The 72,089-nt window shown below is 39.8% G+C and overlaps 1 protein-coding gene across 1 annotated transcript; it reads left to right on the top strand.

The window, feature by feature from the left end:
• Positions 1–32,278: 32,278 nt before the first annotated feature.
• LOC149297924 (endoplasmic reticulum-Golgi intermediate compartment protein 1-like) lies at positions 32,279–69,489 on the top strand. Its single transcript, XM_089488087.1, has 13 exons — positions 32,279–32,351; positions 33,133–33,317; positions 34,488–34,612; positions 38,592–38,726; positions 40,987–41,048; positions 43,769–43,841; positions 54,079–54,173; positions 54,624–54,748; positions 56,643–56,747; positions 58,570–58,630; positions 59,251–59,351; positions 59,767–59,889; positions 69,382–69,489. Exons 1-13 carry the CDS (start codon positions 32,279–32,281, stop codon positions 69,487–69,489), a joined length of 1,371 nt encoding a protein of 456 aa, XP_089344213.1.
• The last annotated feature ends 2,600 nt before the right edge of the window (positions 69,490–72,089 follow it).

The following is a 72,089-nucleotide window of genomic DNA, read 5'->3' as shown; positions in this document are numbered from 1 at the left end:
CTTCTAAAATTAGCAAAGTCAAAAACCTATAAACCTATGTAAATTAGGTAGAGCAAAACCTATGAAATTGGGGAGAAAAAACATATCCTACCCCATTAGGGCCATTTAAGGTTATTGGGGAACCTCAACAGTTAACTGTCATCTTTCTGCTGGCAGAAGATATTACTATGATTAATTAATTAAGCAGGTCTCCCAAGTGTCTTGCTTTGCTGGGACAGTCCAAATTTTACCACTCTATCTTGCTGTCCTGCTGAGCGCTAGCTCTGTTTCGCTTTTTGGCGTTGCCTATACGTGCCAATGGCAGTGCCAGCAGCCAACCCCTTTGTGCTGCCTTCATATGTAGTCATATCTCGGCACTCTGCCTTTTAGGAACTTGTGGTGTGGAGTAAAACAAAACTATAGAGAACTGAGCTGGCTCAGCACTGGGCTGTTGAGCAGTGGTGCTACAGTGAGTCTCTGTCATGCAGCAGAAGGCTGCAGCCACCATAGACTTGCTGTCCTATGGCTAGTTGATTAGGACAGAAAAGCTTTTGGGGTTAGCATGGACTTAAATCATGTTCTTGGATTAAAACATATGCAGACAACGTTTCTATGGATAAAGAAGCTCCTGGTGGCAGATGTAAGCTTCCAGGCCTATTGATTATTAATGATAAGTGTGCTGGGTGCAACTGCTTTACATTTTTCACAGATGATTTCAACATTATAGAACACGCCAGGTGCACGTCGAAACAACACACAGCCACATTTTTATGCCCCAGATTTTCTTATCGGAGCTTGGTCATCTGTTGAGTTCTTCGCACATTGATAAGAGAGTGTGGAGTAAAGGACTTAACTCCAGTTATCTGCCAGGTTTCTTTCCACTAAAACACTTTTCTCAAATAATTAGCTCATGTTTTTGTGGGTTTCTTCAACTTAATTATTCCATGTAGCACTAGGTCAATAAACAATAATATTGCTGTTTGTATGTGACATGCGGTGGTGCATTCTCACCTAGTCCTAGGGTGGCCTGGCGCGCAACTTATCCTTTGGCCAGTTGGGGAGATCTTTGTTGTAACCAGAACAAAAACACCATGGAGTACTATGCCTAATTGGCACAGCCTCCATTTCTTTATTAAAAACCATGTGGATAAGTACAAACACAAGAAACCATCATGGTTAACACATCACCATAACATCAAACAAGTCTAACCTAGCAGTTTTAGGGTCCCTAGCCTACACCATACTCAAGTCGTAAACTGGGGAAGTGGTAAGTTGTCCCCATCACATCCCACCGGTCATTCATCCTTAACACAGTATGCCGGGTTAACTGTGTCGCTTATTACCGAGTTCACTTTCCTCTCATGTTTCACTCTAACATCTATCATCACTCAACATAAGCTCGCCCTTTTACCTATCAGGCTTGCACTCTTCATTCAAACAAGGACCCTTCTGCCAACTTCCTTTTGGGGTATATCAACCTGTACCACAATCACTTATGGCAGTAGACATGTGGGCAGGAATTTTCTCCAGTAAGTAAATGAAGAGATGTTCTTGGCATCTTTACATTCTTGCCTGTTTGGCAAGAAGCCGTGGCCTGATTCCCAAGAGGTCCAACCAGGGAGTTCCAGCAGACAAACCTTTCTAACATGACTTGTAAAGCACAGAGGGCACTTCCTCTAGGGCTGGCAGGGTCATGTAAACCCTTCTGCATAGGGACTCCAGAGGTCTCCATCAGATATTGAAGTATTTCTTAAATAAACATGTAACTAGTTTTTTGTGTGTAAATAAGTGCAAGTATTGCATTCATTTTATGTATTCCTAACAAAGCTTTGTGATGACCCTTGAGGCAGTGATTCTTGACATTTTTTAGCATTTTTACCAGCAAAAAATGGAATATATATTTATCAAAAGTGTAATTATCTATCCTCAGAAAGGATGTAATACTCTGTAAACCTTCAGGGTATATGTGCACTTCTATTACCTTCAATCCGCTTTCAACGTGTTTTTTTGAAAACATTCAGCATGGGATCAGTCAATTCGGCCTGAGGGCAGGTAACTAGGTAACTGGGCTATAGTTTGGAATGGTGAACTATATGTTAGATGAGAACTAGAGAGAACACTTGAAATTCAGCATTTCCGACAGCACATCTCTTCTTTTTTAATTCTGTTATTATGAATAGCATTCATCACTCTGTATAACCAAGTACAGATTTTTAAGTTTGCAAGGAAGAAATGTACTATTAATGTCCATTTGTGATTTTAGTGAACTGCAATTTGTAAGGTAAACACTGATGCCATTCATAAGGTTATATCTGATGTAATCTGAGGTAACCCGCATTTCATATGTGATGTCATTGGTGTGTAATAAATTAACTAATGTGAGGTCATCACCATAGATGACATAATGTAATCTCATAAATGATGTAACATGATGTCAACAGTATGTCACTGGTGATGTATGTCGCCCTTACAAAGCCATGGATGATGTAATAATGTCAAGGGATTGAGCGCACTCTGCATGCTAAGCATGGGGAGATCCAGGCAGGGAGTGAGCAGTGGACAGAGTGAGCATACAGCCCTTTTCTCACAGGACATCAAAGCCTTGTCAGTATGATATGATTATTAACTATGATACCATTGCTATGGTGGCCAAATTTGACGTTTAACCCCCAATGTCAGGATTCCACCCTGCTAGCCCGGACCATGCATGATGATTTTTGCGTTCTGTCCGGCTGTTACCACTAGTGGCCACCCTCTCCCTCTCTCTGCAGCGCTCAGGATCAGATTACCAGGTCAGCTGGGTCTGATCACCTGGGTGGTACCTTCCTTTATTAACCTGCCCTGCCCTGTAGTCAGGGCCTTTGCATTGAAGTGCATGGACCGCTCTGCTTTGGCCTTGTACCTAAACCCGTGTCCTGTACCTGAGCTACCTGCCTATATCGTGACACACCTGAGAACGAGAACACCATGGCTGTTGGTGCGGTTGGGACCACCACTCCCATCACTCACAGGAGTAAGAACGGGAGACTCCAAACCGCAAGACACCGCAATGTCCTAGCAACCAATGGGACAATCGTGCACAGAAAGGAGCTGAAATATTATGAGCAACATCTGCGTGATCAAACGGCTGGTAGGCGTTCCTCCATTCCTGCCTCCACCCAGTCCAGTCCCGGTATTAGTCAACACCACTCAGAGGGATACAGTGTACAGGGGGTATTCCGATCCCCTGGCGAATGCTTGCCTTGTCCGATTTCTGTACTTACCGGGACGTTCGCATCTGTGCCACCAGTGGCTAAGGTCCGGAACACCCAGGCCAACACACCTGAGGCGCTGCCACCAGGCTGTGTAATGGCTTCCAACGGAACCATAATATGCCGTGGAGATCAGTATGTGTTTGAGGAAGCGCTACGTGCCAGAACTAGGTTGTCCCGCCGCAGACGGTGACACTACTGCCATATGCAGTCCTACGAGCACCCAGAGGTTGCTCCTAGCGGAGGGGGTATGTCAGGATTCCACCCTGCTAGCCCGGACCATGCATGATGATTTTTGCGTTCTGTCCGGCTGTTACCACTAGTGGCCACCCTCTCCCTCTCTCTGCAGCGCTCAGGATCAGATTACCAGGTCAGCTGGGTCTGATCACCTGGGTGGTAACTTCCTTTATTAACCTGCCCTGCCCTGTAGTCAGGGCCTTTGCATTGAAGTGCATGGACCGCTCTGCTTTGGCCTTGTACCTAAACCCGTGTCCTGTACCTGAGCTACCTGCCTATATCGTGAGCTACCTGCCTGTACCTGAGCTACCTGCCTATATCGTGAGTTACCTGCCTGAACCGTCAGCCCACCCAGTGGGCCTCCGTACCAGTCAGCCCTGCCAGTGGGCTCCCTACCGTCAGCCCTGCCAGTGGGCCTCCGTACCAGTCAGCCCTGCCAGTGGGCTTCCTGCCGTCAGCCCACCCAGTGGGCCTCCGTACCAGTCAGCCCTGCCAGTGGGCTTCCTGCCGTCAGCCCACCCAGTGGGCCTCCGTACCCATCAGCCCTGCCAGTGGGCATCCTGCCTAGGGACTACTGCCTTTACTTGCTGGTGATATCCTATATCAATACAGTACCTTTCCTCGTATTTTGTTGTGCTGTGTGTTATTTCGCCTGTCCGTACCACATCACTTACCGTCATGCATCGTGGGGTACAAACAGAACCCCTTGTATCCCCTGCTACTGGGCTCCTAACCGACCTGCTTACCAGGGTCGTGACACCCAACCTAAATTATATATTTTTTCATATTATTATGTTATGCCTCCCTGGGGTGGAACATCTAAAGAGCAAGGTGGGTTGGTGCTCCAATAGTCTTAAAAGTCCAGGCCATGATTTACAAACAAGCGAGGCTAGTTATAGGTGGCCCAATCTAGTCCCTCCCTTATGTTAGCCAAGAGAGATGGGGCCTACAAACTGCTGAATTATTTTTCTATTGGACTACAACATTTGTGTTAAGGAGAAGCCATCCCAACCTTAAAAAGCAAAGCTGATGTTTATTGACTGCTCTGAAGAGTAATGATTTATTTAGTTTTTTGTTTATTTCATTTCACTTGCTGGCGCTTAATGTCTTGAGGGAAATAAAAACACTTAAACTTAGAATACAGTGGTCCTTGAGGATCCCCAGTCAAAACACCTTGTACTCTAAAGGGCATTTTCAGCGCTACATGCGATAAACACACACACATCCAGTATATATATATATATATATATATATATATATATATATATATATATATATTATGTGTGGGTATACTAACACTCTGGTTCAATCTTGTTTATCATGTTACATTTCCCAGAGAACACTATGCATTGCTCTAGAGCTGGGATTTTCCCCCTTTGAACTTTGTGTCTTCAACGTAATATGGGTTGGGCTGTAACAAAGCTACTGATAACAAGTCGAGAACAAGAACAAACGCGGATTGCGGCGTTATTGCTGGAAGGAATGACAGACAATTAGCTGACCTCTGATGTATATAGCTAAATATTAGGGCCAGTAACAAAAGATTTACAGGTGCTAAAGTTATACGCACATCCTAACAACAGGTGTTGTTTTAGCTGTAGTTCAGAGACAAATCGTCTTGGCTTCTCGGCTTTCAGTCCGTAAAATATACACATTTGTTTTGTAACATTACACTAGTCTGGGGAAAAAGAAGAGCTCTGGAATTTCCTGTTATTCTGTCAACAATCCCATTTCAACTCTTAAATTGTTAATGAATGTAAACATCTTGTTAAAGCAATACAGATAACGTTTCCAGGATATGTATGACTTTCACATATTGCCTACTTGCACTAGGTGGGATGTCCACGCTTACACAAGAAAACTCTTTTCAGGCCTATCAATGAACTGGTTAAGCCCCCTCCCCATCTACCCTTGTATGTTCTTTTCCAGTCTCACTTCTGCTGTCGGGTGTCTATTACGATACCTTCTTCCTCTTCAGTCAGTCTGTACATACTGTGTGTCTATTAGGCGTCTTTAAACAATGTTTACACTGGAATACAGTTGGGTGGCTGGTCTACCATGTTGCCTCTTGTGTAACCTCCTTCTAGATTGAAAGCTTGATTGAGCAGAACCCTCCACTTATTTTGTTACTGTAAGTCCAGATTGTTATGCGATGCGCTACTTGTTACACCCGGTTTCCATAATGTACAATGCTGTGGAATATGATGGTCAAATATAAATAAATGAATAACAACGTCAGGGCAGATCTCAGCACTAACAATAAGATCTCCTCTCACTCCCGTCATGCTCAAAAATGGGGGGAAATTTGGCAGCATCTTTAATCCCTTGGCCAGAGTTGCCATTGAATCTAGAACTGACCCAATTATTATTGGAAATGGTGGCTCAACCATATTACCTGCCAAAGGCAAATAAGAAATGTCCTTAACCTAAGAAAAAATGCATATACACAAATTTGTGGTACACTTGTAAATACTGTACATTTAAAGTGACACTACAACCATTATATGCACTTTAAGGTATATGATAGCTCGGTGTCCTCTTTTCATCAGAATCTGCCTTCAACTGCAAATCCCCCTGTGCCTTTTGCTTGGCGGAGATGCATTTGGCTGAAAACATTTCCTGCTTGCCAGTGAGCACACGTGCTATACTTACAAGCAGTGGTGTGAAGACACCTTTGCATGCATGTGCTATAACCGTTCACATTAATTTAATTGGGAGTGCTTTCTTACTACTGCTTGGCGCGAAACTTAGATAACAGAGGAGGTGGCAAGTTGCAACTCTGGTTGTCGTAGCTTCCATTATAGATTGTAAGCTTGCGAGCAGGGCTCTCTCCACCTAATGTATCGGTTTGTCTTCGTCTTTCAAAGCTAGTCTTGTCATACCCCTTGAATATATGTATTGTAAGAAGCGCTGTGCAAATTGTTGGCGCTATATAAATAAAAGATAATAATAATTATAATAATAATAATAACTATTCTGCCCATCTAGTCTGCCCATTTTTCCTGAAGTAAAGACCTTAGAATAAGGATATCTTTATGCCTATCCCATTTATGTGTGAATGCCCTCAATGTATGAGCTTCTACCTACACCCTCCAAACACTCAGTAAAGTAAAATGGTAAAGTGATTTTTTTATGTTTTTTTTTACATTCTTTGTTAGTGAGTCTGTATGGGGATCTAGAGTGTATCCTTTAGGATTATAATGAATATTAAAAATAACCAATAAATCATACATACAATGGTTGATTATATTAAATGATGCTATTTGGTTGCACACTCAACCCCTTACTAACCTTTTAAGAACCAGGCCTGTTGATGAGCCATCTATTATGTTAACCGGGTATCCCTACCTTTTGGGCTTTGGGATGTTTAACTACCTTATACTTTCAAGTATTGAGTTGAGAGTGTCACCTCGAGGTGTGTGGTGATGCTTAAATACCTTGTGGTACATAGTATAAAACAAAATAGGATACTGAAATTTTGCATTTTGGTAAATCTTACTTCTTGATTACTGGACATAAAGTATGTATGTATGTATGTATAAATTAAGGCACTCAGTTAAGTGCATGAATTCAGAGGTAGGCATTGTTTTCATATGTCTGTCTGTGGTTACTTTCAAATGTTAATCATTACAGACATCATGAATCAGCAATGCTCCTGGTTTCTTATTTTAGGTGTCATTTCCCAAAAATGCATGAAGCACCCTCCTTCCTACCCTGTGTCAAAAGAGAGCTTATGTAGGTTGCAGCAAATCACAGGTTGTCTCATATTCAAAAGATCCCCGATAAGAACTAAATTAATCTAGCCTGAAACATCACAAAATTTTTTTTCAATAGATTCTTTTGTTAATCAACTTTGGAGATTATTATTCAATGTGAGTAACATTTACAGTATCTTTAATTATTTACCCGGATGGAGACCCAGAAATCACTTGTGTGGCTCTGACCACCTTCTATGATTAACGATGAGTTGCAGTCTACCTTGCCGGTACATTGAACAGTATAACTAAGAAACTAGGTTTCTGCCATAGAACTCATACTAGGTTGGGTTCCAATAAAAAGCATTTGGAGCTAAAGCACGTACTTTATATACACACAAAAAAATATAGAATATATTTGGTTCTGAATAGAGGTCTAAAACCCAATGTAAATTGAGGATCTTATACATAGATTATGATGTTACTGGGTGTCTGGGATAGATGATATTACACACTAGACTCCAAATTAGAACCCACTTATTGGGCTCTAGTCTTGTCAAAAATCCATCTGTTGCATGCACTGCCAATATACTTTGAGCAGAGCCGGCCTTAAGTGTTCTGGCGCTCTGTGCAGATTACTCTTCTGGCGCCCCCCCCGCCCCTTCTCACTGCCCCCCCCCTCTGCCCCTTCTCCCTATCCTTACTTACCTCGTTGCCGGAGTCCTGCGGTGGGAGCGGGAGGCGTCCGTCTTCCCGATCCGCCGCGGTGCGGGCTTCACAGCTGAACGTCGGAATAATTCCGACGTTCAGCATGAAACGCCGGCACCGCGACGGAGTCACGGAGAGTGAGGGGCACCGATCGGTTGCTGAAAACTTCACAAGCGACCACTCGGCGCCCCTGCCCGGGACTTAAATTGAAACATCGTTTTTTTTGGTTTGTTTTAACTTTATTTAGCATCCTCCATGACATGTCTTCCTAATCAAAAAGACTTTGTTTTTTTGTTTGTTGCTTGTTTTATTTTCCCAACTAACAGGTTTAGGAATAATTAATGTAGGCGATCACACTCCTTGACTCTATTTCAGAGGCTCATGAAGATTAACAAGGAGGAAAGGGATCCATCAGTATTTATCTGTCTCAGATAAATGATCAGCTTTTCAAGTAAAAGAATATAACCAACAGACAGAAACATGTTGCCCTAGTTGCCATGTTTAAAATCACAGCCAAGAGATTTAATGTTATTTTAAATAGAAATTGCAGAGTGCTTTAATTTCAAACATGTTGCATGACTGTTATGTCATCACATTGCTCATACTGTCATCTCAACTTTCCAAGGTGTCCACGCCAATGACAAGGACAGAGGTACCAGGGCTCATTGCTGAACCCAGCTCCAGGGATGAAACAGGAACATGAACAGAAGTACTTGAATAAGTTTCATTGTGCTCATCTATGCCTGAAGTGCTGTTTGCTATCAAGACAAGCTCAAGGCCAATGCTTTGAGCCAGCTAAAAATGGCTCATCCCCTTTCATTATGGGCTCATTGTGTTTATCTAGTATGATGAGCTCGCAAACTCTAGTATCTAAGGGGTGAATTCAGCTCTGCCCATACATTGGGCTCACTGACCCGGGCTGTTATCTTCCCTATTTCAGGCCCTGGCAAGGCAGAGTTATACACCTCCAGCTGAATTGGCCTTCTAAACACCTTAGCCAATGTTAAAAACTATAAATAATTGACTTGGTAATCTTCTTTGGGCAATGAATGAACAGCTCCCAATGTTTACCAGCAGGCTTTGACATATCATTACTGTCTGTACACTTATTTATGTCTTTGTATTTAGTTCTATATCTCATTATGTCAATGCAAAAAAATTAGAAAGTGGTGGTTTAGCTTTATGCCAAACACCTCAGCAGCATTAAAAGATATGACGCAGGTAGGTTCAAATGTTGCAAAAATAAAATATCTTCCGGTCCATTTTAGAATAAGTTGCCACAGTCTATAGACCGTTTACATGTCTCGATCATTTACAAATCCAAAATAATTAATAAACTATTGAAATCATTAGTTAGTTACACATATAATGGCACCAAAAAGTGGTTCACCTTCCAAATTACTCCTAAGAAAAGAGTTCTATATTTGACTCTTTCCAGAATCATATCTATATCTATAACTTGTTGATTGTAGGCAACAATATGATGTGTTATGATGTGATCTCCCAGAAGAGGACTTAATGATCCAAAAACAGAAAACATTACCAACCCTGCTTATGCTACATAGCAAAAGCCTCATCACCTTTAGTTCTCACGCAGATTAATGAACAGGGGAGGGAGACAGGAATTGCATGATATTTCCTATTGCGTACGAAAAAAAGCACATTAAGTTCCGAATGCTGAACATAAAGGAAATGTGATCCGCAATGTTGAACCTTTTGCTTGAATGTTATGCTTTCTGTATTTATGCTGTTGTATATACAGACTAGATTGTTAGACAAGCAGATGTTAACATTTTAAAACAGCGTAGCCAAATGTAATACGTTTTACAGTATTTCACAAACATCCAATAAATATATATGGTAGCTCAGACTTTGGTACGTATAAAATTTAGTTTCTTATGCTTTAAACACCACGCACTGTTTATTAGTTCCTTCACAGCATTTAATTATTGTAATCAATAATCCAACCATAGACAAAATTGCTAATCACTTTTTTGGCATAAGCAAGTTTTTGATTTATAGATTTGTTGTCAATATAAAAAAAATGAGAAATCTGAACAAGTTAAATATAAGGATGTTTTACTTAACTAAGATGTGGAACAGAAGAAGTGGACAATGGACGAAGTATGGGCTGATGGTTTTCCAGCAGGAAAATTGGCAGACCAAATGGGCTAAGTGGTTCTTACCTGCCGCCAAATTCTCTGTTACGTTTAAAACTGACAATAATCATGAAAATTAATAATTTAATATTGTCTACAGTACAACTCAGAGACTTTACAAACATTAGACTCAGTTTCCAAATACTTTAAAGTAATGTGGGTTTCAGCGTATCCTGCGCTTTGCAGCCCTATCTTTAAATATAGTCCTTGGCCCTATGTGTCTGCATAAGCCATTTGAAAAATATTTCAGTTTTTCCCTACTATAATCCTTCATTATAGAACCATGTATATTTCTTTGTCATGTAATGCCTAATCCCTTATTTTTCTACCTCCTACTGCCAGGATTACATGGATTTAATTTATTTTAGGAAAAAGCCAGGACTAAATATTAGTACAGTAGATTTCCACTGTCACACAAAATATACTGCGATTGAGCTTGCCAGTGCCACAAGTATTCCAACCTGGTGGAGGTGTGAATGGCCCTAAAGCATGCGTTCTTCAAAGCTGAAATAGTTCAAGAACTATTATTATTACAGCGATCTCATTGCTGGACTAAAGTGTTCAGCTGATATTTTCATAAACAGTCCATTCTCCCCAGCCTAGGCATCTAAATCCATGGCGCATCCATTAGCTCTCTGCACATAAGGCACTGTTATTTTTAGTGGCTTAGATCAGCTGCTCCTGTATTATTCAGTCAGGCCAGCTTGCAACTGGACCATTTGTTCAAACCGGATACATTGAGATCCATTGCAGTACAAGAACACACAAGACTCAAAGCACCAGTGTCTGACCTCATGCTGCTGTTCCAATCATTTTAGTAGCATTCATTGTTCTCTATAAATACAGAATGAACAGTGTAATTGTACACGTCATGTTCTACTGGGTTTTATAGTTGTTGTCTTGTTGTTTCTGACCCACTGATTGTGACCCGTACAACAGATGTGTGTTCTTTAACATGCTGGACATTCATGCAAAGCACCTACTGAACGTAACCATGCTCAAGAGAATCAACAGTGTGCACACTTGGAGAACAAATCATCAAGTATATTACACTCTCAGTGTGACGGCAATTCACTGATATCTGTAGCATTGGGGAGAAATCCCCTATAAAATCACCAACTCAATAGTTAGCTTTAGCACACAATAAAAAAAAAACAGACAGGAGAATGTGAGCAAGCATGACAAAGACATTCATACACATGTACAATCATGTATCAAATACCAAGAGCAACATTTCTTAATCATCTCGGTTATCCCCTCACGGTAAGATGTTTCTAAACTGTCGGGGAAAGCTTGGTTTATTTGGGGAATATTGTGTACATACAGAATGCCATCATATTTCTAATCAATATAAAATATTTTGGGAGATTGTGCACTGGTTAGGCATAGTTTGACGCAGTTTAAGCACAGTAACACAGGGCTCTGTATTGGTATTTGGGTGACTCTGTATATCGTATAATATAGTTCTGTGTTCCTCTCACTTTTGAGAACAGGGTTGCCCATTGGGTAACTGCTTAATCAGTATTTGTGTTCCTGCCCCCCAAAAAACCCCTCTGGAATCCCAAGTCTTTATACAGGGTCCGCGAATAATCGATCACCAGTCTTCTTCACACAGTCCTACTATTGTATAACAAGGGATTTTCTGACTTCGTAGCCTGAGACATTACTAGAGCATGTGGTTAAGTATATAGAACCTTCAGTGTATATAACTTCTGCTTTTCTGGCTGCCCGATGTAAAACGTCTATACGGTAAAATATTACGCTATGATTTCACCATATTTCACAACTGAGGCTTTTGGGAAAGTAACGTTATAATCACACGGTCACGATTCCCATCTGATCTGACTTTTTGAGCACTTTTAGGTAAAGTTCCTGGCAAAGAAATGTCACAGTGGCATTTGTGTCAATTGGTTTATTAACCATGATAATGTTGATATTTAAAGGGAAAGTGCCAATAACATATATAAGACGCAGAACAACGCACTATACTGATACAGTTATTATTATTATTCTGTATTTATTCAACTGCAACATACTCTTTAGTACTGTGCAATTTAAATATGAGATGACTAACATATACATAACAAAGATACACTTACACATACAGAAACAACAACATCAACCTCCAATCTAACCTTATGGAGCTCTTATACAAAGTTTGTGACAAAAATGATGGGTTATGAGATCCCCACTCGTGAGCATACATTCTAAAATATGAAACATTTATTTTAATGAAGATGTTCATTTAAACCTTTACCCCATTTGCCTCTTTTCTTTTAAACCTGTAATACCACAAAAAATGTTGGTATTGTATAACATATTAACAATAATGATGTCCCTTATGGGACATTTTTCCCAGAAGCCAAAAACATATAGCACAAAAATGCTGATCCGTATTACAGCATTAGCAAAACAGATCAAGATATTGTCACACCACAGTAGCTACACCGTGGGAAATGTATGGAAACCCAAGAATCGTTTCCCCTCTTTTGCCCGTAATGTATTCGATGAGTACAGTCATAGTCATACATAAGACATGTAAACCCCGGTTCTCAGCCGGTTAACTGGAAGTAACGCGAGGAAGTGACCTCAGCAAGCCACAAATTTGCATCACACATGAATGCGATGAGTCCATGGAGATCTGTAACGACTCTTGAGACAGAGAGGAAGCACAATCACAATAGGCCAGACATGGTATTCAACTTACGGTTTAACCTATTACTAATAACAACTCAAGCATTTCAAGCGTGTTAGCATGTGAACATGAGAGGTTCACGTGTGTTTCATTAACTCACATTGACATATCTGTCGCTTGTAGACGGGCATAGACCTAGAACGACAGGCCTAGGAGGGCCTACAGCCATCGCCCTGTGGGCTGGTTACAATTATAAATAAATTAGATACTTTATCATTTGTCTTAATTCGGTCCTTTCTGTGAGTTTATTATGGACTTTCAATACTTTTTGTGGGAGATGCCACCTGCTGAACCTGTCCTGCCAGCCTTCCCCCACTACATAGTAAATTGCCACCCGGAGGTTAATATTTCCCACCACCATATCCTTTGTATCACAGAGGTCCCTAAGATGCGTTTGGCCTTTTAAAAGTACCAGTGCTTTATTATATCCACTCAGCACTTAAACCCGCACCTCCCTATTGCAGAACGTCACTGGAAATGTGCTAACATCAGCCTGTAACTTCCTCTCCCATTGTACTTTCTCATAGATACATGCTAGCAACAAAGCAAGCACATGTCCTGTCACTTCGGCGTTGCTAAATAGCCTGAATGGAAAGATCTTTAAATACTGGCAACAGTGTGCAACATTTCCATTTGCTGTCCCCGATTGAGCTAGGAAATGGTGCTTTTTGTTGGATCCTGTGTAAACGTTTATCCTTTTTTTGTTTTTTTTTGTTTCAATGACTTGTGATGTTTCGGTGCATACAAAAGGATGTTTACAAACAAAAAGGAACTCGGCTTTAGATAGGCTCTCAATGCGAATCCCACCATATGGTGGGAATCAAGAGTTAGCGTGTTTGTAATCTGCGATGGCGGTTCCGAATGCGTTGTGTACCCTGCAAATACCATGCAACATAATTGCAATGATAAATGGCTATGACCTCCTGCATGGTTGTGTTATTATTAGGTAATGCTTTCTTTTCTATTGTTTCCAAGTTAAAAAAGAACATTTCCTTCGGCCGGTTTCTATGTGTCAATCAGGTCAACACATCCTGAATGTGTGGGAACCTTTAACGCTTTGAATGCCTGAGTAGTGCACTGTCCAATAGTTTATCATGACTCTTGGACATAAGAGGCTGAGATAGTTGTAGAGTGAAATCATATCTCTGGGGTTATAAATATCTTGGACCAATGTGTTACAAAAATAACATTAGATCGTATATCATAGTCATTTATAAAGCGCTAGTGCTGTATAAACCTCTTAGCGAAGGTATGTGCCAAATATTATGGCAGAGGATATTTTGAGCGCTCACTCGGTGCTCATAAGGAAAATGGTAAAATGATCCCTACAGCTGGGAAGCAGTACCTCTAAGCTTAAATCTCTAGGAGGACAGTCCTTCTTTGGAACCTCTTTTCTCACCCGATGTCCCTCTTTTCAAGGAGCTCAGAATGTTTGGTAGGTCTACTATAGTGTTCTACATCCTTAATAGTCACAGTAATGTGGGATCAATCAATTATTTAGTAGCACTAAAATGATACACTTTTTATTATCATTGCATTCAAGGAGAATTGAGATTTTTTGTCATGAGGTTGACCCTTGAGACAATGCAAACATACTTTGCTTACAAATAGTTTGAAGTATTAAAAGTTAAAACGTTTTTGTTTTACTTTTTCGAGCATTTTCTACCTTGGGAATATTGAAGTTCATAAAAAAAAAATAGCACATTCAGATATAGGTCAATAGAGTACTAAATTAGAAGGCATATTTTATTTCTGTTGTGTCATCATATTATACAAATGCTAATGGTCCTGTCTGGCAGTCATCTATAATATGAATTGATATGTCTAATGTTGAATTCCAAACATAACAAGTTGTAAGGTAAACCTAGTGTTTACAGATAATTGAAAACATTTGAAGGCTCTGGCGGGATTGTGGTCTTGGGAAATGAGTTGTAGATCTCTAGTATATATTTCAGTCATTTGAAGGCTCTGGCAGGACTGTGGTCTTGGGAAATGAGTTGTAGATCTCTAGTATATATTTCAATCCAACCAAAGGCTTCCTGCTTTTATGAAAATAAAGTCACCATTCACAGCTATTCTGGTTTTCCACCACTTCCAGATGTATGCACACGCAAGGATGATATGAATGGGCCTCTTGTTATCTAGAATCATGATGTAAGCAATACCATTCTAAGGTGCCAGGCACCATGATGAGATGGACAGCAAATATACGCACTGGATAAATACTAGGCTTCAATAAATCATCAACGACCACCATTTTCTCCAAAGTATCCCATTCACGGGTTTAGCTTTAAAAATCTTGTAAAGGAATGCAGCAGAAATGAGAGCTTGCTGCATGTTAATAGTCATGTCAAAATATTTCATTGATACCATGGAAAACATTAAGATGTAAAGCTAAAACTAGAGACACTTAATGCCTGCGCTTAATTGGAACTTACTAAACAGAACAACTGACATGGGCCGTAGCCATATTTAGCATATATATATATTTAACGTTTGCTATAAGCAGTTTTTTTTTCTCAGTACCCATGACGTGCCTTGGTTTGACCAAAATACTAAAGCATTAGTACTATAGTACTAAAGCATCATGTTTGTATATTGTATACAGTTTAGGATTCGGCCGCCGGATATTTGTTAGCCCTGTATTAGACACAATGTTATACAAGGAATCAAATACGTTTCTGTTTCAGTCCAAATGAGCCTGAAAATGGTACATGAAAGGCTTAAAAATGTCCCCTGTAGAACATCCACACTAAGTAGTGTCGATAACATTTTTATATTGGATTGTGTATAGGGACAGCCTGGCTAGTGGGGCAGGGGGCTTCTTGGTCGGTTCAAGAGTTGATGCGACTTGGACTAGCCCACTTGTGGAGGCAGGAATGTGGTGCGGTCACATAAAAGTGTGAGGCTGTGAACGAATGAGAAAGAGGGAGAGAGAGAAAGAATGTATGTTAGAGTGAAAGTGTATGTGTGTACATAATCTGGATAATATGGATGTGTATGTCTGTATGTTAGCATGAGTCTATATGTTTGTGTTAGTGTGTCACTGTGAGAGTATTTATTAAAATGATTGTGCCAGTGTATTTGTTACTGGAGGGGTTGAGGCAAAGGGCCGATGATGGGTCCACTCGGCTTTACCTAACCCCAGGGCCAGAAAGTGCCGGCCCTTCCCTATGACATTAAAAATAACTTTCGGTGGGACTTCAGATTGAGCCTGCTCACGGATGATTTGAAATGGGAGAGAAAATGTATTATGTAGAAGAGAAACAAGCACAGATACACAACACACCCTCTTGGGCCCATTTGCTGAAGTGCAAGTGGTATTATTGTAGGTATATTGAGCAAAGAGCGCTTATCTGGTCAATCATTTCCCTCTAGTTAAACAGCATGTAAGCATTCTATTCTTTGCTCAGATAGTCTCATCATTTTGTGTATGCAACATAATGTATATTCCTATATATGTTACCAAAAAAACAAATGAAAAGAGTGGGCAGGAACGGGGGAAAAAGTGCAAATGAATAGAGGGGATTCTAATGAGTGCCTATATGGATTTGCATGCAAAAACAAACAAAAAGAATGTTAATTTAAAGATTACATTCCGCCATCATATGCATTAGAGTGCATGATAGGAGTGTTCCTTTAAATGCATTTGCATTTCATGTGTGTTGAATGCATTCAAAGTAGATAGCTGAGGGGTTGTGCCAGCTTATAGGGACCATGTACACTGTAATGCATTTGATTGCCACATTGTCCCAAACAGCGGATCAGTGGCAAGAGAAATTGGACCATTGTGGAGGAGGGCAAGTGCAGCTTCTGTGCCAGGAATGCTCTTTATTTTTCCCCCATTTGGGAAGAATGCATATTAAAGCGGCCACAAAGTACTTTTCCTATTAGTATTTCTATTAGTGACGTTTGGTCATAAGCATTTTAGCATGTGTATACCCATATACACCCTGTACTAATGTAATTTCTATCTCTCACTGTCTGGAGATGAATTCCTGTCTGTTTTCCACACCCTGTAATAATTTCCTCCATCAATTGGTCAATAGTAATGAATTGATGCCTTAGATCAAGCAGCGTGGTCGTGAAGAATGCTATTTCTACTTTTCTTTAGGGCGATTAAAAGGTTCAATACTGGTGAAAATGTCTGTTCTCTCTCATCAGAAGACAAGATCTAAAGTAGCACTGCGTGAAAATAGATGACTGTGACTCTCTACTTGTGCTTGGATAGGGGTATTCAGGAATCCTGGTCGTCTGCCCCAACAAGATACGAGGTATGGCTGGCATGTGCTTGGTTCCATTGTCCTGTGTAATATGAACACCAGTTACTAGTTTACTAGTGCCGGGTCACAACATGGTCAAACTCAGCATCTTCAGTATCTCCCTGGTCTCATCTGAAGAGGAGACCTTTTATGTTGGCCCAGTAAAAAGTTATTACTTTTAAATACTCCTGCCTTCACTTGGACCAATATAGTTATATTTATTTTACCAAAGTTTCAGAAATATTTGCATTGAATATTTATAGTAACGCTTTGAAGCCTTTAGAGTCTTGAAAGCTTATATGGCTTTTAACGTTTGACAGATTTGATTAGTGTCATTCACCGGCCATTCACCGGCAGTCTGCAGCTATTCTACAATGCTCTTCAGAAACAGGAGATGTGAAAAATGAATGGAGAGCATGAATTAACCCCCTCACGTCCGGTGGCATACCAGGTACGTCATGCCCAAGTGGGCTCATTGGCTCTGTGACGTACCTGGTACGTTGTGCCAAAAAATGTCTTTGCCTGCCGATTTTGTACTTTTGCCTGATCTCTTCCTGTACCAGTTTGGCTTGTCTCACTACCTGACTTGTGTTAAGACCCCTGGCTTGTATGACTGCCCGCTATGTGTACAGACCCGGTTATCCTGACTATTCTGTTCGTGTTAACCCCTGCTTTGCTGAGTTTCCTGTTGTGTATTCTATCCTGAGCTGGCACCTGAACCTTGCTATATATACTCAATACTGAAACTTACCTGCTTGCACTAAGGCCTCCTTGCTTTTGGGATCCCCTATGTCCTGGTTTTTAGTTCTAGTTTTGAAAATATGTAGTTAAATTAAAACATGGGACCTCTACTGTGTCTTAAATGAGATGTGGACCTTGCAAACTGATCTGTCAAAATTCCATGTTTGAAAACTGAAATGTTCCGATTTTGGACCCACAGTGCCAAAATACATGCCCTACCCAAGCATATGGGGTATTCCTGTACTCAGGGGGGTGTTTCTGAACACAAATCACAAGTTGTTTTACTGATTTCACGTACCCAGGGAAAAAAATGTGCTGAAACACCGTGTTTGAATACAATGGGTTTCTTTAGGACAGATTGGTTAAATAAAATGTGTTAAAACACCCCCAGTAAAATACTTTGGGATGTCAACTTTTCAATACTTTTGTTTAGCAGTTTTTCTTTTGCTGGACGCTATTGGGGCAAAACTCCCAACATAACACATTTAAAAAAACTCGTTTAGAAACAGTGATGTGCGTCATTCATATTTAATCCTGTAAGTGCCAAAATAAATGAAAATACCAGGCATATGAGGTGTATCCAAAAACAGGACAAAGACCTAAATATTTTTTTTTCCATTTGCACTGGTTATATATAGTTTTTACAGGTGAAACTGCCAGGCATGTAAGAGTCTGAAGCAGGGGGAGGGGGGCAAGTCTGGGGATGCATTGGTAATTCAGCGGGGGCATATATGGGGTATAAGGCATATCAGGGGGCAGATTGACAAATAGGAGGGAATAAGGAATATCAGGGGGACAGAGTGGCATATCAGGGAGGCAGAGTGGTATTTAGGGGGGTATAAGACATATCTGGGCATATCCGTGAGCAGATGTGCATAACTGGGAGGCAGCTATAAGGTAATCTTATATTCATGCTTTTTCTTTTTTTCTAAATTAATATTCAAATGTTGGGGGTCATCTTATAATCAGGGTCATCTTCTAATTGGCAAATACAGTGAAACTGTAAAGATTTTGCCTTTTTTTCCTAAATGATGGCATATATATATATATAAAATTATTACTTCAATATATATATTGTGGGGGTGCACTAAATGGGTTCGTGGGTAGTCACAGTTGAATAACGACAAAAAAAAACAAACTGCTCTGGCATTTCCTGCAAACATGGTTAAACTAAATAAATAAATCAATCGCCCTAAAAGGGGTTAATGTCTTTTTTTGAATAAATATAGCTAAAGTGGTGACATTTAATTCATCCGGTAGTTCCTAAATATGTACAGTGGATTAATACAGCACAGCATACACTTACAGATGCTGAATGATGCTTAATAAGCCTTTAAGGAGCGAGAGGTTGCTTTATCTGAGACTCCTGGCAAACATATTACCGATATACTCATGCCAACACCCAGATCCTGTCGAATGAGCACATCCGTGTTTACCTCTCAAATAAAGGAGTGGATATGAGGAAAAGGCAAGATCAAATTAAGTATGTATATACATACAGTCGTGTGGAAAATAAAGTATACCCTCTTTGAATTCTATGGTTTTACATCAGCATATAACAATCATCTGTTCTTTAGCAGGTCTAAAAATGAGGTAAATACACCCTCAGATGAGCAACAACACATGACATTTTACACTGTGTTATGATTTATTCAACAAAAATAAAGCCAAAATTGAGAAGCCATGCTTGAAAAACTATGTACACTTTATGATTCAATAGCTTGTAGAACCATCTTGGAAGTATTAGCTTGGAAGTAATTATTTTCCGTATGGCTTTATCAGTCTCTCACATTGTTGTGGAGGATTCTTTTGGCCCACTCTTCTTTACAACATTGCTTCAGTTCATGGAGGTTTGGGGGCATTTGTTTATGCACAGCTCCCTTAAGGTCCTGCCACAGTATTTCAATTGGGTTTTCAATTGACTCTATAATACTTTGGTGTACAGAGGAGTGCATGGTCGACTCAATGACCGCAAGGTTCCCAGGTCCTGTGGCTACAAAACAAGCGCAAATCACCCCTCCACCAGCATGCTTGACAGCTGGTGTAAGGTGTGTATATGCAGACCTGGTTCTATGTATACTCCCTGCAGCATTTGCCGAGCCAGCTATTAAGCAGACTAACTGGTAAGTTTATCAGTAGAATGCATCTCCTGCACGGCAAATAGCTGGAGGTGTAGAGAGGACCAAATACACACGGGGGATTCTACAGATCGCACTCGCAAAAGGGGCACAAGTTTAACTAAATATCTGCTCTTAGCATCTTAGGCATGCAAAATTTGTCCTGTATTATGTGAAAAGCACTTAATACTGGTGTGTATCAGTACCAAACATTCTAAAGTATAATGCAACGGGAAATCCTCCTGCTCCAAGCATGAATACATACAGCAGCAGATTCTGTATGCTTATCATCATTTTGGCATGCAAGGGGTTAACCCCAACACGAAATATTCACGATGAAAACGGTTTTTTAAATTATTTCTACTAAAAGCATTAAGTTTAGTTCTCTATATAAAGTGCTGCGCATCCCCTTTCCAGTTTGTCGCGCACACACACACCTATACAAACAGTAGAACAAACATCCCTTGCAGTGAAAAGGCAATTAACCCATTAATGCGGATCACGCTCCCCCGGTTGTTTGGCTTTAGGCTTGTAAGATCAACCCACGTGGCTCTGGCAGAGTCCCTTTAACCCGCTCCCGGATGTGCTCTCTCCTCCTGAGCCGGCAGCCAATCAGAGGCTGCAAAGCGTCCTCCGCTGACGCCAGTTCCTCTGTGTGTAGCCGGCAGGCTTGAAGAGAGATTCTGAGGCAAGCTTTATTCATCTCAGGCAGCGCTGCGCCTTTAAATCAGGACCCAGGACTCGGGCCCCTTTAAATCAGCAGCAAAAGCCCGGTGGACGGAGGCCCGTTGGTGCTGCACGATGCCCTTTGACTTCAGGAGGTGAGTCGTTGTGGGTAGCTGAGGGGTGCACCGGGCGCTAACAGTGTGCAGCAAGGATGCTCCGTGCAGTGTGATGGGAGCATCCTGTAGTGATGGCTGAGGTGGATACCTGGGAATGGCGGGGTTCCGGGATCTCGAAACACTTTTTTTGTTGTGACAGTGTATTTTTCCTAGAATGATCTTGCAGAATGCAGAAGATCCGGTTTAAATAGGACCTATTGCAATTATGTATGTATGTATGTATGTATGTGTGTGTGTGTGTATATATATATATATATATATATATATATATATATATATATATATATATATATATATATATATATATATATATATATTCCAGTAAATATTGTTCTTGTGGCAAATACCTGATCCTTGCAGAATTAGTTTAGAAATCCTGCATGTGTCCTACAGTAAATATATACAATTTGTATATACTACTGCCCTTCCATTAGCGGCGTCCTCACTTTTTGCACGTAAGGCGCCCTTACACCGGCTAAGTGATGTCACACGCTTGTGATTTGTGAGTAGGGGGGCAACTACATGTCTGTAAAAAGAAACGGAGGGGGGACATCGGCTTTTACAAGCCGATGTTAAAAGTTATAAAGCGAGCCATGATGTCATAAATGAAGACTCTTCCATCAGGGTGGAGAAGTGGTAGACATCCTATCAAAGCTTTTAGAACAGTTAGAGTCTTTAACGTTACAATTAGTGGAACCATATGCAAACTGAACATGTAATTAGTGGACCCATGGGACAACAGGGTACCTGCTAACACTTTTAACTACTTTTTTTAATATGTTCATTGGTAAAATATTACTATTGTTTTATATAGTGCCATCATATTCCGTAGCGTTGTACAATGGGTAAACCGGACATAACAAGTAGTATATAACATAACAGTTTGACTTCCAGAAACAAGAGGTAAGGAGGCCCCTCCCCAATCTGGAATCCAGTATATGTGTGTATATATATATATATATATATATATATATATATATATATATATATATATATATATATATATATATATATATATGAGTAAATATAAATGTTTAGGCATCGCTAAGAGAGTAGGTCGCCATGTTTTAAGTAGCAGCCAGTTTATATTGTCTATGGGATTATAATTAATCCTAAAGTAAATTCTAACATAGGCGCAACACTGAACACTGCGAGAACCACGTGTCCAGTGCGGCCACAAACAAATATTAAAGCGCATATTCGATATTTCTTACTTAATCATCTTAATGCAATCCTGCAGTACTGATTCATTCTCCGGTGAGAAGTGTGCACAGTAGCACTGCCAGGTTAAGCGACTGCTCTACTTCCCAACCTCTGTGCTCCGGCATCCCGATTCACGGGGGTTGGGGGGAGAAGTTGGGAGATATGCAATAAAAAGAACATGAAGGGTCTGCAAGACAATGAAGAACATTTGTGGTGTTGCACATGCTATGGTAGAACACACCACTACTGAACTCCTAATGGCTGGGGTGGGTTGGTGACCTTCTGCAACTTCATAGAGCAAATGGTTGCACATGCCTCCTTCCATGTCTATGATCTTTAAAAAGCTCTGATTATCTATCATCAAGGATCATTCCTGAAAATCACAATGTTGCCTGAGACGTACGTACAGACTTCTACATCTCCCGCATGCCAAGGTATCCCCTACCATTGTGTTTATTATATGACGAATATCACAAATGGACATCTGGGATTCTACCTTTTTAATGTGTAAATAAAACTGATCTGGTCTAAATATTACATGTGAGTCGGTACGCAACCCGTGTTCTGGAAATGCAGAAGTGCTGGTCAACCTTTGGAAATTAAGACATTGTGATCCCAATTGTAACACCTGTTATGCCATGTGAAAGAGGGCAATACAATAAATCTACCACGCCTCTGGCACTCGAAAATCCATTCTTTTATGTAATAATTGCCCTTTGATGTCTAAGAGGGTTTTCTCATATTTAATGTTCTGTGACAGTTCTAGTTCTCTCCAGTGTAAATGCTTTGTGCAGATTTTTTCTGCAAGAATGATTTTCACTTATTTGCTACAAGGGGAAAAAAAATTGTCATACATGTGTATAGTTGCCACCTTTTTAAGACTACCTGCCAGGATCATGGTACATGTTCTCACTGTCTTTTATGTGAAAACTAAAAATAGGAAGTTTGTATGCTGCCAGAATAGGTGATGGTGGGGCCAAATTAATTTATCCAAAACACACACTATACGCAGTATCTAACAAAAGTGAGTACGTCCCTCACATTTTTGTAAATATTTTATTATATTCATGCGACAACTCTGATGAAATGACACTCTGCTACAATGTAAAGTAGCAGCCTGTATAACAGTGTAAATTTGCTGTCCCCTCAAAATAACTCAACACACAGCCATTAATGTTTAAACCTTAGTACACCCCTAAGTGGAAATATCCAAATTGGGCCCCAAAGTGCCAATATTTTGTGTGGCCACCATTATCTTCCAGCACTGCCTGAACCCTCTTGGGCATAGAGTTCACCAGAGCTTCACAGTTTGCACTGGAGTCCTCTTCCACTCCTCCATGATGAAATCACGATGCTGGCGGGTGTTAGAGACTTTGTGCTCCCCCACGTTCCATTTGAGGATGCCCCACAGATGCTCAATAGGGTTTAGGTCTGGAGACATGCTTGGCCAGTCCATCACCTTTACACTCGGCTTCTTTAGCAAGGCAGTGGTTGTCTTGGAAGTGTGTTTGGGGTCGTTATCATGTTTAAGTAGTGCCCTGCGCCCAGTCTCCGAAGGGAGGGGATCATGCTCTGCTTCAGTACATGTTGGCATTCATGGTTCCCTCGATGAACTGTAGCTCCCCCAGTGCCTGCAGCACTCGTATATATTGTATAAATGTCACTGCTTGGGAACTGTCAGTGTCTGACCCTGAGTCTCATGGGTTTTGCTCCTATTTCAGGATGAAGGGGCAAAATCTCAGTGTCACACTCTGGAATAACTCGTGTTGTACATTGATCTGATGATATGTAAGGCTATTAATTGGTGTTTTTGCTTCCAGGATACCATGGTTGATATCCCTGTTTGAACGCAGGTGACTCAATTAAATGTGTCTTTAAATAATGACAAATCAAAGTTTCCATGAGGACAGGTATTAGTCATTTAGCTAACACATTTGATAAGTTGCTAGATGAATTCTGGATGATGAGCCATTACTTGATTAATATCTAAAGAGTCTTAGGGTCGACTCCATTTAGAAAGTTCCCAAGCAGGTACATAAGATAAAATCTTGATACCTGCCATAGTTTAAGGGTTTGATAGAAGATTAAAGCATTTGCTGACCTATACCTAGACTTGTGTATATGTCTCCACAGATATTAGAAGCAGAGTGTAATGTTGTTGTCTGTGGTGTTGGAGCCAACCTATGCATGTATTTTTTCCAGTGGAGTTGCTCTGTATGCTAGGTTGTACTTGGCAAATGTATAAACCATGCTGGTAGAACAGGTATAGATGGCCCTGCACACATTCAGTCTATTAACACAATTAAGTGAACACACAATGCTCTTACTATAGCCTGCTGTTTGCCAAGTGTTGGTTGTACATCCTGGATCAACTACCTTTTCAAGCTCTTTCACCGATAAGTTGGTCAAACAACTTATATCCTTGTGTGAGCATTGCTGCTTTGTGGGAGACGTTGATAACGCTGCCGTGTTAACCTATGGGCTGTCAGAGGGATCATGGTGCACTCTGTTGCCCAACCATTGTTTTCTTATCATATTTTTCTCTTTCCAGCGACCGTCCATATAGTTTTGCCTATTCTTCCTGTGTGCATTTGAACTCTGACGTTTTACCATTGGCCTATATCTGGTTTTTACTCTGTACAACCCATTTAACCACGTTTATCAAGTCGGTGGTCATGGAACTATGGAGAAGGTCTCTGACAAAGGGCTATACTTAGAAACAATCAACACATTGTTCTGTAGTGGTTGCAGAATATTTTACAGTACAATTTATCCTGCTTAGCCCTAATGCATATAGCGCTGTATGCCTTGCTAAATCTAACACAATGTATTACAAGTAAAGACGGCTTGCTCAAATTAAGGGGTTTGACTCATTTTCTGATTGGACTGTTGCGTTGTGGCCTAAAAGTGACTTGAATTGTCCTATGTCGCCATTTATAAACTAGCAGGGTTTAGAAGTTATGTTTTGGCGTTTATGAGCCAATAATCAGTTGCACATTATCTATCTGACTTGCATTCAGGGGCGGACAGAGACCATCCAGGGCCCCGGGCAACAAACAAGGCATGGTCCTGCTGTGGTGATGCACCACCCTTAGCCACACCTTATAATGACCATGCCTCTTATTGGTTAAGTTCCTCCCTTGTACCCCTATGTAAATATTTCAGTATTTGTAGTAATTAAAAAAAAAAAAAAAAAAAAAAAAAAACAACAACTTTTAAACGGTGTAAACAAACATTAATTTGGTTTTTACACATCACATAAATACATATTAAATAATATCGTCAGCAATTGAAAAATACAAGTAATTCAAATCATAAATTAATCCAGAAGATCAGTCTGAAAAATATAAAAGTAAACAAATTTACTATGATATAACTCCTATCACTGTATATGAAGTCAGGCATTGACAGTGGTACCACATAACTGCCATCACTAGATATTGGGCCAGACATTGACAGTGGTACAGCGTAATTGCCATCACTTTATGCTGGGCCAGACACTGACGATGGTACAGCATAACTGCCATCACGTTACGCTGGGCAGGACACTGACGGTGGTACAGCATAACTGCCATCACTTTACGCTGGGTCACTGTACACCTTAACGCCCATCGCTTTATGCTAAGCCAGGCACTGATGGTGGTATACAATAACTCCATCAGTGATGGGAGTTATTGTGGGCCATCACACACATGCTTCATGCTTTCTAACACTCTCAAAACGTTTCCTTGCCTTTCACCAAAACGAAAATTCTGGACTGAAACCGAAAATTTAGGATTCACTTGGCCGAAACCGAAAATGACTCCCCACCTTTAAAAAACAAAAACAAAAAAAACCCCACACTTTTATTAAAAGTAAGTAACGCACCAAAATTGGACAAAAAATGTAATAACATTAATATTAAGATATATATATATAATTAACAGCAATCACACTCCTATCATGCCCAGGTTCTCGCATGTACTGGTTGCCTGGGCATGCTAGGTGTAATTTGGTGTGTTACTTTACTTTTAATAGGCGTGGTTAACACACCAATATTGGACCGAAAAGAACAACAACAACATTTGCTAACAGTAATCACACTCCACCCAGGCAGCCAGTACATGCTAGAACCTGGGCATGAAAGGAGTGTGATTACAGGCTCCCTATGCCACGCTATCCCCCCAACACTTACACATCCATGCTATCACACACACTCATTCAAACATTCATTCACTCATTCATATACTCATTCATTCCCTTAATCACACATACATGCACATTAATGCTCACATGTATTCAAACATACATGCCAAACTGATACTTTTAATTGCCAGAAAATAAACTACTCCTTTGATATGTATGTTTGGATAATCTTTGGTTAGCTATAGCATATGTACTTAGCACTTTTTACAGTTAAAAGTGACACACTGTATTGACAGCCTCTAACCACATATTGTCCATGCATGTGGCACAAGTTAAATCTTCTCATGAAAAACCTCTTAAACTTCAATCTTCCACCAAAACATAAAACAGGTTAATGATGTAAACAATAGGCATTGCCTGCTTTCATGTGTTAACCCCTACAAAGTACATTTTTATAAACTTATAACACATCAATAGGTCCCTGTAGGCATCATGTTAAAGTGGTGGCGTATGGGAATTCCATAATTGGTGCAGCTGCTAGATGTCATTACGATTAACGCATTTTGTGGCCTTCCTATGGGTTCAATAAAGTGGTGAGGAATGTCCATTACCCTGTGCTGTATGAGGAAATCCATATTATCTCTATACAGATCAGCATACTCCTCAAATCTGGGACAATTGCGATCACAATAGGATTTTGTTAGGAGGAAGTTAAGAATAGGGACTATCCCCGAAAATCTGGGACAGTCAGCATGACGTGAGATGATGTATCAGTGACAAAACTTTTGGAATCTCCAGTGTGTTGGAGATATTCCATTTAATGCTAAGTAATTGTGAGATACATACATGAAGGTGACGTTTGTGTTTTTGTAGACTGTTCTTAGTTAATTGTTTTTTTTCATTTGTATGTGTGAAAAATATGCTTAACCCCCTTCAGGACCGGGATTTTGATACTAACGTGTCGCTAAAGGACCAGAGCCGTTTTTGTGTTTTTGCCATGTCTTTCTTCAACTGTAATTTCTCTCATCAATTGGTGCACCCACACAAATCATATATTGTTTTTTTCAGCACAAGTAGGGCTTTCATTTGACACCATATTAAGCTGGGTAGTACATTGTTTTGTTTGAAAAAAAACTGGAAAAAGTGGGGAAAAAATGAAAAAAAATGAATTTTTTTACAGTTTTGTATACATACAAATTGTACACACATTAAACCAATGGAAAAAAATTATCCCAAATATATTCATTAACTTGTCCTGATTTGGAAACCACCCAACAGGGCCAGGATTTTTATCTATTTTGACCAGTATAGGGCAAATATTGCAAGGCATGCATCACGTTTTTGAAATGTAATTTTTTTCAAATTTGGCATGGTAGTCTAATAACTGCAATAGTTGTCACAGATACTGATTACCCCCCAAAAATTATATGTTTATGAGCAATAGATAAGTCAAGGTGTACAACTAGGGTCATTTTGACACTTTTCAAACAGGGATTTTATCGCCAATTGCTGCCAAATTTTGAGGTATTTTTATATTTTTGGGGTTTTTTTTGCATATGTTGCAATGTTGCTTTAGATTTTATATTATATTTTGTATAGAATATGTGCAACTGCAGAACAAAACACCAAATTGTGTTCACCAACATCCCCCGGTTCCAACAAGGCCTCACATGCATGGTTCATGCATTTTTTGAGGAAGCTATGAGGGCAAAACTGGAACATGCGCATTTTCGTTTTCACATTTGGAATTTTCAGAAATTGGTTTCCTGGGCCCATATCCCATTTGGGACATTTTGGAAGCCCCCTGCTGTAAATTACCCCATAAAAGTATATATTTATGAACAGTAGACGAGTCAAGGTGTTCAACTAGGGTAGTTTTGACAGTTTTCAGCCAGCCATTTCTTCACTGATGTCTGCCAAACTTCACAGGGAAATTATTTTATTGCGTTTTTAACGCATACATTTCAATGTTGCAATTTATTTCTTGCACAGCATATGTGTAACACTGGGAAAAAAAACACCACATTTTGTTCACCAACACCCCCTGGTTCCAACAAGGCCTCACATGCATGGTTCATGTATTTTTTGAGGAAGCTATGAGGGCAAAACTGGAACATGTGCATTTACATTTTTTTAAATATTTTTTTTCATCAGATTACTTGTAAGTGACAGGTTTAGGCCGCTGGCATCAATCAGGGAGACCGATCAATAATCAGCGACTTAAAATGTCACCGACAAGTGATCAGGTAATAATTATGATTTTTTCATTTATTAATAATTTGTGTTTTTTCATAATTACCCTAGATGACCCCTCTCTCTTTGTAGAGCAGGGTCATCCGTGGGCTGCCATAATGATCCGATCACTCCTATTGGCCAGGAGCGATCTGATCAGCCCAGCATTTGACCTGGAAGCACCCTGGACTTTCAGGTCAGTGCTGTTATTTTTTTTTAATTATTATTATTATTATTTTATAAAAAAAAAAAATATTTTATTTTTTTTTTTTTGTTATTATTTTTTACAGGACTGATCAGAGGACTTATGGGGGCTCGTTTTTGCTGTTGCTGGTCTGCCTGGGCTTCCAGGCAGACCACCAGCAGCAGAACCCCTAAAAAACGGGAATTAACCCCTTCAATGCCGCAATCGCGGCATTGAATGCCGCGATTGCGGCATTGAAGGGGTTAACGCTGCACTGACGCTCTCATGGAGCGATCAGGCAGCAGGGGGGTGTTGGATCAGGCCCCCACACTTGTGGCAGCTGAAACCGCGATTGCAGATTTTTCTGCAATCGCTGTTTCTGCCTACAAAATCACTCCGTGGGAGTGATCGTGGGCTTGGGGGCGGGCTTAGACAGGCTGTGCTGTCTGCCCAGGAGTCCTGGGCAGACAGCAGCAGCAGCGCCCCCCACGATCACCGCGATTGTGGTGATGTGGAGGCGTTTTTTGGAGGAGACGTACCTGGTACGTCCCGGTCTACCGGTGACTGTTAACCAGGAAGTACCAGGTACGTCCCGGTACTGAAGGGGTTAATGCACACATCTTTGTTTGCAAATTATATTAAATATTAAAATTAAATATTTTGTTGGCTACTTTGCAGTCTAGTCACCTTTCCATGCCATCTAATACACATTTGTATAAATGTACCACAACCTTTTAGATAGAAGCAGCATCTTTTAGATGCTATGTTCATGTATAGCGGTCGAATTGCACTGAAGGCATGACTTGAGAAAGCTAAACCCATGCTTGACTAAACAGAGCTTAGTGCTCAGTCGTTCAATGTGTTCTCATTGCATCTTCACATGAAACCACAAGTGACGTTCTCGAGGGAGCTCAAGAAATCAGACGTTTTGGAATATCTAGAATTCTCGACAATAGTTCTGTATTCACGCAAGCGGCTGGAATAACCAGTTTGCGATGGGAGGATCGCAAGATTACATAAGAACAGTTTGATCATATATATTAAAAATGGGCTTCTGTGTAGAATGCAGCAGAATGTCGTAATAGTTTTATTATCAGTACAAGGTGCAGCGCTGCAGGGGGATCTGGATCTTAGTGTTATTATCCGACCTCTATTTGAGGTCGGATTATAAAACGAGGAGTATTTTTCAGTGCATTTGCTCTGAAAAAACTCTATTCGATAAAATCGATTCAACAAATCAATAATGAAATTCATTGCCAACGATTTTCTTTATTGAATATTAGCGATTTTTATCGATTGTCTGTTGCAGCCCTATTCTCAATGAACATTTTTCTATAGAGATACCAAAAGTTTTTAGGCTACTTGCGTTTTGTCTTCTTCTCTAATCCTTTGGTCTTGTTCCGATTTGCTTCCATATTTTAACACTTCCTTAACAATTTGTTTTCTAGAATCCAATTTGTTGTTTTTGCCACTATAGTCATGTAATGTCTTTCTCTGGTTACTCTCTCGCCCCTGGTCTGGTACCCATAAATATACACCGGTCATATATTTAGGTAGGCTGTCTTGTTTGCCTAGCTCAAGTTTTGCTTATTTATGACACATGTAAATAACCTTTCGGAAATTACTTGACACCTCAAATGATGCATCTGCGGCATATTATGTTCAAGCAGTACTAGTGACACAGGTAAAGCAGGTGTCTCTTGCATGTATGAAGCCCGTAAAGTACTGTATATGTTGCTTTTAACAAGCCCGTTAGGTCACCTTTAGATGGTAGTTTTATTTACAAAAGTGAATTTACGCTGTAGAATTATTAGAATATTGTGGCTCCCTTACCTTCCCGGAGGCTTCTTTCTCATGTGTGAGCAGTCGCGCTTTCAATGCAGGATCACTTCCAAATAAAATTCCCGTACTTTCTGTCAATTTACGGTCTTGTTACTTGATAAAACACATTTACAGCTGCTGACTTATTATTTTATTACAAATACTTACAAAGTATTTTAATATAAATTCTTTATTACTGGGGCCGCATGGCACACTAGACTGTCCTTTTTAACAAATACTAACCAAATAGGTTCCGTTTGATCATGTTATTAACATCGGTGAATGACAATTCTTGTGTATATCCGTTCCTCAGCCCACTGTAACCAGATAACTTGGTAGGAAATGGTTATTAGAAGGGTTACCTCCTTCTAAAAAATCTGGTAATAGCGCAGGGGGAAAGTCTACTAGCTTTTCTCAGCCTTTCTCCAGCTTTGTGATATGACTTAACAGATTGCATGTTCGCTTTCTCCAGGAAAGTATGTGTTATAAGAGTTTACCCAATGGTTACTTTGCATGACTATGTTTATAAGCTTCATTTACCAACACTTCGGTCTTTGATCTCCACAAAGGTGTCGTTGATTGCTCTATTGCCTTATAATATCACTGGTGACGTTTCACAAACGGGAAGGCAACAGACGTAACAAGCAACTCTTTTATTCTCTACGCTTATGGTCTTGTGATACCAGCTTATGAGATTCACTGTGTTCTGATTTCCTTGTAATTAATTTAATTACATTTTCTAATTCCAACTTCAAGAGATGGAAGGGGAAGAAGAAAAAAAAAGGTTTTGTTGCTTCAGTATGCCTTGTTCTTCTATTCCTTTGCATGTGCTAATAATGTTATCAAGAGTCACAAGACATCCTCCTGCTCAGTGCTTTGCGTCATCAATGGGAGCTTGTGCAGAATACCAAGCTGCTTACTGAACAAGTTGGAGGCACCCTCCGTAATAAACGTGTTCCTGTATTAATGGGTACAGACCCGTGGGAGCCTACGCGCTCTTGTGTTTACTCTATGCTGCCGTCATAAGACTTAAATATTTTGATAAAATGGTCTGTTTTATTACGTGCCCAGCTTTGTACCAGGCTAAAACAGCCAGCTTGGGTATTATGAGTGATGCAAAGTTAAACAGTGCACCGAGAGGTACAAATATTTAACACACCGGCACTGCTCCTTTAAATAGCTCCTACAAATGTAAAGCGGCCTGTTCTCCAAAGGGAAAGCACAGTTAGCTGCCACGATAATTGTGTTTACAGCTCTGCCACCAAAGATCTTCTTACTTCGTTGACCTGCATACATTTACTATTGAACATAGTGAGCACTTTCACAGCTCACTATAAAAAGTGTTTTGGTGAATGATCCATTATCTATGTATGCAGTGCTCTTTTGAGCATGGCTCTTGTATCTATTCCACAGTTGGGTGTGGAATTCTACTTTTTCAGTAGAAATGACAGCTTGAAAAGAGTTGGAGAAATTGTCCCTCAACATGAATCTTAGTCTGAGATTTTTGGATTTAGCATCGGGAAATTAAAATCTCACGTCCAGTTTGACTTTTTCCATTCAGATTTACAATGAACATTTATTTTCTAAATGGTTTTGCCATAGTGCATGTTTTTTCTGCAGTGGGCCACTTCATCAGAATTGTATACGTGTGAGGGCCGCACTCATTATTCACTGTGAGAACATATGGCCTTTAATAAAATATGCAGATTAAAATAAAGTAAATGACACAAAACCTTTACTTTTCCTCTCACTAATTTCTGGGCCTAGAAAGTTTTCTGACTACAAATTCAGGATAATTAAAAATGAAATAGTTCTATTTATTCTAGGGATGCACCAAAACGAAACTTCTGGACCAAAACATTCACTTAGCACAAACCGAAAATGACCCCCCACCTTTAAAAATAATAATAAAAACTCAAATTTTTAATAAAAGTAGGTAACACAACACAATTAGCAAATGACTTGGCATGATAGGAGTGTGATTGTTAACAGCAATCACACTGCTATCATACACAGGCAACGAGTAAATGCTGGTACCTAGGCATGATGGGACTGTGCTTGCTGTCATTGCTGTTCGCAATCACACGCCTATGATGCCAAGTCAGCCAGTACAGGGTGGCTGTAAGTGATGTGCAGACCCCATATTGCTGGCAGCATCAATACACAAGGGGGGCAGCTAGCTAGGTTTCAGCATGTACTGGCTGACTTGGCATGATAGGAGTGTGATTGCTAACAGCAAGGTTCACGCACTTACACATCCATGCTATCACACACACATTCATTCATATACTCATTCATTAATTCCCTCAATCACGCATACTCATTCAAACACCCTCCCCACCCCCTTACCTGCACTGCAGCTCCTCGATGCCGCTCACAGACTTCAGCAGGGGGGGCGGCCTCCCTCTGCGTTCTCTGGTACTGCACAGAGGAAGCAGGACTGGAGCAAAGTCATGTGATGTCGATGTTCCGCTTCCTCTTTGCAGTACAAAAGACCCTCCCACTGGTAAGTAGCAGGGCTCTTGTTGTAACAGGGGTCGAGGTACGGCCCGCGTAAGATTGGTTGCCCTGGCTGCCGATCTTACGCGGGCCGCACCTCAAGGTCTCGTGGGCCGCATTTGGCCCGCAGGCCGCATGTTGGACGCCCCTGCCATAGTGTATTAGATTTTACCTGCTGGGAGAAACTATTTTGTGTGGCATGCTTACGCAGCTTAACAGAAATAAAGTATCAAATTAATTTAGTCCGAAACAGGGAATTTCAATTAGACTTGTGCATTTGGATTTGTGCGATTTTCAATCTCCAAAATATAGAAAACCCAGGCCCAGGCAGAGTTATGGTTATGTATAAACATTCTGGCAATTCTGTGCACTTCTATAAAAGGGCGGAGCCACAGGAACAGTCTCTCCCCTGTTACACCAATCGGGGGAGACAGTGTGCCGGAGACTCCACCCACATATAGAAGTTCACCGGGAGGTCGTGTCCACAGAGAAGAAAGAAGAGACGAGGAGCAGCGGACAGAACAACATGAAGGTGCAAGAGACAGGGACACAGAAGTGGTTCGCAAAGTAGGTAGGGAGATATTTAGATAGCGTGAGACTTAAAACAAATTATTTCCGAATGTAAAAAGCACTCCGATTTTTGCCTAACCAGGCAGGAAAATGAATTCATTGCCCATAAATGAATGGTCCAAAAAAAAACAAAAAATGTGTCTGAATCCTTTTTGGTCATGTTGCACAAGTCTAATTTCAATAATAATGAATACTGCAAACTCAATGTCTCTGTGCAGATAGACAAGTTGTGTATCTAGACCACTTGTCATATTTACTATTGGTATTATTATTTGTCTGTTTTATATAGCACTGTCATATGACGCAGAGCTGTACAATGGCCAACTAAAAATTAGTAACAGTAACAAGGGCTTCTAATTTCAGCTCCTCAAAAGTCCTGTTTGTGGTATAGACCTTTGAGTGCCAGAATAAATTCATTCCAGATCAGACGTTCTGCATTGCTTAGCCCCTGGAGCTGAAAATATTAGCAGCAACTAATAAGCTTTACTAATTGATAGAGCCATTGTCCAACCTACCTACGCAATATGGACAAAGGTATTGGGACGCACCTCCTTAACTATAGAATTCAGGTGTTTCAATCAAGTGTATAAAATCCAGCACCTAGCCATGCAGTCTGCGTTTACAAACATTTGGGAAGAAATGGGTCGTTCTGAAAAGCTCAGTGAATTCAAGCTTGGTACCATGATACCACGGTATACCAGGATACCACCTTTGCAAAGAGTGTGTAGGTTGCCCATTGTCATCCACAACTGCCAATGTAACTCTAGTTCCCTGAAGGCCATGGTTTGTTCTGGCTTTCTCCTGAGTATGTTGCTATAAAATTAATACATGTCAGTAGATGCACATACTGAAAATGTTCAGTTGTTTTCACCAGAACTGTAACAACGGTGGCAAGTAGAATATAGTTTATTTTTTACCTCGATATAGGAAAAATGCTACGATGACTTGGTTGATTCAGGACATGAGCTTTACCCATACAAGTTTTAGTAGTTGTGGAATGTGTCAGTTCACACAAGTTCTGCAGTATTGTCCATGCATGACATTTGGTATGTTTGATCATAACATACGTGACCTCTGTTGCCTGGTGAAGCATACCTGGCAAACTGGTCCATCTAGTCCATTTTTGTTTGTTCTGCTGTTTTTATTTTATATGTTATCTTTTCAAAGAATGAGGAAGAACTTAAAACAATGCAAGAGGTGGCAAAAATATTCAGATTTAGAAAGCAATTCTGTTTATGTAGCGCTGCTATAATGCCTGACCAGGATAGTGCCTACCAGGACCTGACAAACTGGTACTAAGTAATGTGACATTACGCCTTATACTGGCTCTGAAGGTCCCAGGCTGAGAAGGAAGAGGCACTGCTGAGGTCTCCATGTGCTAATCATAGCATTTTTTAAAATAAATGGACTGGTTACAAGTGAGATCTCTAATCTCCCCAACTGGCCCGTTGAGCTACAGTCCACCAAGGAACTTGATCATGCAATAGGAAAATCTGCTCCTGGTAATGCACCTCCCAGGCTTAATCGGCTTTGGCCAGAATACGCCAATTCTCAGACAAATTAATACACAGAACAGTAGTCCTGACTATGTGTATTTCCCTTTGTCTTGATTAAGGGGTCACATTTGACTTCATGCCAAGTTGTATAATCTACCTAGCAGTTAAATGTCGGCCTATGTAGTTGACACTGGATGAATACTGATGTAGGGACTGCCCTTGTTCCAGAGCCGGAGGAATGCTTTAAGCTTGCTGGTTCTCCTTGTGAACGTGTATGTTGAATAAATTAGTCAGTACTAAGAAGTTTTGTGTATTATTCATTTAATAATAATGTATAAGAATTAGACACAGCCCCATTATAAGCTATATATGTGTGTGTGTGTGTGTGTGTGTATATAGTATATAATATATATATATATCTATCTTATACTCATACTCAAGTGTTAGTTTTTACTTAAATAAATAACCAATCTTTGTTGGACTATGCATACATGGCCATTCAGTCAGGTGTAGTTTGTGCATACTGTAGCATTTTCATACTGGTTGCACCACTGAAACCTTCCATTCCCACGCTCTTTAAGCCTTTTTTTTTTTTTTTTTTTTTTTTTTAACTAAGTAGAAAAAGAGCACTAACTAAAATATTTAACCCGGCATAACTATTTTAATTGAAAAGTACCATCACATTGGGTACATCTTTGACCAAGCCTCAGTCCAGCTATAAGGTGGTAGTTTCTGGTAACCATAGACAGACAGAAGATATATTAAGAGTTGATTCCAGATCTGTAGTTAATTCCACTTCATGGTACCACTATGGAACTGTGGCAGATCATAGCGTGGTTTCCCAGGTAGAGGAAGGGGAGGCTGTAATGGGATTGACTGACACCCGTGGCATAAGCGAATCTGGGCTAAAGGCCACAGAACCACTTGGAAGGTGGCTGCAGATGTAATATAGCTTCTAAGAGTACAGATACAGTGCTTAATTGGTTTTGGAAGCACTATTTATTTCAACACATTTCATAAGGGGAAAGGAAAAACTAACAGTAGCCTGAAATAGGCAACCAGTTACGCTCATTTATAGCTCGTTTGTATATGCTTAGTATGCAGCAGGTACCTACTGTCATTTTTAAAGCATTTCCTAGTGATAGCATCTCTTCTTCCTCGCAGACGTGACTCGGGAAGCGGGCAGAGGAATGCATTTCTTCAACCCATCCTGTTTCGCACCTTCTGTTCTGCGCACATTGTTTGTTTGGGGGGAATGGCTAGGAGCCACTGTTGGGCGGCAGGAGGAAGGAGCTTTTTTTCCTTTTGAGTTGAGCCATGATGTCATGGCTTGGAAGTAAAGTAAACAGTATTTGATTGAGTCCAGGAAGCTGCCAAATGATGTGACATTTAGATACATGAAGCATTTTCAAGTCAATAGGCTGTGTGTCCGAGGAAACTCATGTGATCCGAGTACTTAATCAGCTGCGTCTACATGTTAAGTAAGGTTTCAGTTGTTAGGTAGGCATCCTTGTTGGTCTTCCTTTGCACTAGGCATTATAGAAAAGTGAATACCCTTGCATTCTATCAAATCATAGCTGAGTAATTTTACCTGCTATTTTTAATAAAAACTGTAATCATTTCACTTTTATGAGGTCCACATAGGTACCAATGACTTTCATAGGCCATGCCATGTATATGTATGGCAAATTTGCCTAGGAATTCCATGGATATAATGAAATGAAATAATAATGCAGTGAATTTGTTTGTCTTAATGAAAATATTATAAAAAATGTTAAGAAAAAAACAGTGTTGCTAATGAGCATTTCTGATTAGTGCTGTTGACAGTCAATGTCTCAACTCTGGCTTAACGTCACCCAGGGATGTGTGACTGTAACGAGGGTTTATAGAATAGTCACAATTTTATTCGGACTTAACATGATTATGTATAGTAGGTAATGTAACTTACACTTAATTTTAATTAAAAGAAATTTAAGAATTTATCATATAGGTGAGGTGTGTTCCCCTTTTTTTAACAGCATGTTGGCGTATATCAGACATTGCGATAGAATAGAGAATGTGGAGGTTGCTTTATCGTTGTATTTAATGCAAAGTTAATGCCATTTTGGGGAGCGGGTAATATAACTGGCATTTGCTTATCTGTTACTTCAGTGTAACATTATTACATTTTGTGGCTTGGTGGTTTTGTTTGCTTTGTATGTTTATATATAGCGTCACCCACTCAGTCATGTTGTTACTCAGTGCTGCCCACGTCCTGTTCTACATATAGGATCAAATTTAAGCCTCCTCATTCAGCGTTCCTGAAACTCCTACACGCAGACATCATCTGTCACGCACAAATGTATCTGTTAGGTATAACATTTTTTTGGGGGGGGGGTCTTCTATGAGTGAATGTTTTTTACTGAAATCCATGCTTATTGAAATAATATGGCAGCTGTTTTGTCTAGCAATAATCATTGCTTTTATAAATTGTGTGACTGTCAATGTTTTCCAAACAGACCACAATTATACCAGACATCGAGCAGCGTGTGTGCTTAAGGGCCCTTCATGTGTAATTGTCTAAAACAAGAAGCCTCTGGATTTTGGGTCGTCACTATGGATGTCCCATTCACACCACGATCTGATGGATGCCGACACCTTGGGTCTAAGAGCAAGGTGTTGATGTCCTTCAGATTTACCCTATGCCAGGTTGTCCTTAAGACTAATGGGGTTGCCATCACGGTGTGACCCAGTTCTGGGTCCCTCATACTTATTCACAACACATGGGGTGCACTTGGTGTAATCACAGATTCTGAACCCTAGACTGCTTCAAGAACAGGAATTTATTGTTTTAAAAGATTATTTATGTGACTAAGGACAGTCCAGAGTAAACTTCGGTAATTACTTTGTAAAATGAATATATTTCTTAAGCATTTTGTGGCAAGGTAAATTTTTAGAAGGAGTGGAAGTTATTACTATAGGGAGGGACTGTTTAGGGATGTGGATTACTTGTGTCAGCTTTCCTCTGAAACCTTGAAATAGCAACAGGAAGCTGGACATAACATCAATTGGCAGGGGAAGCAAGACTTTTCCATCCTTTCCTGGCGGCAGTGCTTGGCCCATAGTTCTAACATTACGGAATGGTGGTATTCGGTTTCCTCCCATTTATAAACATTGAAAACTGGCTGCAACATTGACTGACGTGAAGCAGTTAAAGGTCAGAGCAGGTGGCAAAGACGCACAGTGTTGCATAGACAATTGTTTATTGAAGCACAAGGTGTTGCTGGCTTCACTCAGTTGTTAACATGCGACACGTAACAAGTAATCCTCACTGCCAAGGGAACCTGATCCACATTGCGGGGTCTTATGTTTTAGGCCCCTTGTGGCAATAACTGGATTAAGAAAAAGCAAGAATTAAATGGAATATAAATCTCACTTATATTCCTTAATAAAAGACAAAATAATCTCCTATTTTTTATTTTTTTTACTTTGCGACATAAAGAAAAATCAGACACACAGTTTTTTGGCTAATCTGCAGCAGTGAATTTTCATATTACACATAAACATACCTGGAAACTTTCTGGCTCTGGCTACCCGGAGCCCCCCTTATGGGAATGCAGGTGGGTGGTCCACACTCCCGCCACCCGGAGTTTCCCCCCGTAGTGACCCAGTGAAGCGACACTTCACCCGGATTGATGCAGACTTTCCCTTATCTGAAAACCTTCGGAACAGAAGTATTTTGGATAAGGGATCATTTTGGATAACAGATCTGTCTTGTCACCTGTGTTCTGCTCAGGCTTCCCCAGGGCACATTCGGTCTGGAAAAGGTAGCAGACGTGCTCTGGGGAAGCCTGGACAAAGGACAAGAAGTTATCTGGGACCTCGAGGAGAAGCTCGAACAACGGAGCGGGCAGCATGGAGAAGCTGAAAAGTGGGCAGGGGAAGGATCTACTGCTACAGGAGAGGTCACACACCTCTTTCCTGTCCCACCTCAGCCGTTGGTATCTCTTATCTGAAACTTGGATATGGAATACTCAACCTGTATTACACAGTGATGAGCATACCATGGTTAATAGTACAGAAGGAAAGCATCTTCTGTATAGTTGAGGACATAATAGCCCCCTTAGTAGGTGCTGGAATTGTGCAAGTTATTAGGTGGACACAGGCAAAGATATCGGTGACTTATCTTCTGGCTCCTTGGTAAAAATTTGGGCTTCTGAAAGACCCCTTTCCCGTTACCACACAGCATGTGCAGCATCTTAAATAAAACACTCAATGTCAGAACAGAGATGCGTTATGGAGGGGTTCTCTTACAATGAGTGTCGATGAGAATATCCCTTCATAATGCTTTATTAAATGGGGGTTCTTAACTCTACAGGAACCAGTAGAACAGCACTGCGGAATATGATGGTGCTACATATAACCAATAATAATAACAGAATGGTCCAGTCAGCAGAGTCTTTCCAATAGTTGCTACAGTCCCAAAACTACGTCTCATAATAATAATCTTTTAATACTGAATTCCCAAAATGTTTAATCTCACCTGCATATGCTTGGTTTGCTAATTATTCACAAAAGTACTATCTCTATAATTACATATAGTTCTACTGGTCACTTCACAAATTTAAGAATGTTTTTAACTTTTTTTTTTTTTTTGTATTAAACTTTCTCATGTGCAACCCCTTAGTCTGCCTCCCATAATAATGTTTATTCAGTAATGGATTATTTCAAGAGGTTTAACCTCATACCCCAATCATGCCCCCCCCCCCCTGAACTAAGATTCTTTTAACAAGCTCCAATTGTACTTTGTTCTTCATTTGTGAAACACAAGTGCTTAACCTACACTAAACCACTCTTGCACTGGCATGTCAAAACTCTTTCATTAAAATCCCTGCTGGCTTGTGCCAAATCAGTGAGCAGCTCGCTTGGCTGACATCCTAGACAGTCAGCTTTCTGGACCATTAATACAGTTTACGTGGAGTGAGTTGGATGGCGTGTTGGTTTTGGAAAGGGTAGTGGAAAAAGAGCTGCTTTTTTTTTTTATTTTTTTAAAGTGGGCCATAAGACTTTGGAATCATGTAACTTTGACGTGGTGATAAAATATATTAACGTCTCGTAACTTTGCCTTGTCTGCTTCCCACTACCAGAAGACATTGTAGCTGATAGCTGTAGTGCATATCTAACTTGGGTTACACGATATATCTATAAATAATGGCAGAAAGCAAACAGTGCTTAAAACAAGGTGTAAAGTTTTATAGATTTGTAAAAATACATATTGTAAAACACATTATAATCTGTGATCTTGCAGTGTTTTGCAGTCACTATTACTTCACATTAGGTGCCAGAGAAACAGACTATATACTGACCCACCATCAGTTGGTAGAAACAAATACTTATTATTTCCATTAGATTGTATGCTATAGGCAGTAGAAGTCTTGTCGTATGAAATCTTGTCACACAATTTTACCCACTTATTGAACATAATTATAAGTGCCAACCAATTCTGCAGGGCTGTACAGTGTGTGGTCTCCATATAAACATGTTTAGTGACTACTAGGAGTGGTGTGTTCTAGGCTGTCAGGCTTGCGATCGGGTGGTAGCCACTCTGTCTTAACTTGGGGCAGGCTGTTCAGGTCCCCTGGTGTGCTGTTGCTCAAATGGTAGTTTGGAGAGACTAGAGAGCCTCCTGCCCAGTTAAACCATTGAGGTATATGCTGGATTGTAAGCTTGTTTGGACTGGGCTCTTTTTGTTTCTTTAGGTGAAAATTGTCATGTAGTATTTGTTACGGCCTGTTTACCCATTGTACAGCGCTACGGCATATGATGGCACTTTATAATGCAATAAAGAATAATAACCTGTAAGCACAGCCTCTATAGTAATATTAATAGGGACTCTGGCAGAGCAGCAGCCAATAACATCATATCCTGGTGCTTAACATAGAGGACAGCGGCTGGGACAATGCCCTGGGTCATTCCTAATTAACCCAAACCAAAATACATCATTGATTTAAAATCTACTCCCACTGGAAACAAGTTGACGAGGATGCTGTGTTGATTTAGCTGTTTTAATCTGAAAGATCCCCTTATTCTACTGGTAGAGACTTGATCCATAATGTTCTGTATTTTTTTTATATTTGAATATACATATTGATGGTATCTTTCTTTCTTTTATTTTTATCTTATCTCTTAAGGTTTGATATCTACCGGAAGGTTCCCAAAGATTTAACACAACCTACTTACACTGGAGCCATAGGTAAGCCACTGACTCTTAAGTGTTTTCTTAAATGACGTTCTGTTTGTCACAAATAATCATTGAACAGTCATGGTCCAAATAGATCAGGCACTGAGTGTACATGAATTGTGAGCTTGTTACCCTTCCCTGCCAAGGTGATCATAGCAGTTTAAGCCCTTAAAGTTACACTGCGTTCCATACACGGCATGCCCGTCAGTGCTGTGCTGCTACCGCAAGAAGAATTGGAGGGCATGTAATCTTTTAAGCCAATAATTTTAAGCTTTTTGCTTTCCCAGGTTCTGGCAACATAATGGTATGACCCATGTCCAGCAAATTGGTTAAATTGAAGGTTAGCAGGAAATGAAGCACACTGTACCTAATACAACTGATTTAATTATATCAAAATTATGATTTCTGATATGTCTGGGTGTGGTAATGGAATGCTTCTCCGTATTTAATTTGACAAAATTAGCAGCCATGTGGGAGAAAATGTAATATTAGAGATTTTAAGATGACATCAACTAGGTTCCGTTATGTAGGTGCCAAATGTGTCATTATCAGCATTTGAGTTTTGTAATACAATAAATCGGGTCTGTTTTCAGGGCAATTAAGGCTGGGGGCGCAGTGTTATTACCAAGTATACAGGTAGAGCTATTGGTGGTGGGGGGTGGACCTGAAGTCTAAGTATTTAAAGGGGTTCCGCTGTGGCTTCTTGTTCCTCCTTTTGAATGTGCAGCCACTACACTGGCCAGCTGCCCCAACAATCTGTTGTATTCATCTCTAAATTCATTTACACAGCACTGATCCTTGGGAAAGACTTAATGCACACATACACAGCATGACTGATTTGTGTTAAACAAACAATACCAGAATGAAAGGGTTTTCTTACATATAGATGAAGCATGCATCTCATTGTATTACTATTATTTATGCATGTGTACAGTATTCTGCCAAATGCATTTTTTCCCCCCAATTGGAACTCAACCTGTGTGACTTCAAACGCAAAAAAACGGTAAGTCTGTCTGGGCAACAACATATGAACATGAAACAAATGTCTGACCTACGGTTGCTATTGTGCACCACCTCGGTATCAGTGGCAGTTATATATAATTAGTCTGTGTTAAATCTGTAACCACATACTCTTTACACTTTATTCGTTTTAACCACATTGGCTGTTCTTAAATCCAAATGTCATTTGTAGGGGACCAAGGACCTTGGCAGCTGTGAGGACTGATACCCAGCGTGTGAGCCGTTGAAATGAGTAATCGGCTTTGCTAGGATTCTGAGCCGGGCGGAAGTCTTACTGTATCGCCACATTAATGGCTTTAGTTTGTTAACCCTTTCTTGCTGTGTGTCGGCCACGTATTACTGCTATTGGTGATTTGGAAAGGAATGATTGTATTCATGTGTTGAAGTTGTACAGTTTTGTAACGAAACCTTTTCAATGAAGGTGCAAGCTGGAATTGTATTCAGTTCCAATAGATATGCGCTGTCGCGCTGCAACAAACTATTTTCATAATCTATTAGTTGGCCGAACATTTTTTTGATTAATCGGATAAAAAAAATATTTAATAAACAAACATGATGAAAAACAGCTGAATAAAAAAAAAAACTGAGAAAAATGCATTTCTTGTTTTTATTTCCCGACCTGCCCCCCCAGTTATGCACATCTGAGCCCAGGCTTGCCACACTGCCTCCCAGATATGCATTATACCCCCCTGATATGCCACTATGCCCTCTGATATGCTTTATACCCCCCAGATATACCACTCTGCCCCCTGATATGCCTTATAACCCCCCTGATATGCCACTCTGCGCCCCCCCCCCATGCTCCAGACTCGTTAGTGTCTAGTAGCGGCAGCCGGTGAACGTCTGCACAACCTCTGCTAGCTGGCACTTTCGCTGGAGCTTCTTTGACTGAGCATTGGAAGGTCATGTGACACCGGTGCTCCATCATAGAATCCCCAGTGGACCTGCCGGCAGCAGCGGAGGTTGTCTACGCGCATTGTGCAGACGTTCACCGGCTGCCGGAGAGGTGGATCCAGGTCCCCTGCAGTGCTGCAGCAGATCGTCCTCTCTCGCAGCTAGCGAATGTTGTGCAATGCACGCAAACAACCTCCGCTACTGGCCGGTACTTGGAGGGCAATAGCGGTGGTTGTCTGCGCACATCGCACAGAAGCTCACCGGCTGCAAAAGAGGAGGATCCAGGTCCCCTGCAGTGCTGCGGCGGAATCTGGATCAAGAGGAGGCTCTAGTGTTATCTGACCTATATTTGAGGTCGGATTATAAGATGCGAGGGGTATTTTTCTGAGCATTTGCTGTTGACCACTTTTTTTTTCTTTTTTTTTTTTATATATTTAAAAGTTTTTATTCAGATCCAAGCAGTCAGGCAGTGTACGGCGGAAGTCGTATGTTGACCACTTTTAAACTTTTTTGTACAGACATAGAGACCCTGTTTTGTTATTAATACTATTTTTTATTTTTTTGTTTTCTTTTTGATGTTCAGTATGGTATTGACGTTTTTTTTCCCTTCTTACTTTAGCTAGTGTATTTGCATGTCTGACTCAGTCCCACCTGCTATATCTAAGTTATGTTTGCTTTTAGGATGTGTAACCTTTCTCCCCCAGAACAGTCATATTCACATGATTTCTGACTGTCATCGCAGGTTCTATGCACAGATTTATATATATATTTTTTTTATTCTTTGAATAACTTGTAGTTTTTTTTTTGTTTTGTTGTAGTTTCCATTTGCTGCTGCTTATTCATCACCTTCCTTTTCTTGTCGGAACTCACCGGATTTATTGCCAATGAGATGTAAGTATCTGGTAGGCAAAGGCCAAAGACTGACATGTTCCCGTATAATGTATGTGTCACCACTGTATGGCAATGCTGCACTAAGGTACTTGGCCCCACCAATATTCTAACCATACATTTCAAAACAACTATTACAGGATATACAGAACAACAATTTAATGTTAATATAACACATGAAGTTGGTAATTAACTAACCATAGAGCTAGACTGCAATCCACTGTTAGTTTCCCATGCTAGAAATTACAAAAGTAACGTCCCATCTGAGATAAAACTATGATGTATGTTTAAATGATCACATTATTAAGATCTTTTTATTTTTATTTCTGATGTTCACCAAGAGAAAACAAATAGGATGTATTAGGAATCTGAATTTATCAAGAGATGCTGTGGAATGGGACATTTCACCTTTAACTGACTAATGATGTGCCTGGCATGAGACAAGCTTAGAAAGCGATCTAAAAATGGTTTTGAAATATCAAAATACTACTTGTGCTTATTGCCTTATGCCTTGCAAAAAAACATAAAAACACTGGGTATTTCTAAACTCCGGACAAATAGTAGAATGTATTTAGCAGTTTTTTTTTAATTATCTGTTGTATATGAGTAAAATATTATAAAAAATAAGTGAGAAAAGTGTTTTTTTTTTTTTTCAGCATACTTTATTTTTTGGTAAATTAGAGCATATGATCAAAAAATGGTATCTGAAGAAAGCCCTTCTTGTTCTTGTAAAAAACTATATATAACTTGTGTGGGTACACTAAACTCAAATTACAGCTAAACAAAAGTATTTAAAACACCCTTGGTCTTGAAGGGTACAAAAAGAAAAAAGCAGCCCGGTCCTTAAGAGGTTAAATGGTATATAAAACCTTTTCCTGTTTTGTTGGCACTGCATCTTAAGTGGATTCCACTTTATTGTTTCACTGTTTGCGTTATTTTATGAATCCAATGAACAAACCTTTAAAACTCCACTTCTTGGGCTGCTGGTCCGATGTTACTCACTCATCTGCTATGCACTTCTCCCGTTCTGAGCTCAGCGGCTTGTATCGGATATGTGTTTAAAACATCTCCAGTTTATCTGTAGTGCCTGAATCATTTTCGCCCAGGGACAGCAACCATTTTAATACTCGGATACCTCAAAGATAAACAAATACAGTGGCGCATTTCTCATCTCTTAGTTGTCAATCCTCTCAGAATTTTTAGTAAGGGAAAAAGTATTCTAATTAGGTTTGGCCTACTAACACAGCATGATCACCTAATACTGTCGGGCCCTGTCACCACCTGGGTGTCTACCTGATGGAAGAAGCTGGAGTTTTACTTTCTTTTTCTTTGAAAATATTCTTGCGTTGTTTCTTGTTCAGGAGTATTAAAAAAATAAGCATTCTTAAAGGGAATGCAATATGTTCATTCTGTCAACAATCATTTTTAGCAGTAATGTCTGCTTTTAGTAACTTTGCACCAGGGGTAGGCAAAGTATCCGATGAGGACGTTACATATTCATTGTGCGCTAGGCATTTAATCAAATTTCAGTCATATGTTTGTTGCTTATCCCTGTTTTGGACTCTATGAGAACTTTTTACATTTGTATCATTTTTATCGTAAAGTTCTACATTTGGAGCAGTCACATTGTGTTGCTTTGGTTTCATATTGAATGTTTTAGAAACATTAACTTTACTATGTGAGGAACACCTAAAAAAAAAAAAAAACAAGTTAAGGGGCAATAATTACTATAGTAAGGCTATAGATAAACTAGCCGTCGTTCTCTGCGGTTGTGACTGTTAAGATACAATATCCAGTGATACTAATACTGAATGTGTGGGGCAGAGGCTGTATTTCTTTTCTATTTGTTTTAGTAATTAGGGAGTGGATAACAAGACTGAGACAGTTTCTGATAAGATTAGAAAAATCCCTTCTTTCATCAGGGATTCCATCTGTTGTAGGTCTGTAGGGTTACAACATTGCCAGAAAAAAATATACAGATATTAGCCCTTTTGTATGGCATTATTATTGGGCCCCAAGTTACATAATGTGCTGTGGCCAAAAGCCCAGTTGGGTGCACCATGTGTCTACATTTATGGTGTGGCCATCAGCCTATTTATGGGAAAAAATACATTCCAGCCATCATGCGCTTTAATGCCTATGGTAGCAGATAGGTCCCTTTAAGTTTTTTCTTTGGCCGCCTTAGCTAAGGAGATGTGTTCAGCTTGTTACATTTTGTAGCACATGATATACTTACGGCGCTTCAGCTGCAAACCCTTATTCTGAACCCTGTGCACATGCTTGGAAAGCGATCCAACTGATCTCGACGGACCATAGAGGAAGGTAGCTACAGCTGCAGCGTGCTTCCTTGGTAGGGCTTTCGGGGGCAGTAAACTTCCCCTTTAATTGTTTCCCATTGAAAAGAGAATTAAAGTCATTAAGCAGTGTGGTCAAGTTATACCTTTTTTATATCTTTACAAAGGGTATATAGTTTGATGGAGCATTAACTATTGTGTATGTAGCATATGTTTACCTCGCTTGCTTGTTCTGCAGCTAAATCTTATATTGTTTATACAAAGTCTTATACAAGGATTAATAAACTTACGGTAGAAACGTATTATTTGCTATCTAGTGTTGTCTCTTACAGTGTTTATATTGCAAGGCCTGTCTTACTTTTTGTCTCTGTTAAGTTCTGTTATGTGATGTGCTCCTTGTTGTGTACCCGGGAACTCTCTGGGTTTGATGCCCAGTCTCAAGGAGAAGCACTGCTTTCCTAGTTCTCTGGTATTCTTTCCCTTTCTCCAGCCATGCTAACGTAAGCCCTTTCTCGGCTAACGTAAGGCTGTCTGGGAGAAGCCGTGCCTCTTGTCTCCTACAGGAAGCCACTCACCCAGAAGAAGGGAAGCTCTGGGTAGCCTACCCTGGGAAGTTCCCAGGTATGGGTATGTTGTGATGACCCATTGTAGAATATGATGGCTCCAAATCAATTAGTAATAATAATGTACGTGTTGTAAAAATGACAGACAGCATGGGTGGAGGGTTACATGGAGGGCTCAAGCGGCTGAAACACATCGAGATGTAGATCTGCAATCCATCATTGCACCAATCGCCACTTTGCGTCTGTGAGGCTGTGACATCATCATCGTGTGTGGCCAGAGAAGCAAAACTTCCATTTTTGTCCCAGGCACCATAATTCTTCTACTTTCTGCTCTGTAAAACAATATATTGTGAGTGACATCACTGATTTGCAGATAGGATCAAGAATGCTGCAGTCCTTGCAGGTCGGGTTCTTTGTGGCTTTCCTGTCTGATGGCATTCCTCTCTGAAAAATGTTGTGCTTAAATAAGGAAGAGTCAGATACAGTCTTAGGGGTTATTCACTAAACTGTGAATTAAATGTGATTTGAGATGAGGCATTTAATTTCACCAGGTTCTTAATGTGTTAAGTGTCAAAGGGTTGCATTTTTTCCTGTAACAAGAGCCAAATTCCTCTTCACAATTAATAATTTTTAATATAGATTAAGGGTTTTAACTCGCCCAAGTAAACTCTTCTCGCTAAAGGATCCGTTGTACTCTATTGTATGATCATCATTTAACCCTTAATAGATCTGCCATTTTGATTTCTTCTAAAGGCTTAGTGACAATTTCATGTTCCCAGGAAAAAAATATGACAAAGAATAACCTTTTAATAGGATTGATTATTTGGGTATTCTTCAATACAATCAATGATGTTTCCAACGCAATTAATTAACTTCGTGTTAAGATCAGCAGAGTAGGAGGAACAGCACTTTATAAATCTAAATGTGAAGTGGTCCCAGATACACCAAATGTAGAAGCCAGTTTCTGTCTTCTGCAATAGTATATCTGAATGACCATATCTGAATGTAATACAGGTTAAACTCTTATCAGATATTATCAAAGTATGTAAAATATGATTTTTGTAGTAGTACAACTAATAAAGGTTTAAGTTGTGCTGCTAGCTATGCGGTGGAACTTTTGATGACTAATTTGCAAATTGAATCCACTCCCTTATCCTATAATCAAGTGGATGGTATATCATTATGTATATATTAAAACACTCTAACGGCTTCCAACAACAGGGAGACACAACTAAGAGATAGACGAACCATAGAAAACATGTGACGTATACTCCTAAACTATATTGGTTGCTTTTTTAGTAGACATCATTACATAAAGTTATTATACAAAATGAGCTAAGTGACATAGGACTGGAAAGTTGGCATCTCCATTTCATATATGAGAGATTTACTGAACGATTAATTACATATTACCAAACATTAATATAACTGTTGTTTTTTTTTCCTTCTTATATGGAGGCCTTGTAAAAGAAAATGTAAAAGACAACCATTCTGTCCAGTCTTATTTAGTACATTGTTGTTTTCACTTTCTTTTCGGGCCATATTTTTTCCCCTTAATTCTATTAGGCTACTAATTAAAATTGAATTTAGTTTGTCACCTATGCAGACAGCGTAATAGCCTTGCTGGGAACCCAATAGTACTAGTCTGTTAGGGATACATCAGTCGAACCAGGGAGGTAATCTTTCGGAGTATTTTAATGAACCCTGTGTTTTGTTAACTGAGTAATATTTAATAAATTAATTATATGTCTACAGACAGCCGAAAAGAACAGTAAAAAGTGCTGTAGGTGTTGTAGAACCATGACGATGCCTGTTAAAATTCCCACTCATCTGGCTGCATTACAATAATGTTACCATCATGATCACATATGCTTGGCATGTGTGACCCATTTTGTGATTGTACATTGCATACCTCTACAGCTGATATTCACACGCTCTATAAATATTTATATGTATGCTCTTGTTTTAGTTAGGCACATTACATTCAAGATTGTGTTTCTTAATGAGACCACTTACATTGTGTCTTGGAATATTGTGTTGCTGGATAGTGGCCTATGGTAACCTGCCTGCTGAATATTCACACATAGAATCTCATGGTGACCACTTCACTTACTATGTACAAAAAAAAAAATCTCCACAAGTTGAATAGCTCAGATTCCACCGTTACGCTAGGAGAAATATATTCTAATATTTAGTTCTATATGATAATTCATCTCTGATATCTGTTTTTTACCCTTAAACCTTCTGTATTTTGATTTTATATGCTTAACTAGAAAACAAAAAAAGCTCAGTTATGTGAAATAAAATACAAGAACTAAAATACATACTTCAGGAGATGGATCCAGATGACATTAAGGAGATGTGGGTTGTGACTCCCCATATAGACTGCCAGTCTCCTACTGAACCAAGCATACCTGAGATCTCCAGGTTTGGTCATTGGATGGGGTAGTGGTGTTTGCTCTTCTTACTTCCTAATCAGTCCCACTCGCATCCCACCCCATGCTCCATGTGTTTGAGCACCAGTAGCCACTGGAGCAACAAGTCCTACCTTCTCCTGCCTGGTACTACCACAGACTTTTCCTATGAGGAGAAGAAGTGGAGGTCTTCTGTCAATCTTACTGAGGAAGGGCATTTCATGGGCAAAATGTGCCATAACTTTTAAAGGATTCCTTTACTGGTTTCTTTTCTTCTATCCATGAGGGTAATCCTGAAGAAAGTCATTATGCTAGTGCTGTCCATATTAAATAGTACACATTAAGTTATTAATTCTATGTAAAGAAAATAAGGAAAGATTTAATCGTCTGAGAGTGGTGTGCGTTTCTAGGAAATGAAAACTAAAAATTCAATAATAAAAAAAAAATAAAAAAATTATCTCCCAAGCAGGGAGAGACCGAGACAATGTGGTCCGGGCGCTTTTCCGTATGAAAGTTGAATTAGTAGCATATCCTCTTCACCAATGTGTGCAAAGAAATATGTGGCTTTGTATATTTATAATTTGTTTTTTCTAATAAGTAAGATAACGAGCTCTTTGTTTATCCAAAATGAAACCGCATATTTTTAAAGTTTACTTTCCCTTACATACTACTACACAAAACCAATGACTAAACAGTTTTATACAGTTGCTGTGCATTTGATGACAAATATCCCCTCGGGGGCTATATGTAAAGCTGAAGTGAAACTGCGTGAGAGTAACTTTTGTGTGGCATACTGAAACGGACACTTGTACGTGGAGGGAGATAATAAATCATTCTGTAGCAGCCCAACACGCTATATGCTGTCTACTTCTAAATGATATGACTTATTAGCTTGAATATAAGTTGAAAGTCCCCTGGCTTCCCCTTTTGAGTGCTCTGTTAAGCACCATGGTTGAACTCACTGGGCCACTAAGCCCGGACACCATTGTTCATGAAAAGGCTAGTGGGATTCATTGTTGCTTGTGGAGCATTTAGTCAAATGTCCTTCACAAAGAGTGTTGCTGCTTACTTCATGGGTAGTTGCAGGGCTGGACTAGCGATGATGAGGCAGCCCTGGCACTTTAAAGCCAGTGGCTGATGGCTGGATACGCGTGGCAGCACGCTATATCTATTATATTTTTTTTTTTTTATGCTTGCGTAGCGCGCGGCCGGCCATATCCAGCTGGTGGTCACACGCAGTTGCACCTGCTCTGAGTGTGGGATGCTGTCGGCCAGCCGCCCACTAGGCTTTTGCCCTGTGTGCCAGACGGCTGGTCCGGGCCTGGTGAATTGGTAAATAACAAACCTGTGAGGTTGTCTTTGGGGGTTATTCACTAAAGTGAGCGTTTGCAAAAGAGTTGTGGATCTAACGCCGCCAATTTACTATTCATTATGAAGGACCAATACTTGCAAGAGGAGCTGAGTTGGCCCTGCATAATGCATAATTCAGTGTGTGAGGAGATTGGAGAAATCTCACTAATTTAACTATACGTTACACGTGCCAGTCAATATCTTCCTGTAGCAGAATCTCACTGGGGATAGTCTGTATTTAATAATGAAGTCAAGGAGTTAAAACCACAACTGTTGTGCAAACTCTTGCTTTTGTAAATGGACCTCTTTGTGTCGGTATGTATGTGGTAGACCAGATCTAACTTTTCACATTGCCTTCATTACATCGTCGGGAATATGCCACTCATTATGAGAAATGCAGGGGCGGGTGCCGTACTTGGCACAGAGCCGCCAGTTTCTGTTGTGTGAACTCATCCCAAACTTTCTGTTACTATGTTTATTGTGACTTATCTTTTCCCAAATCGGCTTGCCTCGTACAGCTAATAATGAGTGTAATGCCGCGTCAATACAACATGCCGTTCTGACGTACGTTGGTCTTGTCATGAAACTGTGCTCCTGTTATTTGAAAGGTAATTTTGTAGTGACCCAGTTCCACGGCCAATAATTAAAACCTGTATTCATACCCCTAATAACCCTTGAGCATAGATAAGAGTATGAATCAAATATTACAGGTTTTCAGGACTTATATAAGAGCTGTTATAACATTCTACATTGGCAGACAAGTAACTAGTATTTAAAGATTATTTCAGGGAATGTTAAGTACTGAATAAAGGCTGAAGTCATTTCCAATTACATTTTGGTATAATGAGGATAAGAGTCTTTAGGTGATACCATTTTATTATTCCATCATAGGCAAAGATGTAGAGTCGCATAAGCTTTTGGGGGCGTAGAGAAAATAGAAATAAAAGAAATAAATACATTTAAAAAAAAAAATGTGTATGTGTCAACAATGTTTGTTTCCGGTCTGTGAAGCCGGTGTCCAGTCGTATTATTTCATTTTTTTTTTTTTACGTTTTTTTTTTTTTAATCCTGGAATGTTTGCCTTTATGAATACAAATTCAATCACAATGAGGGAAATGGAAGACGAAGCTCTTTAAATGGACTCTGAGCTGAGCATTGCAGGGTATACTATGTGATGGCCTAAAAAAAAAATACAGCTTGGTACGCCATAGAGGCATTTGGTTGAAAGGTTGGTTTAATGGCACTACTCCTTCTTGAAGGTGTTCTATTCATACCTGAGGTGACTGAAAATTACTAACAGTAGTTAGTGACAATTATAATAGATGCTGATGGAAGAATGATTCCATTTGTAACTCCTGAGCCCTCATCAAAGGTTTGATTTCTATAATTTATAGTTATTTAGTTGGTGCAGATTATACATTGACTCTCCATTATACAGGGACATATCCCGACCTAAGCCCAGAGTGGTCGGTCTGAGTTGGGAGGTAGTCTGTCTATAAAACTGGGGAGAAGATCACCCTATTGGGTGATCAAGCCCACCATGTCCCACTGCTCAATGGGCTGGTTACAGGGGAGATCTTTCTTCACAACAAGGTGCCAGGATATGATGTTGATGCTTTGATCATGAATTTGCAAGCCTTTTTATTTTTTGAATATGACGTGTCCTCAAGTGCTGTAGTGTGTATTGGTCTTGCAGAGTTGTGTTTATTGATCACTGTATTCACGCCTATGACATTCATAACATAAAGCAGGATGTATGCTAATATGGCTCTGCTCATCAATAGTGGTTATATAGCTTCATCTCATTAACAGCCATCTGCCTATAAGACAAAAAGGGTAGAACTATTTTGCATAACTACGAAAACAATTAACACATTATGTGACATGAATACTCCATGAACATTAAAATGCACCCTCTCTACACCTACATTTCTGATCATATGCTGACATTATCCAGACCATTATTAGTGCGTCCATTGACCTGATTGGGGACTCTGTTAACTTGTGACCTTGGTTTGACTGTTCTTTCTTGATTGGCTGAACCAATCGGTGACCAATCAGAATTAATCGTGTGGTTGAAGGGCATCTTGAACCAATAGGAAGCTGAGCAGTCTCATCACATTCCTTTTACATGCTGAACTTCCTATGGTGTGCTACCTAAAGGCGCAGTTGACTTTCTTTGACAGCGTCACTAAAGAAAAACACATAATAAAAATAGAGTACTTTATTAAGTATATCACGTACATGGAGATGTGTTTATCCGAACACATTTGTATGGAAAAATGCTAGGGTTGGGGAAGGCAGCAAATCTGAATGGGGAGGATTCTGCAGACGTGGGGACACCTCTGGATTTAAACAGAACCACACAGCTAGAATATCCCTTTTTATTTTTAATATACATATCTGTATATAGCGCATAACTTTTTTTGTAGACCAGTCCAAATAAATTGTTTTTTTAAAACAAAAAAAAAAAAAAACCCACACGCATTCTAGTTTTTTATTTATCTTTTGTAAATTTATTTGCTGCTTTGGCGAACATCAGTTTCATAGACGCCCGGTAGAATTGGAATGCAATCTCCTCGCGATATACTATTTAATTCTAGGTTTAGAAGAAATGCACATTCTGTACTCCTAGTATCGCATTTGCGTCGGTAATTTGCAGGCTGTATTATTTATTTTAATACCCGTGCGGCATTCAAAAAGAATGTTACACACATGAAGTAATACAGCAAAGTGAAATAATAGTAAATACTTAGCATTTGGAATTTGTCTCCTCCTTCTCCTCCTTTTTTTTATTGAATGGTGCTTTCTCTGTCGTTTAATCCGTTTCAATGAGATTTCCTCTCCCTGACCTACTTTTCCTCCTCTTTATTCACTTTGTGAGTAAGAACAGGACCACACCTTCTGCACCCACCCAAATATTACTGTTCGGTAACGGCGAAGCACATTTCATCCAGCGTGCTGCCAGGTTACATAATTGTTTTTATTAAGTTCTCTTATTAAATCTGCCTCTATTTACTTTGGCTTGCCAAGAGAGATTAATGCGGTAGATTTCCACTTCAAAAAAACAATTCACTTAAAACTGGTTCAAGTGTAGAAGAAGTGAATCTTTGGTTAAGTGCTGCGTCCTCCAAGTATGCGTATGAAGATTCTTATCGCCGCATTTCAACAGTTTTAGTGCTGGTGTTTGGACAGAACGCCGCGCTCCGCCAGTTTTTATACGGGGACATTCAGTAGTGCTTTCAAGTGGATTAGCCACCTAAAAACTGTTGCATCCCAGAACGCACCTCTACTTCTCTTTCTGGTTGGTTGCTCACTTCTTGTTGTTGGTTGAGAAAATAGGCAGTTCAAAGAGGGCCAAAAATGCCCAACGTTCAACGAGTTTTTCATAACATCTGGGTCCAGCATAGTAGACACTAGCTCGTTGACTAAAGAAAATCACAATTCCTTGAGGAGCTGTTTTATTGATCCTTATCAGTGCGATTAAAAATGTATTGTAATATTTACATTCTTAAATGTAATGTTCATTTATTGCAAATCATGTAATCAAAGTTTGTATATATTTTACATGTCTAATATAGTCTATGGGATCCATCTTACTTCATGTCCTCTGTTTCAGTGTTAATGAGCTCTACGTCGATGACCCCGACAAAGACAGTGGCGGTAAAATCGAAGTGGGCCTTAATGTCAGCTTGCCCAATCTGAACTGTGAAGGTAAGTATATGAGTTGGGTTGGGGATCCAGCTACTTAGGGCTTAGATGGCTACTGTGGTATGACCTTAAAGGCATCATAGAACCAGAAGGCACAGAAGCTAGACAGGAAATGTAAAGTCTTGTTCGCAAAAGTTTTGATGGACTATTGCCATCCTCCGCTTGTACGAATGTGGACAGGGGGTCCTACCTGCTCTCGATAATACAATCAATCCGTTCCAGACATTTGTGATTTTTGTTTTGTGAACTGTCATTCACGCCCCCATAAGTGAGCACACAGTAGAGGTCCCCAGAGCCCCACATTTCTTGAGTCCTATGCTTCCAAGGCCCTGTGCCCCATAGCACACAATATATTTGCTTGCCAACACTAAGATTATTGCTGCATCACTGTAAGATTATTCTTGTATGTATTTTTATCAGTATTCACTTTTCTTTCTTCCCTGTGTTTTTCAGTGGTGGGGCTGGATATTCAGGATGAAATGGGAAGACACGAAGTTGGTCACATTGATAATTCTATGAAAATTCCTCTCAACAATGGCAATGGCTGTCGGTTTGAAGGACGCTTCACTATAAACAAGGTACGAAAAAACACATTGACGTCTCTCCTTTCTTTTCTCTCTCTGTCTCTCCTTTCTTTTCTCTCTCTGTCTCTCCTTTCTTTTCTCTCTCTGTCTCTCTTTTCTCTTCTCTCTCTGTCTCTCTTTTCTCTGTCTCTCCTTTCTTCTCTCTGTCTGTCTCTCTCTCTCTCTGGCTCTCTCTCTCTGGCTCTCTCTCTGTCTCTGTCTCTCTCTCTCTCTGTGTCTCTCCTTTTTTTCTCTCTCCTCCAAAGCAGTCCTTGGAAGCTCCACAGCATGTACTGTTGATATCGGGCTGTACTCAAGATATATGTATATAATAAACACATGCATTATTTCCCCAAATCAAAAAAGTAAACAATCGAATTATATAATATTCTGGCCTATTCCTGATCTGTTTGACAGTCCACACACACAGCGCACCACACAATGGACATGTTTTATGTTTGTTAGTACAGCCCACATTGTTATGAAGTATGAACATGGTAATACAATTAAACTCCTCTGTATTTATGCCTCGTGTATACATCCCCACAAGAGTTTCAGTTCTGCATCTCTGAGATAGCCCCGCTGCTTGGAATTCTTGGCATAACTGCATTCTATTCGAGGTGCCATCAATGTGAGATGAAATCCAGTTAAGTGAGGGAGTACACGTTATCAATATATGAAATGAGTCTAACTCTGTTACGTGAAGGCCTATGGCATAATATGGGTGGGGCAAAAAATGCGCACACACACAATTGCACCGTAGAACTTTTGTTGCATGACATCATAATTTGGAATTGTATTTCAATAGAAACCCAACACACCTGTGCATTTATAAAAGAATAAAAAATACATATGCAGTATAATTATATAGCAAAGCAACTTTATTGTCTCTACCAGTGTCGGACCCTTTCCGTTTGATTCTTGCATATGATAGCTGGATGGTCTCTTTCTGCATAATCCCTCCATATTAGTTCCCGTGCAGGAGATATATTTACGGCCAGGCAGCTCCAGCGCGCGTGCTGTTCAGACCCCTGCTCCCTAGTGTAGAGCCCTCTCCCATTGATTTTAGGTGGGAGTGCTTTCCTCCCAGAGATTGGCTGATTCAGGTAGCCAATTATTGGCAAGAATCGTGTGGCAATTAGTGCCAAGACTGCATCTTCTACTTCAGGCAAGTGCTTCTTTTTCATTTCTAAGGAATGCATATTTTAGGTACTTTACATTTTTTTAAATCTGTTTTGTGTACCAACCCGGCTGGATGTTGAAGTACGTGGTTTGACTCCGTGCATCTAATAGTTTCCTTGTGCAGAATAATGTGACTTTACGAGTCTGCTCTTCTGACTATTTCTCTACATTAATGTGTAGACGTAGTTTCTCTTTAAAACACGACCCTCCGCCGCCTCATCTTCGCTGATGAGTGCATAATTCCGAGGAAGTGCTCTTTAACACACGCTGGTTGTTTGCAGAATAGCTGCGTGACATAGGTATTATGCAGGACCTAGGTTGCCATGGAAACCAGAATCCCAAGGTCGAAATCTGCTTTCTGAACTCAAAACCTGTTGGTGTGAAAAATGCTGATGTTGCTTTTTCCATTTGTATTCTTTAATTGAAAACTAACCATTTTAATTTACTCGCTCTTACGTCACGGGAAGAAAAAGAACTGATTTGAAGCCGCTTGTGTTCTGAGCTTAGATTTTACTTTGAAACTGTGGTTCAGGTTAATGTTTGTGCGTGTTACCCCATCTACCCACCACTGCTGGACGTGGGCATTTAACCATTCCCATGCTGGTGGTATGAGGTGCATTGACCCATTATACACCGCACACCACTTTGACACGCGAGTAGTCCTAGTCAGCTGGTGTTGTTTAACCTTTTCTGTTAACCCCGTCTGTCTTGGTTTTCATTTTCTCAGGTCCCTGGAAATTTCCACGTATCTACACATAGTGCCACAGCGCAGCCACAGAATCCAGACATGAGCCACTTTATTCATAAGCTGTCTTTTGGTGATGTCTTACAGGTGAGTGTTTATAACCTCAACAAACTGCAAATTGTCCATAACTCACACAAGTGTTGGTAACACGCATAACAACAAAGATTGGCAGATAAGAACCATTCGGCTTATCTAGTCTGCCTGTTTGTCCTGCTATAAAAAGGCTTGTTCATGTTTGATGAGATGTCCACCACTGTGCCTACCTGGCGTGCTCGTTCCGCATGTGACGCAAAGGTATAGGAACAGCACCTTTCATAGTCCCCCTTTCTATGGTTCTTCTGACACATTTCATAGCCTACAATGTCCACGTCACTATATACGGTGTTACACCTGGAAAAGTGTGGAGGAAAGAAGGTTTCTACACCAGCACAGACGGGGGTTCTTTACAGTAAGAGCGGTGAGATTATGGAACTCTCTGCCAGAGGAAGTGGTAATGGTAAACTCAATAAAAGAGTTCAAAAGGAGCCTGGACGTGTTTCTTGAAAGCAATAATATTACAAGTTATGGATATTAGATTAATAGGGACAGAACGTTGATCCAGGGATTTATTCTGATTGCCATATTTGGAGTCGGGAAGGAATTTTCCCCCTGGTATGGGGCAATTGGCATCTGCTTCATAAGGGTTTTTTTGCCTTCCTCTGGATCAACACAGTAGGGACACAATATGTATATAGGTTGAACTTGATGGACTTTGGTCTTTTTTCAACCTTATGAACTATGTTACTATGTAAGTGTGCACTAGTGAGTATGGCTGTAGTATTTCGCAAAGGGGTTACTGACCTTCTTTAATGAAATATTTATGGCTCATGAATGAATTGAAGTTAATTTAACAGTAAAGTGGCACTTGAGGGTTCAGACACATCTTATTCACATACCGTTTGTGTTCATTTAATTTCTTTCTGAGAGTTGGTTTTCCTAGAACAGCTACATACTTTCGGTCCTCGAATCTCCCAGCCGCTTGGGAGCTAGCCAGCGAGCCTCATGTAGATATATATGGCTAGTGGTAAGTGTTTTGGGGGCGTCTAATAAGACTTTTACCTTTTGTGTACATATTTTTATGTGTAGGTACACCTAATCTGACATATTGAGGTATATCTTGGCTTGGTGTCAACATAGTTTGTGGCAAAAAGACCTCGGCCGCTACACAGTTCAGTGCGTTTGAATAACAATGTTGATAGCTGATTTTTATCGACGCAGAACACTGCTCTTTATTCCAGGCATCTCCTTTGTTGGCTTTTTTTCTGCTTGTACGTTTTGCTGTAATCAATGTGAACAAACCCTTGTGTGTTTGTGGTCCTGCCGTGATCCCGGCTGCATTATCTCATCACATCACTCTTCTTACTTGATCCTTTCTGGTTATATAACAATTGCAAGGAGTGGTTCTGGTTAACTAGAACAAGCGGTCATTGTATTGAAGCTGGCGCGGTACCAGGGAGGTGAGATAGGAGAGGGACATGTGCTATAAGAACATACGTCATGCGCTGCCATTGTGTATCAGCCAGCATTCTACCCATTGTATCTGTCCTGTTTACTTAGCTATGGGCGTCCCTTGCAGGCATATTACAGTGAATTACTGAACCCATATCATTTTATACATTTGTTTTACAAGTTTTGAAATATATATTTTTTTTGTATATTTAAGTTTTATTCCTGATAACTTTTTTTAGTATGTGTGTCATTCCTAATGAGAATTAAGTTTTTGTGTTTGACCTTAACATCAAAACCAGGTTTGACCATGTTTTAGTGGATTTTCCACTTTTTCTCTTTATATTCAGGTTGAGACCATGGTTATCATGTATGACTTTGTTTCCTCTACTCTGTGTGTGTTCACAATCATGTCTTATTTCAGGTTGAGAACATACATGGGGCTTTCAATGCCTTGGGAGGAGCTGATAAATTGGCTTCAAATGGTACGTAGACTTTGAGAATCTTTTACCTATTGTACTTCTACGTTGCTGACATGATGAGTTGGGTTCTGAATGCCAAAAAAAAAAGAGGAAAATGGGGGGTGTCTACAATTATTAATTTAGGACTTGAGGAATAATCCCATACTCCATAAAGACATCATTTTACTAAAATATGGTCCATTCAAATGTCAAAAAGTGGATACAGCTCATCTTAATCAATTTTTTTTTGTCCTTCTTCTTCTTAAAGGGACACCAGCCATCATATGCAGTTTAATGCTGCTTGGTCACTTTAAATTTGTTGCCCCTTTTTGCAAATGCATGAAGGGATCCCCTGAAGTATCCCTCCGTGTGGATTTTCCCTTTTCCACACCCTCTAACTAAACGCTGTGCAGTAGATGTGTTTGGCGGAACACATCTCCATACACTTGATTTTTCTAATCACCAAATGGATTAAAGGAAAGCAAACCCCAGACCGGCATTAAATCCAGTGCTGCCATGTGTGATCTGATGTCAAGTGTCCCCAGTTAAAGTGGACACTATATAGAGTATCCATATGGTATATGCTGTAACGGCGTAATAATGGAGTTATTCTTTGCTAAATTTCCTTTTACCTCTTTTTCCAGGGCTGGCGTCCCATGATTATATCCTAAAGATAGTGCCAACAGTATATGAAGATCTCAAAGGCAAGCAGAGATTTTCATATCAATACACAGTAGCTAGTAAGGTGAGTACATCTCCATCTTGTCATATGTGTAGGATGAAATGAATAGCCACCGCAGGATAATGGCTGGCAAATAGTAAACCTTATCCTTAAAACGCATTAACGCCAGTGGACAGGGAAGAAAGACAAGACCTTAATGAAATCAAAACGTTCCTTCTGAGTTACATAGTCGTCAGACACTAAAGAAAGCCTCTTTTGTTCGGCGTATTAAATAGTCGCTGTCATACAGTGAGTTTGATGCTATTATTTTCCTCCGATTTTAAGAGAGCTGAGATTATTAGCTTCTCTGAATAAAATTGCAGCCTGTCTGATCCACCTAATGTCAATATTCGATTGTATGGTAATGAAAATGATTATTTTTCAGTTCTATTTCCAGTGGTTTATATTGTACTAAAGGGTTGTTTTTTTTATCATTTAGGAATACGTTGCATACAGCCACACGGGCCGAATTATCCCTGCCATCTGGTTCCGTTATGATCTAAGCCCAATCACAGTGAAATACACAGAGAGGCGGCAGCCGATGTATAGGTTTATAACTACGGTACGTAGGCTTTTAGGAAACATTTATAATATTTTCCTACTTTAAAAAAAACAAACAAAAAAAAACAAAAAACAGTACATAGAGTAAAAATGATAATTCTACAGTAGCCAGTAAAAGTTTCAGGAATATTATGTTTTATTTTTTTTATTTTTTTATTTGTTTTTCATTGTGTGTTTTAATTTTACGTTGTCGTTTTGCACCGCAATATTTGTAAATATACAGCTCTAACCCTGTACCCAAACTGACCCCAACAGTAGCTACTTTGCAGTAGCAAACTCATGAATGAACCGGCATAATACTACCATAGTCCTTAGTAAATGGCCTCAGCTTTGGAGCTGCAAGCAGGCAAAAGTAATATACCCCGCAGGCATGGGCATAGCCAAAACATTTTATATCAGAGAAAAACTGGTCCGTATAAATGTTCCCCTTGCCAGACTTCTTTTGCTCCATTAATTTTCCAAGTTATGTAGAGAGAGATGTTGTTGGGGAGATGGAAGAAGACACCCAAGTCACAAGGTTCCATTTCAGGACCGCACTTCCGGTGGCCATCAGTAATGTCGTAGTCTACAGACTTTCAGTGATGTAAGGTGGACTTGTCTCCAGGAGTTATCTGCCTTGCTACATTTCTTTATTTTCATTAATAAAATAATCAAGGGGCTTATATTTCAATGTGTGCTCCATTATCTAATTTTGTTTCAATCTTACCCCTTTAAGGCTAGGTTTCCACTTGGGTTTTTGTCCTGCGTTTTTTTTCTTGATGAAAAACGCCAAGAAAACTGCCACTGCATTTTCCTGCGTTTTGGCGTTTTTTTCTGGAGTTTTTTCTGGCGTTTTAGCCTTTCTGTGGAAATTGCTTTTTTTTACCTTAGGCAGTTTTTCCAGCCTTTACAAGTTAGAGGTTTCACCCAGCTAAAAGGGATTAGGATAAATGGCAAGTATCTGCCCCCTGATGTCATTTACTTGGTAGAGTTCTACTTAAACGCCCCGGCGGACCCTCTTGTCACTTTTCTGTGGTTTGTAAGGCGTGCTTTATTCCGAATGTCTGCTCCTCTAGGAAGATTGGCCCCAAATGATGGTGCAAATTGTTTGCTGTTGCTTTTGGCACGCAGGATCCAGTTGATGCGTCGCGTATGTTTGTTTGTAATGGCATGTTTGTTCCAAATGGTGTAGAATTCAATATGAACTTTGTTTTGTGTGAAACTGTTTGTTTCCAGCCTATTTCTCGTAGGACACACAGATACTGGGTCCATCCTCTGCATTGTAACTGTGGAAAAAACGCCATAAAAAACGCCAAGGCATAAAACCCACATGGCTTTTTCATGGCGTTTTTTCTCTCCCATAGACTTCTATTGGAGAAAAACGCCAAGATTTCCTTGCAAAAAACGCCAGAGTGTGAACATGCTGCGATTTTGAAAAACTGCCAAAGAGCCCAAAAAAGCTGAAAAACGCCAAAGAGGACTGAAAAAACGCCAGACAGAAAAACGCCAAGTGGATATGGCATTCTGCGATTTCCTATTGAAGAACAGCTAACATCTGGCCGCAGCGTTTTTTCACTTAAAAAACGCCAGGTGGCGCTATTGGCGTTTTTATGGGCGTTTTTACCTAAAAAAAACCAAGTGGAAACCTAGCCTAAAAGTGTTTCTTTTTTCTCAGTATCCTAATAAACAAATGCTGAATTGGTACCACCCAACGTTTCAGCGAGAGCCATCCTTCAGCAATGCTGGGGGAGTTATTTTCTCACTGTGACAATATTTTTATTTTAAGCGTATGAGCATAGCATTTTGGGTCCATAAAAACTGTTTGGGACAGATCCCAGTAATGTTATTTCAGGAATTAAAGGTTCCTGTAATTGCGTCATGGAGCACTGTTCCCGAAATAGGACCTTTATGATTTCAGCTCCCATGCCATGCCAGCTAATAAAAAAAAAAAAAAAAATGAACCCAGCGAGGAAAAATAAAACTTCAGAAGAAAGATGTTTATTTTATCCTATTTTTATTATTTTTCCGATGATCTGGTATTCTAAAGTAGTGAATACAAAATACAGTGTGTTTTTCTTCCCAAAACTTTGCTCTTTGTCTGAATTTATCTAAACAGATTACTTGGTAGCCCTAAATGTGGTACAAACAATAGTATAACGGACATAGATATTGTCTTTTTGTATATGTTTTTAATCGACATGTTCATTCGGTTGGTCATTTAAAATGCTTCCATCATCTATTCTTGAGTTCCATGCTATTTGGTGAAAAGAGGGACATGTACTAATTGACAGAAGAGGAAAGCTTAGGTTTCTGGGTAAGTGCAGGCTGTATCTCTCGTCTGTAGTGATTTGTTTTTGCTCGGCTCCCTGCTTTTACTCCTTCTGCTTTCCATGCGAGCATCTTATCTTTGTGTTTGGATATTTCAAAGTCACAATCACGGTGGGGTACACGCTCTGTTTTTCTTCCTGTCAGCCCTTCCCTAACCATGATCGTATAATCCCCATCTGCCAATGATCTACTTTGTTACTAAACTATTCAGAGAGAGGACACCGCTGGTGCCCCAAACAGATGGTGTCTGGGTTAAGAAGGATGGAGAAGCACCTGCTGTTCGGGCTGCTGCCTCATTCATAACATCGTCTTGCGTCCACGAGGCAGGCAGCATATCTATTCACGTAATTAATTCACCCATCTTCCCCATCTAAAGAGGCGAACGACAGGCACGGGAAAGACTGGGAAAAGAAAAGAGGGTAAAGGGACTCCTTTTATATACAGGAATACAAAAAGCTTGTAAACCCTTGTTGAAATGGAAAGAAGAACAAAAGCAAAGCACATACAAAAAGGGGAAGTTTCCCAGGGCCGGTTAGACGGCTGCTTCCAGGCAAGAGGGAGGTAATTGTCTCCTTCAAATTCAAAAAGGCACCACAGGGCACAGGACGGATGATGCCCAGTTGCCAATCCTGCCTCTAGTATTAACGCTAGTAAGTGGGGGGCAGGTCTCGGACAGCCTGAGCTGGGAGAATCCTTTGTATGTATCTCAAGGTCATTCTTTACACGTGGAGCGTGGAGATTATTATGAAATACGCAACATATATTCCATCAGTATTTCATTTGTTGTGCCATTTCAATCCATTTGCTCTTTTTTTTTTTTCTTAAATGTTCAGACCTCTCTTTGACTTTTTTGAATGTGTTTGGTTTTTTTTTTTCTTTCTTCAATTATGAGGCTGTTCCCTACATCTGAAGAATATTACTTAACCATTCTTGGGAGACTTAAACCATCTGTGTTCTTAATTTTTGCTTACTCGTTAATTTTTTTAAACTGTATTTTCTTAATTGGATTAATTATCCAAAACCACACGTAATATGAGTGGCGGTGGCTTTATTTTCCAAGCTTGTGGTCATTAATAGTTTACAACCTGGTTAAGAATGGATGTCTGAAGTGTAGAGGAGATAATACAGCCTTAGCAATGACACATAAGTCCATATGTACTGTGTAATCGCCTTCTTATCTGCATTTACTGTGTCTCCCTTTACACTGCATAAGCCAACCCTCCGCTTCGTGATGGTCACACCGTATCTGCGGGATTGGTCTGAGAACTAAAGTGATCCCTAGTTCTCACACACCCTTATTCCAAGCTCTCACCCAGAATGCTTTGTGTTAACTTAATGACGGCATCTGTCCTGCCGACTGCATTGTCAATAACCCTGCCTACATGTGTTTATCAGATGGCGTGTCGGCTGGATCTCAAAGTCAAGACCTGGAAAGGATCTTGTTCTTCCAGCCACACAACGATGCTTATCCTTGTCATGTAAACAAATAACACAATCTAATGATTTTGCATCTAATAAAAAAAAAAGAATACTTTTATTTATATGTAGTGTGACATTTTGATCCATGAAAGATAGTATCTGGGACAAACTATTGGCTAAGGAACTTAAAATGCATTTTCGCTTTGGCATTTGATGGCAGACTTTATTGTTGTAATGATTGTTGATGACTATTAGAGGAGACAGGCATAGTGAGCTTTCAAGAATTGGCAGTACGTTTGCACTCAATCTGTGACATCAAGAATAAAGGCATAAAAATATATACCTCTATCATCTATTATTTGTATATAATGTTCCAATTTTAAATGCGATTAAAATGTTCTCGCTCTGATGTCCTTAACAAAGCATAGTAAGGCTGTTATTAGTAGTCATGCAATTGCAGTTCCAACATGTAACACGGCAGAACAGAAGCAATTGTAAGTATACGGATTGGGGGTAGCACAGAATGTGACAGTTAAAATTGGGTTCTAAGATGTATGGAGTAAGTGTAAGATATGGGTGAGTAGATCATATGATATGATAAAACCATATGAATGTATTCTAGGAAAAAATGATATAAACTTTCCATGGGCTGTTTGTTCCCATGACTGCCTCAAATGTTCTATCAGAGCATGATTGAAGGGGAAGGTCTCCTCTGGGACTAAATGTCTCAATATTGACATGTGAAAACAATTCCTAGATGAATTACGGGGATGGTGTATATGGTATTATTAGACGCCTTGTGGTAAATAAGGCAATAGTAATGGATACATTCATACGGAGTTAAGAAAGCAGTACGCATGTTCGTTTAGCTAAATATACCGTCCATACCGAAATGGCAAAATGGGTGGACGGTCACGTATTCCTAACCGGATTCCAATTTGTTCTCCAGGGTTGCTTTAAGCCACAAGTGCCCCTTTAGCTATCTTTTTAAACAGTTATGGTTAATACATTTAAGGCTGTTTGTTTGTCAACCCTTTTTAGTACTGCTAATGAGAGGTTATGTTTCTCAAGTACCCTCTAAAGAAGTCCACCATGTCTCCCAAATGCCCCTGTCTAGGAGGACAGTCCCTTTTTGGATCCCATCCCTCTGTCCCTCTCCTCTCCCCCGAGCTAACATTTTGGAAATGTAAGATTTCCATGTAGCTACTGCTACAGAAAACCCTGACAATGTTAGAACTTCCTAAGATTGAGAAGCTCTGATTTAAGGGAACTAAGAGAGACCAGGAGATCCAGAAGCACATAATTCCACTTTAAACAATAATGCCACTTTTTAGAATGTTCAAAAATGTTTATACACAACCAGTGGTTTCAGTCAATTTGGCAACATTTCTAATGAAACACTGGAGCTTATATAATTTTAATAAATGGCATTTGTTTACTTTAAAATACCATTTTGTAGTAGTCTTGATGTCACTTTCTAAGCATAGTTATCTTGAAAAATGATGAGGATATTTAAGTCTTTATTACCTCACCCCGCATTGCTAGCCGTAGGCCCCAAATGCTTATATACATTAAACTCTTCATGTATTCAACACCATTCTTGGAAGCAAAAGACCACGCATGCAGGCCTATACAATTTGTATCACTGGCCACCTGTGTTGCCATTACACGTTTTGCACGGCCTCACCTCTGGCTCTAGGTTTAAGGGCACACCCCACCGCTAACTTACGGAAAATACACATTAAGATCTATTTTGCAAACCTTTTCCAAGCATATGAGTTGTACTCCCATTGGACGAGTAAAGTCCCAGTAAACGGTGGTACATTCTAGCTGGGCGCTATCCCAAGCATGGCTGCCGTCCTCTATGCTGAGGTCTAGGATACGGCATCATATCCCATTGCTCTACTGTTTAGCAACGTTAGTGTTCAGCCGTTAGGGTTCGGGATCTGCTCCAGGTTACAATCCAGAGGGTCTTTCTAGGCCAGAATATTGTACTCCCTGTAGATGCTTTAGCGTTTTGTAGTGTAAAACACTAATTGGCAATAAATTACATAAACCTTTTTCTTAACATTTTATTTGTATTACTGAAGAAATAACAAAGAATGGACTCTATTGAGCCTATACTTTGGGCAAAGGTCCTTGAATCTGCAAATTTGTTCATAGTTAGGTTATTTGGGACTTTCTGCCTGGCAATTGTCTGCAACTTAACCCTGCATAATGTAATTTACATAAGATGCATATTCCAGTATTAAGTCATTACAAGGTTTTGGAAGATTCATGTAGTGAATCACAGGTTCACCTGAAACCTGCATTACAGGTCAGAAATTAACTTCTTATAGGCGATGTGGGGCAAACTCCTAAAAGGGACATTTTTAATAACAAATAGCTTTTCAGCATTACAGATTAGGTGATTCCGGAACTGAAGTCTCCTCATAAATTGATATGGGGCTGGTGTTTCTGGGCGCTTCTTGGTATTTAGTGTGGGCTGGAAGATATCTATGGCAGCTGTCCTGCTTAGCTTCTAATATTAAATGGTGTCAATAACGCGGTTTAGAGCGCTTTTTCCTCTTGATGACAGTGATACTTAGGTTTGAGTATATTAGGACGGCTTTGATTCCAGGGCATTATCTGAAAATATTACAAATACATTCCATTGAAGGCCCATATGAATCTGGCATCATGTGTTTCCAAATATAAAACATACTTCATCAATCCACTTGTTGCAGTAGATTTCTGTGCAATATTTAAGCATAGTGTTAAAATAAATAATACCAGTTATGTTTAATGATTGCTTCTAACAGCTCTTTCAACGTATGTGATTAAAAAATGAAACGGAATAGATCACAATAAAATTGAAATTGCTTTTTTTGACCCCATGGAAAATAATTGAAATAGGTTTGTGATACCTTTCAGTGGACCAGTGTTTACAAAGTAGGCTCAATATCTAAAGAGAGACCCCTAAGCTTGACTCTGTATCTTTAGGATCATGGGTCACTAAACATCACAAAATTATTTAGTTTATGAATATAAATGGGTGAACAGCTTCACCTCCCAAAAAGGGGAAATAGGAAATCAGTGGGGGGTTTTTTAATGTTTGTAATCAATGTGTCTCTAAACCTACCTGACTTGGAACCTGGTCTACTAGTGGAACACAGTCTCACCCACTGAGGGTGCTGCCCTATGCTTTACATAGGACATCGTATATTTGCTTGCCATAAAGCGTAGTAGGTTTAGGGAGAAAATGTGAGAGCCTGCCTAAGTCTAAATACACCCCTGATCCTGTTTTCACCTGGTGATTCATTAACCCTCTATCTCCAAAATATCTTCTCTGTATGGAGGCCTGCCTTAGATTTCCCTTTTGTGACCTTTTAGTTGTTACATCTCTCCAAGCGTTCTGACGTCTGCACATTCCACTTTACTCACCGGCAAGGTAGTGGGATAGAGCTCGTGGCAAAAAACCTTTCCATGTTTCTGCCAAAATGCCTCCATGGAAACCATCCCATGTACGAAGAATAGATCTCCATCCCACATTGTCTTTGATCCCTTCACCCCTTGTTTTATGACAGCATCCTGTTGTGAAATAGCATGCAAATTAATATTTATATGGGTAAAATTCAACATGGTTTGTTTTATTTGTAATCTGGTAATGATGAGACAGACCAGTTCTCCCATCTATTTATGGTCAGATTCAATTTAAGAAAAATCACTTTCTCCATTTTTCTTTTGACCCTTCCAAATAGTTTTTAGTAAGTGACTCATTGTGCTGTGGCTCCTACACACCATTTCTGTTTCTCTAAAAGAGTCAATATTTCCCCCAGCTTGTGTTGGCAGCTCTTGTCCCACGTCACAGTGAATTCTCAGACTGTGCATAGGAACCTCTGTGTCACTTGGTCACATACTAATGATTAACACTTCCACTGAGCTAGAGGCAAGAAACAAAATTAACCACAAATAAGGTTCAGTATTTATTTTAAGCCCCCCCCCCCAACAGACGTTACTCTTATGAAATCTGACCTTAAATCTCACACTCAGATAACTGAGCCATTTAAACCTCTGTTATGCCAAATTCTCTATCCCTACTGAATACACACTAGTCTTCCCCAGGTGCCCTCTCTACACACTAGAAGAATTGTCATTTTTTTTAAATTTTTACTATAAATAGTTATAGACTGATTTTAGTTATTATATATCCATGTGTTTTAACTGATATAAATCGGTGCAATGCAAAAATATATAAGTTTTTTGAAAGTATTTGGATAAAACATTAGCCTTTGTTTATATTAATCTCTGGCTAAAAAGCCCCAGTCAAAAATATAGATAAGTTCTGTACGAGCTATAGGAAATATTTTTTTGCGACCATTTCGTGTTGAATTAAGATCTTTTGATTTGACTAGAATATCGCATGAGCTGTATTTGAACCAAAAAGAAACCCCAAATTACATCTATCACCAAAACAGCATCAATAAACCAAAAACACATGTATAGAACTAGCTCTGTACATCAAAACCATACCATAGCGTGACAAATTTAGAGCTGCTGCCCCTCATTTTTATTTGCCAAATACCAAGCGATTGTCCATTCCCTATATACGGGGAAGGGGATACTAAGACTACTTAACATGGAGCCCATTCAAAGACTTGTATAAACAGGGGGGCTTTATTATGCACTGCATTCATCATTCTATACAGGGCAGTTAGTGATTACACGTAGAGCCTCAGGCAAAGCTGACATTGCTTTATCCTTTAAAAGGTATTCAGCATATTGACTGCCTGGTCATCTAAATCCATCCTTCCCGCCTTGGCCCTCTGGTTATTCTACACTGCCCTACCCCCACTCACATTTCCCTCTTTCCTGGCCCTTTAAATGTTGGATGCCTTGGAAACTCAGCACTATTTAATAGGATAATAGCTCAGTGGGGTAAGTCGTCCATGGATCCTTCTGCAACTGGGACACAGTGAGAGATCCAATTTAGTCTCCTTCAAAAAGGACTTGGGATAACCCAACAATCCTTAACCAGGAATGCATGCTCAAATATCAGTTTGGAGAACTGCCGATCAACTGAAAGCTAAGGGCTGGAAGATCACGTAGCCAGTAGTCTATAACTTTTCAATGGAACTTGGGAGTACTTGCTTCGTAAAAGCAGCATTCCGTAGTGGTACTAGCTTTCACAGCTGCCATATTCCATTTCAGACAGAACCACTATTTCTAGCTTCTGTTCTCCTACACTCTTGTTTGCGCAGAAGCCGAGGGATCGTTTCACCAACTAAATTAGAATACGCAGACCAGCATTAATCTGTCATCATGTCTGGCATGTCCGAACATGGGTCCTACAACAGCTGTTGTCCTGGTGAACAAAAACATTTTTTTTGTAAACATGGGCCATTTATAGAAATGAGTGAGATTTTTTTGATTGGGAGTTCCTACAACCCATGCTGATCTTTAGGGTAGTGTCATCCAGTGGCTCACGTACGGCCACTTTTGCCTTCCTCTGGACACAATAATCTTATTAGGTGAACAGTGGTACCATTTACATCCCTACTATTTACATAGAAAAAAAATCCTATCTGGCTCTCGTGTTCTTTTAGTTGCTAGGTGGCCAATTCTCAGCTTGACCTTGTCAACAATTTTACTTTTTGTTCAGCTCAATAAGTTATTGAGTTTCAACGTTGACCATTCAGGACAAGAAAACCTTTAAGACTTCTTCTTATGCTAACATTTCTACTGCTGTCTTTAACAACTAATACTCTTCTCTTGTTTCCACCTATAGGTATGTGCCATTATCGGAGGAACGTTTACTGTAGCTGGTATCATAGACTCCTGCATTTTCACTGCTTCTGAAGCCTGGAAGAAGATCCAGCTTGGAAAAATGCAATAGGGACTACGCATCACTTTCCAGAGGGAAGAAGTGGATGGACACCAAATAATGTTTATTTTAATATTTTAAAACGGTGTAAAAATGCAAAAATGTCTAGCTAAATATAGCTAGCTGTTCACATTTTTCTAGATGAAGTAAATCGAGCTCAACAAGAAACCAATATATCTTCCAGTTATTGTATTTGTATGTAGCACACATGCTGCGGTGTCTAGATTTACCCAGCAGAGTTTGTCCGTTCAGGTCATACAGTACGATGATTAAATGTTATGGGTTATTATATTGTGCCTTTCAACCCATATCCTGAAGGAATTGGCAATTGTCACTGTGCATTGTATGCCGATATGATTCAGGTTACCCCTTAACATCGTGAGGGCCTTATCTCATGATTTCAACATATTCAAGATATACACAATTTTTAGCTCCTTGATAAGCATCTTCATTCTCTTTGGGTCTTCCAACACCCTGGTGTATTTTTGGATTGATTGTTCTTCTAGTAAGAAATAAAGCAGCATGCTTTAGATTTTCCCTTATTTGAATATATTAATAGAAGTAATATAAATCACAAACCCTGGTTTGTACACGTTGATGTGCAGATGACGCAGGGCATTAGCGGAAGGTGTTTATCAGAGTGCTAAGATACATTTGGGACCTTTGCTATGCCTCAAAATGCTACTTTATATGAGTAGTTTGCTATTTGAATGTAGAAGCATTCATCCTGAGACATAAAGTTACTTCTGTGCAAAAAAATACATAGGGTGCAGCTGAAATAAATCTGTTTCCATAAAGAGAGATTTTGCTGTATAATAAACTGTATGGTATAGTCAATGGAGGTTGCGCTACAAATAAACATTTTGCCAGAATATATCTCCTTAAATACATTATCCCCATTGGACACCGATTACAAGGTTCCTACAACAACTTACCATGTCTCATGTCCCCATCCATATTGACCTATTAATTTTAACCAGAAATCAGTTTCTGTTGTAATAGAATATTGTGGAGTTTAAAATCCGCATAAAAATCATCCCAAGCGGAAAATGTTGTTTGCAAACATAATGCCGCTCACTGCTAAAATTGAAAAACACAAAGAAGTTGGCCATCTGTTATCTGTTGTAGGTTTAAAGATGTGTCAAACTGCAATTCAATATTCTCCTTTTAAACGTAAAGCAAACAGCAGAGTGATGGTTCAAGTAGGGTAATCTACCTATTCAGCTCATTTTTATTATTATCATAACGTTGTATTATTTCTATTTGGTGTGCGTATTCCAATGAAAGTGTGTGTTATCTGACAGTGACCAGTTTACCCTCCAGCTCGTAGAGTAGACTATGCTTACGGTCACCATGTCTGCTAAATAAAACTCTGTAATGGTGTCTATAGGTTAAAACATTCCCTAACTGGTGGTATTTCTGCATTTAAAGCAGTGCCGTTTACTACAACAGGTCTCTTACATGGCTCCGTTTAGCGACCCGGTTACCTGTATATAGCTTTACAGCATGCCAGTCGTGGGTTGGCTTTGGGGCAAAGGGCCTTCATTTACTAAACAATAACGTGGTGACACATGGCTACGGCAAGTCAGAATATTTCACTGTATTGGTGCCATCATACTGAAAGTGAACCATGAAGATCTAGCCGTATTTTATATTTATTATTAGCCGTAGTATTACATAGCTATGGGCATTTGGGTTCATTTGAATGTATTACAGATTCCAATTGTTCAAAACCTAAATTATCCTCATCTTTATTCTTAATGTTGCTTGTATTAAGAAGAAAACTGCATCCATTGCACTTTAAAAAGAAAAAAAAAAACACGTTTATTTTAAATACATCTTTAGTAAACAATTTTATGGAGTGCAAGCATTTGCAGTACAGCAGTCACTTTAAATACTGTTTTAAAGAAATCCTCCCCGCATCAAATATATACTTTTAGTGGGCTTCATTTCCTTATTATTCCTGTAAGCCAGTATGTGAGCGGTAAGAGAGCGGTGGCGCTCATCTAGCCGTAAAAGTGCCAAGCTTGGATAAGCAGGAACGTACGAGTTCTGGCTTTAAATTCCAGTCTGGATCCTTATGTCTGCTTTGTGTTTTCACCAGTGATTGCAATCAATATGAAAATTAGGCTTATAAGTAGCAATTCAATTAAAGCTTCCCAAACGGGTTTTGGTGGCCATTCTGCCTGCCACATTGAGCCACAAATAGTCACTTCATTACTTCATTCCAGAACAACAGTGAGCTGTCCATGGAGCCGTTAAACTGAAATATAAAATCTTCCTGTACCGATAGCTTGCGTTCTTAACTGACTCCCCCAGGGAAACATGTATGTCCCATAGGCCCATGTTACATAGTACTAGTCTGTTACAAGCTAAGTGTCACCGTAACCAAAACTAATGCTCCAAGCGCCAATGGTCATACGCCTTGGATTCATGTTGACGGATATATATCTGCCAAACTGTTTGGTTTTTTGGGGGGGTTTTTTGAGACCTTCTATAATGTAGCTCTTCTTCTGTTTATTAATGCTTAAATAATCAAGAAAATATTGATGGTTTTTCTTTAAAATATTAAAATAACTGACTATGCAGTATTTATCCTCTGATCTTATAAT

The sequence above is a fragment of the Sceloporus occidentalis genome, unplaced genomic scaffold (genome assembly GCF_023333645.1).
Source record: "Sceloporus occidentalis isolate IW3139 unplaced genomic scaffold, rSceOcc1.0.p SCAF_36, whole genome shotgun sequence".
NCBI lineage: Eukaryota > Metazoa > Chordata > Lepidosauria > Squamata > Phrynosomatidae > Sceloporus > Sceloporus occidentalis.
This window is presented reverse-complemented; position numbering and strand designations above follow the sequence as displayed.

Excerpts from the sequence above, each read along its gene's own strand:
- LOC149297924 (XM_089488087.1), top strand. The coding sequence starts at position 32,279 with ATGCTGGTACCTAGGCATGATGGGACTGTGCTTGCTGTCATTGCTGTT. Across the intron at positions 34,613-38,591 it reads TACCAGGACCTGACAAACTG|GCTTCCCCAGGGCACATTCG; the intron begins GTACTAAGTAAT and ends TGTTCTGCTCAG. Across the intron at positions 43,842-54,078 it reads GGATTTATTGCCAATGAGAT|TGTTAATGAGCTCTACGTCG; the intron begins GTAAGTATCTGG and ends CCTCTGTTTCAG.